General features: G+C 45.3%; 1 protein-coding gene and 1 pseudogene across 1 annotated transcript; one reads left to right on the top strand and one right to left on the bottom strand.

The window, feature by feature from the left end:
- The first annotated feature begins 23,504 nt into the window (after window positions 1-23,504).
- LOC136529180 (probable amino-acid acetyltransferase NAGS2, chloroplastic) lies at window positions 23,505-33,127 on the top strand. Its single transcript, XM_066522264.1, has 10 exons — window positions 23,505-24,351; window positions 27,002-27,089; window positions 27,890-28,098; window positions 28,623-28,774; window positions 29,020-29,440; window positions 30,116-30,213; window positions 30,833-30,944; window positions 31,057-31,216; window positions 32,419-32,491; window positions 32,818-33,127. The coding sequence occupies exons 1-10, from the start codon at window positions 24,025-24,027 to the stop codon at window positions 32,972-32,974; spliced, it is 1,797 nt and encodes a 598-aa protein (XP_066378361.1). The 5' UTR covers window positions 23,505-24,024; the 3' UTR covers window positions 32,975-33,127.
- Window positions 33,128-33,188: 61 nt separating this feature from the next.
- On the bottom strand, window positions 33,189-34,666 carry LOC136529191 (UDP-glucosyltransferase UGT13248-like; annotated as a pseudogene).
- Window positions 34,667-72,089: the final 37,423 nt, after the last annotated feature.

Genomic DNA, 72,089 nt, shown 5'->3' with positions numbered 1-72,089 from the left:
GCCCTTGCGGTGGTTTGGTCCCACTACCCAGCCATTGACCTTCAAGTGATAGGGGCCGAATTTGCCAGAGGGACGGGCACGACAGAGCACCAGCAGCTGGAAGATGAGGTGGAAGACACAGTGAAGAAGCTGGCCAGCGACGTCAACCTATTCGGCAAGATGGACAAAGATGGAAAAGCCCGGTGATATGCTCGAAGAGTTTTCTGTATTAACTGGAGAGAGTAGTTAGAACACGCAAGGGCACAGATAAACATTTATGGATATGTATAAATGTTGTAAAGTGACATGTGCATGCTTATGCAATTTTCCAGTATTTCGGTGAAAAAATCATTGTAGTGTTAACCCTAACACGATTATACATAGTATAAGTAGCATCCAAATAGTTAGTTCGTTACTAAACTCTTGGCCTTGGCTAGCTCATAGTCCATAACGTCGAGTGCGGAGCCCATGCATGTGTAGGAGGAACAGGCATGACCGAGGAACCGCAACTGACCACCCAAAACACAAAGCACGGAGCTCGTAGCACGTGTAGGGAGAGATCAAAGACTGGGTCTTCTCCATAGAGAACAGAGCAGAACGTGTGCTGCTCGACGGTTGGCGAAATAACATGGAGATATATGTAGTATAAGTGGCGTCTGAGCAGTTAGTACTTTACTGTACTCTTGGCCTTGGTTAGCCCATTTTCCATAATGTCAAGCGCAGAGCCCGTGCATATGTAGGAGGAATAGGCATAACTAAGGAACCACAGCCGACCACCCATGACGCAGAGTGCGGAGCCCATAGCACATGTAGGGAGAGATTAGCGACTGGGTCTTCTCCATAGAGCATAGAATAGAACGTGTGCTGCTCGGTGGTTGGCAAAATATCATGGAGATATGGAGAAACATGGTGGAGTGTTTATGGAGATCACGTATTGGAGTTTGTTAAGTAGTAGCTTAGAGCTAGTGACCGCAAATGGAGATTAAACCGTAATGGAGATATAGTGGAGACAAATTATGGCGACTAAAACTTCATTCATTATGGAGTGGAGAATACATATCTGGAGCGTTTCAAGGATAGAAACGTATAAGGTGCTCAATGTGCCATGAATTGGGGATATTAATTCTGTAAAAGTCACATAGCCAACAGGACCCTGGTCGGGTAACCTCTTTGACCACATAAGGCCCTTCCTAGGGAGAGGAGAGCTTGTGCATCCCTTCGGTTTTCTGTTTTCTATGAAGAATGAGGTTGCTGACAGCAAATGAACGACCTTTGATGTTACGATTGTAGTATCTTCACAAGCCTTCTAGGTATTTGGCTATGTGGATACAAGTAATTAGGCATTCTTCCTCGGTCCTATCGATGTCCTCTGTCTAAACATCTATGGCTTGCTCTTCATCATAATTTTCCACCCTAGGTGCTCGGAAGACAATGTCTGCTGGTAGTATGGCTTCTGAGCCGTAGACCAAGAAATATGGAGACACACTAGTGCTACGACTAGCTTGAGTGCACAGTCCCCAGGCCACAACTAGTAGGTCTTTGAGCCATCTAGCCGGATGTTTTTCTTCTTTCTGATATAGCCTCCTTTTGAGGGCATCAAGGATCATGCCGTTCGCCTGTTCGACCTGGCCGTTGGCTCTGGGATGGGCAATGGAGATGTATTTGATGGAGATGCATCGGTCTTTGCAGAAGTCCCAAAAATGATGTCCAGTAAATGTAGTTCTGAGGTCGGTGATAATACTATTTGAGAGACCGAATCTGTGGATGATATCTTCGAAGAGCTCGACTACCTTCTTAGCAGTAGCCAAAATAAGCAGTTTGTATTTGATCCACTTGGAGAACTTGTCAATGGCAACGTACATGTACCGGAAACCACCTAGCGCTGGCTTGAAGGGCCTGATCATATTTAGTCCCCAGCATGCAAAAGGCCATGAAGCAGGGATGGTCTGCAGCTCTTGCGCCAACACATGTATTTGCTTGGCGAAAAATTGTCATCCTTCACAATGTCAGACAAGGTCTTCTGCATCGGAGATTGTCGTGGGCTAGAAAAAACTAGCTTGGAAAGCTTTGCTGACCAGGTTTTCGAGGTAGCATGGTTGCCGTAGAAACCAGAGTGAATTTCAAGAAGTAGTTTCACTCCCTCTTTTTGGGTGATGCATTTCTGCAGTATCCCTTCCTTGGTACATTTCCTAATCAAGTTCCCGTCGACCAGTACATAATGCTTGCTTCAATGGATTAGGCATTCGGTTTTAGTCTTGTCGGTGGGTATGTCGGTGCTAGTGAGATACTTGATGAACTGTTCCCTCCAATCGGCATCCAGCGAATGTACTGTAAGTACCAGCTGCTCGGCGGGGGGAATTTCTTGCACTTCCTTATCTTCCTTAATGGATGGCGTAAAGAGATCTTGAATGAAGACCCCAGGTGGAATCACGGCGCAAGAGGAGCCTATCTTAGATAGATGGTCGGCGAGCTAATTTTGATCTCGTACCTTGTGGTGGTACTCAATACCGTAGAATTTCCCTTCAAGTTTCCTGATTTCGGCGCAATATGCGTCCATCTTCTCACTAGAGCAGGACCAGTCTTTGTTGAGCTGGTTGATGACCCGTGCGAAGTCCCCATATACCATAAGGCGTTTGATGCCGAGCTCGATGGCTATATGGAGTCCATGGAGACACGCTTCATATTCGGCGGTGTTGTTGGAGGCCGAAAAAATATATTCGGAAGAACGTATCAGAGCTTATCCTTGGTCGGCGTAATGAATATAATGCCAACACCAGCACCATTGATGTTGAGAGCACCATCGAAGTACATCACCCAGTGCTCGGGGCAAGTAGCGAGGATAGGTTCTTGGATCTTGGTCCACACAACGACGAAGTCAGCGAGCGCCTATGACTTGATGGTAGGCCTGCTTTTGAATTCAATGGAGTAAGTGTCGAGCTCGATAGCCCACTTGATGATATGGCCATTGGCCTCTTTGTTGCAGGAGGATGTCCCCTAGAGGAAACTCAATGACCATGGCAATCTTATAGTACTCGAAATAATGGCGGAGCTTGCGTGACATGATCAGAATGGTGTATAGTAGCTTTTGAACATGAGGATAATGAGTTTTGGGCTCATTAAGGACCTTGCTGATGAAGTAGACCGGACAGTTGCACCTTATAGGCAGTGCCTTGACCTCCTTGCGTTCGACGACGATAGCTGTACTAACAAAGCGAGAAGTGGCGGTGATGTAGATCAGTAGAGTTTCATCTAGCCTGAGGCGCCGTCATGATCGGAGGCTTTGTTAGAAACAACTTGAATTGCTCGAAAGCTGTATCTACCTCATTTGACCAGGAGAAGCACTCAGAAGCCTTGAGGAGTTTGAAGAAAGGTAGTCCCTTTTCGCTGAGGCATGATATAAAGCGGCTGAGAGCAGCCATGCAGCCTATAAGCTTCTATATGTCCTTTACGTAGGTCGAACATTTCATGTTGGTGATGGTGGAGACCTTATCGGGGTTGGGTTTGATGCCACGGGCGCTGACGATATAGCCCAAGAGTATACCGGATAGAACTCTAAAGATACACTTTGAGGAGTTCAACTTCCATCTATACCTTTTCAAGTTGGTGAACGTTTCTTCAAGTTGGCGATAAGATTATCGGTGGTCTTGGACTTGATGACCACATCATCAATATAAGCTTCGACGTTGCGACCTATCTATTGATCGAGGAACATCTGGATGGCCCTTTGGTAGGTTGCACCGACATTCTTGAGTTCAAAGGACATGTTGGTATAGCAATACGTACCGAAGGGCGTGATGAACGACATCTTAATCTGGTCATCTTCCTTCAGGGATATCTGATGATAGTTGGAGTAACAGTTAAGGAAGGAGAGCAGTTCGTAGCCGGCAATGGAGTCTACAACCTCGTCTATCCGAGGTAGACCGAAGGCGTCTTTAGGGCAGTGTTTGTTAAGATCAGTGTAATCAATGCACATTCTCCATTCTTTATTCTTTTTTTGAACGAGAACAGGGTTTGCTAACCACTCAGGATGATACACTTTTTTATAAATCCGGCAGCTAGGAGCCATTTTATTTCTACCCTAATAGCCTCCTTCTTGTCTGGCATGAATCGTCAGAGTTTCCGCTTGATTGGTTTGGCGGTCGGCGAGACATTCAAGGAGTGCTCGATCTTCTCCTATGGTACCCTCAGCATGTCTATAGGTTTCCAAGCAAACACATCGGCGTTGGCACATAGGAAGGAGACAAGCGTGCTTTCCTATTTGGGGTCGAGGTGAGCCCCAATCTTCATGGTCTTGGAGGGGTCATCGAGGCCAACCTCCTTGGTTTCTTTAGACTTGGCAAAGGCACACGGAGGCTCCAGTGCTAGGGATCTTGAGGTCAGTCGGCGGGCACCATCTTGATGTCGGTGACCACGTTAGCCATCTAGATGGAGAGGTCGGTGGCTTCGACGAGAGTGAGACTCTCTGTCTCAGCAGGCAGTAGGTGATGGAGAGGTTGGCACGTAGGGCCAGGCCTCCTACAGATGAATGCATCTTCAACACCAGATAGGCGTAGTGTGGTACAACCATGAACTTGGCCAGAGCTGACCAACCAAGTATGGCATAGGTAGGTGGTGTTGAAGTCAGCGATGTAGAAGTTGATGTGCTCGACGCGGTAGTTGCTTGCCAGTGCCAAACTGTACTGCTAGGGTGATCTCTCCAAGCGGTTTGGATGCCCTACTAGGTACCACACCACAAAAGGAGGAATCGAAGGGTGTGAGATCTCCTTTCCTGAGCCCTAGCTCCTTAAGGGCTCTGGTGAAGAGGAGGTTCAGAGCGCTCCCACCGTCAATGAGCACTTTTCTAAAAAAGCACTTTTTGGATGGTCGCATCAAGGATGAGGGGGAAATGCCCTATGTAAGGGATGTCCACCCACTGATCAGCCCTACTGAAGGTGATGGGGACCTTGGACTAGGGGCGATAGCTGGGGTTGGCGATGGCATCTTCCGTGTTGATAGCAAGCACCTGGTGGGCTGTGAGCTTCTTTTCTCTTCTGCTCTCAGCGGAGGCGAGGCCCCCGAAGATGGTGGCAACCACCTTGTCATGATCTTGGAAGGCATTGTTGTTGCCCCTAGGTGGCCGGTGGCCTCCGACTCCATCGTTGTTGTCGTCGTCTGGCTTTTTGGCCTGGAACTCCTTAGCCAAACCGAGGTAGTCCTTCATCTTATGCTTGACATTCTTGTGGAGAGGGCAAGGGCCATCGAGGATCTTCTTGTACTGCTCGTCGAAGTTGCGCTTGGCGTGAGGTTCATCAACAGCAGCGACGATGTGGTCTAGTCGACTGGTGGTGATATTGACCAGACTTGGATCCTTCTAGCCAATCACGGCCATTGTCCTGATGGTGACTGCGTTCATCGTAGCGGCGGTCGCTGTGGCATCGGTCGTCAGGGTGATCGTCTGTTGCTGTCGAGTTGGGCGATGAGTGCCTGCATCCTCATTGAAGCATACTTCAGCTTCTTCAATGTCGACGTACTGGTTGACGGTCAGTAATCATCTCGCCTAATCCTTGTGGGCAGTTTGTGGTTGAACTTGGAGTGAAGGTTGTGGTGATGGAGTCCTCGGACAAAGGCTGTGATGACCTCAGCTTCTGTGATGTTGGGAATAGAATTAATCATCTCGGAAAAGCATCTAATGTAGCTATAGAGGAGCTCAGATGAACTTCTGGTAGATGTGGTTCAGATAATGCTTAGTGCCTGACTGAGTACACGTAGCCATATAGTTGTCGGTGAAGACCTTCTTTAGCTCTTCCTAGGGATCTGATGGAGTCCAGGGCGAGGCTTGTGAACCTAGTTTATCGTAGTTGGCGTGAGCATGACGGGAAGATAGTTTGCCATAACACTGGTATCTCCTCAAGCGATGCGCACAGTAGTGGCGTAAGCCTATAGCCACTATGTGGGGTTCATCCATCCCTCGTAGGGCTCAACCCTAGTGATTTTGAAACCACAGGGGCCACTAGGAGTGTTTGGAGTGCCCTCGTGAATGTTGGGGCCCTTTAGGATTATCAGCGCCATGATCTACAACATTGTTGGGGTTGAGCGGCTCAAGAGCTGAGTCTAGGTTACTGAACTCTTGCTCATACTCTTGATGGCGGTGTACTTCTTCATGGCGACCGAAGCGGTGCTCATCGATACATCATCGCATGTCTTAGAGATTGTTGAGGTGCACTCGGACTGTCTTTGTCAACCTCCTGGTCGTGTTGGCGAGGGTGTTCGATGCGATTGCCCCTAGCTCCCCCTAGGAGGGGTTGTCCATCATCGTGGTGCTCGTTGGCAAAACGACTTTGGCTAGGGCGACGATTGGATCTTAGCGTAGTTGATCGGCGAATCAAGCTCATGGAGTATGAAGGTCTCTGATCCTGGCGGATGTCGTTGACCTGGCAGTGCACCACTTTAAGCATGGCGGTGACCCTGGCGACCTCCAGTGTCTACGGGAGCTGGGCGAGCTTGTTGGTGTCCATGGCCAAATTGGCGCTTGGGGTCTTGTAGATGTTGTGGCCATCAACATGGACAAATTCATCGTTGAGGTTGCGCTGGAGTTGGCATGGCCTTCCTTGCGAGTCGAGCTGAGCCTCAGCTAGCACAAGGGCAGCCTCATTTGCTCGGCGCTGAGCACGGTTGATGTTCCTATTGATGCGGGTGGCATAATCCTCCTTGGTTTCCCCTTCCCATGGGGGGCTGTTGATGCTAACGTTGAAGATTATGCCTCCACGGAATGGAGGGAAGGGAGGTTGCTCAGCGGTGGTTTCAGTGACAGTCTCTGTAGAGCCCTAGGACTCGGAGTCCAGTTTCTCCTCCAAGATGGTTTGGAGGGATGCTTCGGGGCATCAGGCCGACATGTAGCATGTTGACAGATGGCAGAAGCTAGTCAGTGATCTGGTCAGTGAGAGGATGGACGTCTCTGACCTGGTCAGGTGAATATGCCCCATAGGGCATCTTGGTAAGTGATGGCCGTAACCCTTGGAGTTTCCCATGCAACCCCCATTAGACCTAGATCGGAGTGGTCGGTGCTGAACCTAGAGTGGTCAGAGCCAATTCTGTGATGGAGAGGCAATCGGTGAGCTTCTGGTCGACCTAATCGATGGATGTGATCAGATCAGTCGTTGTTGATTTGCCTCCTCTGGTAGTGGGGGAGCAGGCGGATGAGTTGTCGACTGAAGACGACCCTAGAAGCAGGTTCTGAGATCAGATCTGTAGTCGCAGGTGTTGGGGTGATCGGCATAGTATTGATCTGACACTGGCTTGATGAGCTCTCCAACTCTATCAGCGTTGATGATCCACTGAGATTGATCTAACCAGTAAAGATCTGGCCAGGCTATGGGAGGGCCGAAGAGCTTGTGGAACATACCATCTTGTTCGACATGGAAATAGCACTGCACACCCCTACCTGGCATGCCAGCTATCGATAGAATATCATTAGCAGTCCTCCGAGGGGTATCTCACGAAGGTAGATTGATCAGCAGAGATGCGTGTAATCAAGAACAAGAAGGCAATAAAGACATACGAGTTAGACAGGTTTAGGCTATCAGTATGACGTAATACCCTACTCCTGTAGTCTGTTAGATTGTATTGGCTATCGTATGATATTGTGTGAGTTTGGAGGGGGTCCCTGCTCGCCTTATATAGTCCAGAGGGCTGGGCTACAAGTCGGTTAGATCTAGGAGATAACCAGAAAGTAATAACAGATTATAGGAATCATGGGATTATATGTATCCTAACAGATCTCGTAGTATCTTTAGGATATCTTCTGGTGTCTTATGGGAGGTGCCAAGCAGCTTCGTGCCCCACAAGGCTTCGTCTTGTGGGCTGGACCGCTCTTGGAGTGCAGCCTATGTGGTCTGCCATGGGTATCTAGGGTAGTACCCCCATAGTATCTGTAACAACCCAAAAATCCACACACTAAAAATACCAACTACAAAATTTTTCTTAGAACACCCATGTGATGATGAGTGTCAAGTATAGAAAACCCAACCTAAAAGATGCATTAGGTCTAACCCCAACCCAAGTTAACCCATAAGCATGGCATGTCATTAGTTAATTGTGTTTATTTAAATTCTAACAAATAAAGTATTGCATGCTTTGTTAATTCAAAATGTGATTTGGATTTCCATTTGAGTTATGATATGCTTAACAACTCCAATAAATTTGGTGCATCCCATTTTGAATTCAAAATACCCAAACCAAATTTGAATTCAAATCAAGGAAGAAGAAAAAGAAAACAGAAAAAGGAAATGAGGAAGAAGGCCTCGCAGCCTAGGCTGCTCGGCTTCGCGGCCCAACCAGCTAGCTAGCCCAACCGGCCTGCCAGCCCTTCCTGTTTTCCCAACTCGTGCGTGGCCCACGAACCAGCCCAGCGCATTGCCCACGCCCGCACACCCGTCTGCCTCGCACGCAGCCACTGCCCGCTAGACCCTGCATGTCAGCCACCCCCATCTACAGTGTCGTCTTCCTCACCCACGCCTCAACTGCCTACGCGACCAGCGCCCGACAGCAGTGGCAGGGGCGGGCCAGGGGGTCACGCCCGGGGCATGACCCTGTCCCCCTTGCGCCGCACCCATGCAACCCCGCACCACCATCTGATGCGATGCACATGCCTCCACCGCACGATGCCATCTGCCATGGGAGGCATGGCACTCGGCTATAAAGCCAGCCTGCACGCCGCTCACGCCCGGCGCTTTAGCCTCTCCCTCAACCTCCGCTGCCGCTTGGTGGCCCAGTAGCCGCACCACACCGAGAGTAGAGGGCCAAGAAGGAGATCATGAGAGGAGGATCGGAGCCCTCGCGCGCTGCCGAAGTCATCGGAATCGAGGGCGACACCATCGTTGTCATCACGGTTGTGGGTCGGCACTGCATGGCACTGCTTCTGGAGCTACATGGCTGCAACTCGTCACTGCACCGCTATCCTCTCTTCCAACAGCACCCATGGTGAGCCCCTGATTTTTCCCCTGCTCACCGCCGGACCTTGCTACTCCAGCCATGGCGCTCCATACCATGAGCGCATAGGCCAAGGCCATCCCCGGCCTCTAGGCACACCAGCACAGCACACTCACGTTGACCGTGACCACCCTCGAGCCCTTGGACGCTGTAGGCCTCTCCAAGTCCCACGAACGCCGTAGCCGAGCACGCATGCCACGCTCATGATGCCACCGCCATGGCACAGCCACCACCGGAGCACCAGACCACCTCTGAGCACCAGACCACCGTGCCGAGAACTAGACCACCGGTCCGAGCACCCTGACCACCGGTCCGAGCACCAGACAACCATGCCAAGCACCAGACCATAGGTCTGAGCACCCGACCACCGGTCCGAGCACCGACCACCATGGCCATTACCGATCGGAGCGCCTGGCGCCTCCTTGACTCGCCCGTCTCGTTCTCTGAAGCCACGGGTAACTCACGCGCACGCCGTGACCACCCCGCTGGAACCCCGTAGTGACCCGTGCGCCTCGCCATCGTCACCATGTCGTCGTGGCCGCCGAGAAGACTCTACCGGCCACCTGGAAACCGAAAATCCTACCCCAAGCTCTGGACGCCCTCGCCACATCCATGTGGATCCATAGGAGCCTACACACCCCACTGTGACGCCCCTCTGAGGCCAAAGTCCCCACACCAACGCCACCGACGTGATCGGAAGACCGCCGCCGTGGTCAAAGCCACCGGAGGCCCTGGAGGACCCCTTGACCTACCCAACATGCCTGTTGGAGCATTGTGACGCCCATGCGCACCACAGAACCGGCCAATGCCGCTGCACCCACGCCATTCCCGCACGCCGGATATGCTCGAGCCGTCGTTCGTCGTGACTAGTGACGTAGGAAGCACCATCCATCGCCCTGACCCCACAGTTGCAGTCGCCATGGTGCGGGGAGGCTTTTCCCCACCTCAAATGGATGCCCGAGCTGTTGCGGGAGCTCACCGGTGAGCACGTCACCGGCGGGAGCGCGCAGTGGAAGAAACAGAGGAGAAGGGGCGAGTTGAGCAGCACAGCCCTGCACTCGGTGCACATAAGCCGAGCCGAGGGAAAATGACGATGGACTCGGTCCACCATGGACCCTGCCTTAGGTCCATGGACCGTGAACTTGAGTCCACCGTGAGCCACGCTCACGCCCACAGCCAGGAATCGAGGCCCAGTAAGAGCCCAACTGCATGACGTGGCAGCGTCACAGCTTGCCACGTGTCCGGCCCGGCCTGGCCCAGATACAGCCCTGTCTAGGCCTAGTTGAGACCCGGCCCATATTGACCATTGACCGGTCAATGTTGACCATTGACTTGGCCCCACCTGTCAGTGGCACAGCCACTCTGGACCCACCTGTCAGTAACCCAAAAGCCCTGGTCCCACCTGCCAGACTGATGACGTCATGCTGACGTCATAATGATGACAGCTGGACCCCACCTGTCAGCTCGAAACCGAGATGATGATGTCATGATGACGTCATGCTGACGTCAGCATGCCACGTGGACCAGTCACAGCGTGACACGTGTCAGCCCAGGATTAATTTAGCCTTTTTCCATTTTCAGAAATGATTTAAACTTTGGAAATTCATAACTAATTCATATGACCTCAGAAAAATATGAAACTAGGACCAAAATTCATCTAAAATCAAGCTCTACGCAATGAACCCATGTTTGAGTGCATTTGGCTCTTTTGAAATTTCATTGCTTCTTTGTGCTATTCTATAGACGTCGCTAACGCGACTATAATATGATCGTTTGCAGACTCGGAGGAGAACCAGACAGACGAGGATCGTGAGTACCATGAGGAGAATGGAGACGACTACACTAAAGGTGCCACATCCCACCCAATCTTGTAGCACCTATTACGCATGGCTAACATAGAACTGCTATCGCTTTACCTTACTGCTACAGTCATATTATGATAGGACTTTGCATGGTAGTATGCTTGCTTGAAAAGCCCTTACCTTGATGCAACCTTACCCCTGCATACCCTGCTATTAGGCTAGACACACACTTACTGCTATATATTTCATTACTTATACTTCTACTACGCTTATACTACGGGCGTGGTGGATACTGGTGTTATCTGGACTATGGGGAGAGTGCTGCGTGTGTGACTTGGGTGTGTGGAGGGTGAGGGTTATGTCGACCAAGTTGGAGTATACGACGAGCCTGGGGCAAGTCTTGCTATGGGATGCTACCTGGGCACCCCTGGAAATGGATACCTGTGGTGGGTAAATGGTATATGAGGTGACCCTGGGTGTGAACCTGTGACGGGTGGAGCCCGAGATGGGGGTGCTGTGGTGGCACGGTAAATGGAAACCCTGATGGAGACATTCTGGCTTGGTCAACCCTAAGGACTTACTAGTACTCAGATTCACCGGGAAGCCTTACGTACCACTCGCCCTATATGGTGTGAGACGGCTGGACTACTTCGTAGGATATTGCCACTACTGCTAGGTTGATAGCGGACAGTGTAAGGAGGTACGGGGCATGGAGGATTTCCCCCCACACCCTTCCGAGACTTCATGGAGACCTTGTGGACCTGGCTCATGACTCATAGTTTCAGCCACCCTAGACTTGACTTGGGGTGAACCAGGGCTGAATGGTAGAGTGGCATTATCCTAGGCTAGCAAGCGGCCGTAATTAGCCTAGTTGACGACGGTCAGCGAGGAAGGCGGATCTTGTGGTTATGTAAAACCTCTACAGAGTGTATGGTTGATCGATCGATACATGTGCCGACTTGTCGGCTATGGACCTTTCCTGGGTTTCGCTTAAACTAGATAGAGAGATGAGTCCTTCTCTTTCTTCCCCCGTGAGAGAGTGTTGGTCGTAGCCAGGGGCTACGAGCCTTGAGATAGTGCCGAGAGGGAGTTGGCCTGTTGACTGAGCGATGGTATGGTTATGGTATGGCAACGGGGTGGAGATGATGGTATATCGATCCTAGGATCGAAACCTGGCTCAGAAAAGGGAATGGGGTGGAATGTGTGTGGGAATAGTGTTAAAACTTGACTATACTGTTATATACTTGATATGCTAAATTACATAGGAAACCCCAGCCTTATAGGTTCCTTTGACTATGTCCAACTTGCATCCAATTTCCACAAAGCAATGCTCATAGGGATGGGAGTGGCCAGTACAAATTGTACTGATAAAATTTTGGCACACAGGTTCTGCTGAGGAGTATAGCTCCGAGGAGTTTGACGGATGAGGGGTTCGTTCCTACGCTCGAGTTTGGTGATCTTATCTTCAAGCTGTTCTGAATGAATGCTATTTTTGATTCCACCAATGCGGCGATGTAATAAATTATGTAATTCCGCACTATTTGTACTCTGATATTATCATTGTATGGATGTGATATTCGACTAGAATTTGGGTAATATGATCTACAATGATCTTATTACACTTCGACGCTGTGGATTTCCCTTCACGGAAATTGGGGTCATTTCAGTATCGGTCTATGATTGGAAGCCTACTCTATGTGATAGCATGAAGGCCGAATGTCATGTTTAGTGTATGCATGTGTGCAAGATTTTAAGCCTCACCAAGAGAAAGTCATTTGAAGGCTACAAAGAGAATATTGAGGTACTTGAGGCATACACAAAATGTTGGTTTGTGATATCCTAAAGGAGCAAAGTTTGAGCTAGTTGGTTACTCTGACTCGGATTATGTGGGATGCAAGGTTGAAAGGAAGAGCACCTTGGGCATATGTCAATTGTTGGGAAGATCACTTGTTTCAGGGTCATCAAAGAAGCAAAATAGTGTTGCATTATCAACCGCCGAAGCTGAATACATATCCACCGGTAGTTGTTGTGCACAAATACTTTGGATGAAGGCCACTTTGAGTGATTTTGGAATCAAGTTCAAGAAAGTGCCATTGCTATATGACAATGAGAGTGCAATCAAGTTAACCAATAATCCAGTTTAACATGCAAGAACAAAGCATATTAATGTCCATCACCATTTCATAAGAGATCACTAACAAAAAGGGGACATTTGCATTGAGAGTGTAGGCACAGAAGATCAACTTGCTGATACATTCACAAAGCCATTGGATGAGAAAAGGTTTTGCAAGCTAAGGAATGAGTTGAACATATTGGATTTCTCAAATATGTGTTGATGCACCCCGCACTTATATGACATGCCTCTCCTTCGAGCAATCCAAGGTAAAAGTTGATTGGCATAGAATACATCCTTGCTAACGACATGTTTAGTGTGCCTACTCATCTCTCACATTAAATAGGCTCATTCATGAAAATCAAATGAATTTGATGATTGTATGGTACCACTATTGCTTCTATGCTTATTTTTGTCTAGTGATAGCATATGACATGTTTGTGGCTTGTAAACCTAGTGTTTGATCTAGAAAATGAGCTATAAGTGTTTAACTCAACATGGTATAAGATAACCCTTATTTGAAGGTGTGAAGAAGCTTGTTGGCAAATGATCTAGATTGGACCAAATTTGGGAAAATGATCCTCACCCCATTAATTGCCATTGATACTCTCAACCTATCTACATTTTGAACCTTTGTGGTCATTGATGACAAAGGGGAAGAAAAACAAAGATATTAGTAATATTAGTACAATGGGGGAGAAAAACAAAGATATTAGTGTACTAAGATGGTGAAAAGACAACAAAGAGAGTGTACTAAGATAGTGAAAAGACAACAAAGAGGGAAAGAAATAAAGATATATAAGTGATAGGGGGAGAATTTGACATAGGGGGAGAGATACGACAAAGGAAGGGATCAATTAAAATTTTGAGCACACAAGTAGGGGGAGCAAGCTCATAAACTTGTATGGTGCATTTAAAATGTGCATTTCATATGTTTACTTGCATGGCACAAGTTTTAAATTTCAATATCCATGCTTGTGTGGTGTATGCTAGTTGTAGGTTTGAATGATGAAATGAAAAACTAGCATGCATAGGTTAAGTAATTAGACTCATGCTCACATCATGAAAACTAGACCTTTACTTCTAATGTTGATCTCATGAAGTATTCTAGTTTTTGTGTATGTCTAGTTACTAATAGTGCTAAGGATGGTATATTGGTGCACTCTGATTGGTATCACGCTTCAAAGGTCCATCTTTTATATCTTAGCATCATTTGGTAGACATTGTCTCCTATATTTCCTATCTAAGCATATGTGCAAGCTACAATCCAAACTCTTAGCGCATATGTATGGGGAGCAATTGCTACCATATGGGATTCATGAAACATGGGAAATATGCTTGGGCAAGTAACATGGATTCAAATGAATTTCAATTCATATCTTTGTGAAAGGGTTGTTATCAATTACCAAAAAGGGGGAGATTGAAAGCTCTAGTTTGGTTTTGGTAAATTGATGAAACCCTAAGTGCTAACCTAGTTTATCAAAGTGATTATGACATAGGTGGCACATTCCAAGTGGTGGAGCAAATGAAGACTATGACATGATGATGGTGATGCCATGGTGATGATCAAGTGCTTGGACTTGAAAAGAAGAAAGAGAAAAACAAAAGGCTCAAGGCAAAGGTATAAGTGGTAGGAGCCATTTTGTTTAGGTAATCGAGACACTTAGTGAGTGTGATCACATTTAGGATTGATAGCTATACTATTAAGAGGGGTGAAACTCATATCGGAATACGGTTATCAAAGTGCCACTAGATGCTCTAACTCATTGCATATGTATTTAGGATCTAGTGGAGTGCTAACACCCTTGAAAACATTTGTGAAAATATGCTAACACATGTGCATAAGGTGATACACTTTATGGTTGGCACATTTGAGAAAGGGTTAGAAACTTCACCGATGAAGTGTCCACCCATAGAGTGTGGATAGTCCGACGGTGCCATTGGCTCCCTGTACAGAAAAGATAGGGTTTCATAGAGTGCACCGAACGCTGGTCTCAACTAGACCGGAGCGTTCGATCAGTGGAAGAAGTGAAGATGCTAGCATTGGTCTTCGACCGGATGCTGGGTCACTTTGTGATAGGACACTGGATGGGTGCGTCTAGTCCCACTGACGTGGCAGCGCACAGAGGAGATAGTGTGTGACCGGACGCTGGGTGAGTCCGGTCGGACATGACCGGACGTGTTTGATCGCCTCTAGAATCTTACTAGAAATGACCGGACGCTAGTGTTGGTGCGTCTGGTCACTTCGAGCAGCGCATCCGGTCATCACTTGACCGTTGGGATCGAGCGCTCAGTATTTGAAAAGATTGATGATGTGGCAGCCATCCGTTGATTGGACGCTGGCAGGGTGCATCTGGTCACCCCAAGTTGTGCCTAGTGAAGGGGTACAGTGGCTCTATTTCATGGGAGCTTCTATTTAAGCCCCATGGCCAGCTCTAGGTCACACTCTTGGCCATTTTACATTGACATAGAAACCTCATGAGCTTAGCCAAAGCCCTCCCACTCATCTCCATCATAGATTCAACATCTTTGTGAGATTGGGAGTGAATCCAAGTGCATTGCTTGAGTGTTTGCATCTAGAGGCACTTGGTGTTCGTGTTTCGTTGTGGGATTCACTTGTTACTCTTGGTGGTTGCCGCCACCTAGATGGCTTGGAGTAGCAAGGATCATCGAGCGGAAGTTGGTGATTGTCTCTGGCTCTGATTGTGGTGATTGTGAGGGGTTCTTGACCTTTCCCCGGTGGAGAGCCTAAAGGTACTCTAGTACATTGCTCATGGCTTGTGTGATCCTCATCTTGTATTGGTTGTGTGGCACCCTATTGAGGGTTTGGCATGTGATGCCGATTAGCGCGTGAACCTCCAAGTGAGTGAATCGCCACAATGAAGACTAGCTTGTCGGCAAGCAAGTGAACCTCGGTAAAAATCATTGTGTCATCATTTGATTCCGAGGTGATTGGTCTTCATTGGTATTTATTCTTGTGATTGATTGGTTCACTCCTCGACTCGGAGATATAACCATCTTGCTCACTCTCTCTACATTACCGCAAACTAGTTGTCAAGCTCTTTAGTGTAGCTAGTTGTGAGAGCTTGTTAGTTTGGTTAGTGTGTCTCTTTAGTTAGCTTTTGAGAGCACACTAACTTAGTGTAGTGATTTAGCTATTGTATGGATAAAAACTATATAAACTAGAATTGTGGTAGGTGGCTTGCAATTTTAGTAGGCTAGCGCAATACTTGCTTTGCCTCATAATTGTCTAACCGGTTTACTAAGTGTTGTTGTAGAAATTTTAATAGGCTATTCATCCCCCTCTAGCCATTAGGACCTTTCACCTCTCCCTTTCTTAATCACCAGTCCGAGGCTTCCTAGTCCAATTTCTCGCACTAGTGGGTAGCTTAACAAGTTAGCTAGGTGTCGCATTCTCATCGAGCCCAGCCGTGGTCTGTCAATGATCAATTTTGGTTTCTCCTCGCCGTCGGTCATGTGCGTCGCTGTGACCAGAGGGTTGGGGGTAAGGCAGGTAGGAGTGGTAGCAGTTCAATTGCTCGTAACCCTAAGTTCGCCTTGACTCCCTCTATTCGGTGCTCGCACTATTTTGGCCAGGCTGCTCATTATCGGTGGGGTGACATGATGGTGTCCATCGCTGAGCGCTGCTGCCCTACTCGGTCGCACATGGCTAGACCATCGTAGCGCTCCCCTGCTTCAACCGTTAGTAGGGCGTACACCACGGCGAGCCACTGAGGCTTATCCACCACATCTACTCTGCCAAGCGTACATAGATTCATCAGAACAGTCGCGCCGCCATCACGGATAGCTGCTCGTCGCTGCAGCCCATGACAGTGCGCCTCTGAGTCCATAACCGCCACCCATCCTTGTGCATTTAGCTATAGATGGTGGTCGGCCCCTTAATACCATCGTAGCAAGCCTAGTTTGCCTAGCGTAACCGCCATTGCCGCTGGTGTGCCGCGCCGCCGTGCGCGGGTATGCCAAGGACCGCTCCGTTGCAAAGGCAACACATTCTAGGGTCTTTAATGCAAAGCGTGAGTCTATAGTAATAGTGTTCCGTTGCTTCGCGTGAGTATTCAAAAACCCGAGCCCTCTTTTGCAAAATGCGAGCGTGCGTGACCCTGGCCTTGGGCCGTGCTGGGCCGCCGCAACGCGCGCACAACTGCGCCGCGCTGGGCTACCGGGCCGAATGGTCACCACCGGCCCTTTTTCCTTTTCTATGCATTTTCTAATTTAGTTTCTAAGGTAAACTTGTAAATTCAATATAAAATTGTGTAGTTAACAAAAAATTATGAAACCAATTTTGTTAGGTTCCTAAAATTATGATCTATCTACTAGTATATTTTGTTCACATATTTATAATATTCTTAGGAGTTATATAATTAAATTGAGATACTTAATATTATCAAAATATAAACTTGTAGGAATTGTTGTGATAAATTGGTGACAGTGTTGGCTCTAAAACTTTCATAGTAAATTCCTAACATTATTAGGTGTTCACTGTAATTTTTGTAGCTCCATAATAATTAGTTTGCTAAGGTAACTAAATGAGCCCTAGTTTGAAAATATATGTTTAAGCAATAAAATGCCGAAACACATTGGGATTTTAAAACTAGAACATTTTCTAGGAAACAACGTCTTATTCGACAACGTGGATACATAGGCTAGTACGTTAGTCATTAAAGCTAGCTCGTTAGCTTGTGGAGCATAATTGTATTTAGAGTTGTAGTTGCCGTTGATTATTTACATCTCTGCATTGCAGAAAAGATGGATCATGGAGTCGATCGAGGTAGTGGAAAATATGGTGCCTTGATGATCGTGTCACCATGATATAATGCTAACTTTTGTTTATATCTTACCCAGGCATGCCCTGGTGAATAACCCATATTATTCTGCACTTTATCTTATGCTTGTGCATTAAGTTTTAAGGAGTTGAATGAAAACCACTTGCATATATATATCCTTATCCTATGAGTCCTACTAGTATGTCAGGATCGTATAGATTGCTATGCTATAGGATCCGGTAGAAGTCGAATGATTACCTGTCACTCGCGAGAGATAGGAAAGATATTATTATTACTATCGCATGGAATATATATGAATGATAATAGGAGACCAGGCAGAATGGTACTTTGGATCTGGACTTGGTTAGGCATTCGAGTGAGGCTCGGATTGCACTTGTTCCGCCTGTGTCGATTGAGGATCGTCTATTGCTGTCGATGGTAGTCAGGTCACAGACTTATTATCCTAAGCACATACTTGCTTATGAGAGCAAGAAGGCTCGTTGCTCTCTTGTCGTGGGTTCCGGCTCTTTCCGAACCGACTGATTGGAGACGGGGATGGTGGAGGTCTAAGCACCACACTGAGTCCGGGACTCAGGAGTGAGGGCTTGGAGTCCAAGTTTGAATAGGGACCTAGACCCCTTGATAGGAGAGTGGTGGATTGGTCTTGTTTGTGCCTGGGGTACAAGCAGGGCATGTGTTTCAGGGTAACCAGCTGGGATACATTGATTTGCAAATCGTCATGTGATACGGTACCGACTTGGCTATGGTCTAGCACCGTAGTAAGAACTGGAATATGAAAGATGGTAAAATGGTTCTGATTGCTTACCACCTGCTTAAAAGTAGCATAGGTGCTTACATAGAATGGTTAGTTAATGAACTAATGATGATTGCTAATGAAGTTGAATATAAGGACGCACGTTTAATAATGCTTCCGTAGATGCAATAACCCACAAGCCAGATAGCCTTGCATATCCTTGGAGTCTTTTATTTTCCTCCTATCAGGAAAGTCTTACTGAGTACATTTGAGTACTTAGGGTTTTATTCCCCTGTTACAGGTAATCGGAGGATGCTTAGAGCTGACTCTTATGTATGGAAACCTCTTGGTGGGCTCAGAGAGGATTCCTTTCACGCTACGACCGTAATGTTTACTTATAACCCCCATGAAAGGTTTTTATAAGAAAAGATGTAAAATCTGCTAGCATCTCTTGTATGAAATGTCCACTATATCAATGCTCCACCATGTCATTAAAGTAATCTTGCTTCCTCTATAACTCTGATAACATTGTTATATTCCGCTATTATAACAAATTGAGGTATTATCCTGGTACTGTAATAAAGTGATGTAAGAAATGACTTAAGAATGTTGTAAGCTTTATTCTCTCATTTATGATCCTAATGAAAAATGTGGCTTTTTGAGTTCTCTCTTGGGGTGTGCTCGACGAAACTACATAATTTAGTGTCCTTTTTTGAGTACTTAGTGTCTAATGGAAGACCAGTACTCCTGGGAGACATTGGATTAGGCGGTTCTACCATAGGTGATATCAGAGCATAAATGAGGAAATAAAGCTTCAAAATACTTTTCTAAACTAAAAATTTGACAACCTATTTTTACAAAAGGTTAGGGCATTTAACTACGAAATATATAAGTAGCCCTATTGCTATAGTTAAGCATTCGAAAATAGGTTTAACTAGGCTTTCTCCAGTGGACTAACTCTCGTGTAGTATACGATCTTTAAGTCAGTCGTGCGGGTACTGTTTTAAGTCATCATGACTGTATTGCTATTAGATGCGCCCTTCGTAGATGTCACGCGAGTCGTATGGTGCACGACTGACCCATCCCTGTTCAGGAGTTGCTGCGGCACTATGGCTTCGTGCTTCGTGTTCGTCTATGGTTCACGCCTGTCGTGACCCATGTCTACCCGTACTCTTTTCTACGCTCTTGTCGGACCCTTGCCCTACAGTCATACTAGTCATTAATGGCCTCGGACATCGCTCGCCTCGAACGCGCGAAAAAAATTTGGTCGATTCATTTGTAGTGATCCCGTGTAGGAACCTTGGTGGACTGCGCCAGTACCACTGACTGCTCTGTCATTATAAGCAGGGCCTGGCCTAGCCATTGGTACCACCACTCAGTGCACTCTAGATCACCTAGCTCTTCCTTTTGAGAAAGCTTTTCGCTCAATCCTCCTTTGCAACCACTGCCAGGGATGGCAGGAGCCCAGATTAGTAGTTACTACCTGAACACTGAGGGTTTTCCCAAAATCCTGTATGCCACCCTGCAAAAGCTCGGAGTTAAAGATCGTTCTGAGTATGAGGGCCATGAGTATGAAAAGCATGGCACTGGGCGGTGTGAAGTTACCATCTACATTAGGAAGAGTGAGGAGTTCCCCGACGTCACTGAGGCCTAGAATGTGACCACAATCGGGTTTCGCTTCATCGACACGATGACACCTACCAAGTTATGACCCGTAAAGCCTTACGGTACCTTTGCCAGATCTATGAAGAGCCCATTACTCGTACCCCTATGAGGTTCTTTCCACCTTTGGAAAAAGAATCAGTGGGCATGGAGGGCTCGCATGAAGGCTTTGTAAGGGCGGGATGCACAAGAAGACAGTCCAACCATGGTACACTTGACCACGTACCTGCTTGCTCTGGATAAGCAGTATGACCGGCATGCCTCGGAGCTAAGGAAGTGCCATCGGTGAGCCGAGGAAGCTGAGATCTTCTCCAGGATGCTCTAGGTGCAGCTTGCTGAAGCACATGCTAGTGCGACAGCCACAGAGAGTCGGGAGACTACCATGTCGAAAGCCCTAAAGGAGGCTAAAGATCAACATATCCATCAGTTGAGAGAGGCCTACCTTGTCACCAGGGCCAAGCGTAGGACGCTGATCGCTGAAAGACATGATCCCTTGATCTTGGAGGAAATCCCTGTCCACTCGCTAGAAAGAAGGAGAACCGGTTTTGTAGTACCTCCAGCACCCTCACCCTTGGAAGTGTCAGAAGTAGAGCCCTTGCTTCCCCTCACTCAGCCATTGCCAAGAGAGGAGGCAGATCCATAGCTAGGGCGGTAGAAGAATTCGTCGAGCCCAGAAATGAAGATATGTGGTCCGACAAAGTAGATTAGTTGCCTTAGGAAGATATACCCATAGTTAGTGGTGTCTTTCGTCGCTGTCCTCTAGTATTATAATCTTTCTGTTGTATTTCATCCGTAGTTGTTGAGATCGTCTGGTCGTAAGGAAGGCGAAGATGTGCCGAGTGGGAGAGTGAGTGCCTGTATGTTGTACCTACACACGGACGTCTAGAATGTGCATTTTATTTATTTCGCTGTGTTTATTGCGTTCATCTACCTTAGGTCTCGTTAGACATGCTTAGGGTTTTCAAGGGCGACGATAAGTGGGTTACAAGAGAGCCATCATTCAGATGCCAGCAGACCGACCATGATGGGATAACGTAGGACACTGTATCAACTAATTGTGGATGTCCCAGCAGAACACTTAAATCTCTTTAAATCAAATCCGTTGTGGGATTTGAATTTCTTGTCCCTTGTTGCAAAGGAACCTTTGTTGTTTGAATCTTTCCTTACAATACTCTTCTGATTCTATGGTCTATGACCCCACCGCCTTCATTGCTTGTAAGTTGATAATAGTTGCCTGGTTAATAGCTTATGGTGCTGCGACGAAATCGAGGGCCCCTGTGAAACAGCTGCCACATGGTGACGCTGCTCGGCACGCGCTGATATCGAGGTTGTTGACTAAGTACCTTTACCAAGTTACTTGAACCATATATATAGTTAATAGCGATATAACAACAACAATAACGGCTTGTAATAACGGATGCTAAATGTTATAGCACCCGCTATACTATCTTTACCCCATTATCTTATACGGAGTACCCCCTTCGTCCACAAAAGAATGCAATTCTCACTTTTCGAGAAGTCAAACAATTTAAACTTTGATTAAATTTATAAAAAAAGAGCAAACGTTTACGATACAAAGTAAGTACCATTTGATTAGTTATAGGATATATTTTTATAATAAATTTATTTAGAGACATAAATTCTAATAATATTTGCTATAAATTTAATCAAACTTAAGCTTATCGGGGGAATTTTCTGTGTGCCATTAAAAAAGATCGCAATGTCCTATGCGCCCCTGAAAAAGTTCAGCGGTCTTCAGCGTCACTGCTCTAACTTTTTCATGCCCTCTTGCCACTTCCGTCAGTTTGGGCTCTAACGCCGTCAAACTGCAGGTGTGAAAAGACGAAAATACCCTTAAGTGTAAATATGTCATTAATTTTTTTGAGCATCTTAACGACTTCAAATAAAAAAACTCAAAACTAGAAAGTTGTAGATCTCGTCGGGATCTATAATTTTCATATAAAAATTATTTTCATTTAATTTCGTAAAAAAATATGATTTGATATGATTAATATATCTTAGAAAAATCATATTTTTTTTTGTAAAATTATAGAGGGCACGAAAAAGTTGGAGCAGTGGCGCTGAAAACTACTGAACTTTTGTAGAGACACATATAATATTATGATCTTTTTTTAATGACACGTAGAGAATGGTCTCGAGCGATACGTATCTCATAATTACGCTCTTTGCCGGAGGTGGTAGGTTACAGCGGTAGCATAGAAGCCGTTATCCCTCTAGCGGCCGCTGCCCCGCTATTTTAATACTATCATCGCTGTAAAGGATTTTTGTTTCTGTTGTTCTGGCATGTGAATTTGCAACTTGCCGAATGGCGACAGGTGAAAGATTCGATGCTCTAAATGGCCGTCAGTATTTTGTACTTTTTTTGAACAAAGAAATTGGTGTGCTGGCGATCGCTAGCTCTTCTTTGTGACGTCTGTGACTGAGGTGTTCCCCGGGCGTGAGAAATACTGGGAGGATAAGCACAAATATCGCAGAGGGGCAAGATCAAAAGGCCATACAAATAACTACACGTCGGCGTCGGAAGTCGGAGTCGGACCCAACCCAATGAATCAAGCAGCAGTGACTGACAGTGAATCCGGTGAGCATCAAGCCATCGCCCACCGCCCATCGGTGCACTGCTGCACGATTTTCTCAGGTTCTTGCGGACGGTCATTACGACATGAACCTGCCTGAGCTGTCCGCATTTGATTTGAAGGTAGCACGAGGCAAAGTATACCGTGAAAACCATCTGCTAAGGTTGTGTTTAGTTCGCGAAATAAAATTTTTTTACGTCATATTAGATGTTTCGGGGATGTCGGAAGAAGTTTTCGAATACTAATAAAAAAAACTAATTACATAGCTCGCCTGAAAATTGCGAGACAAATTTATTAAACCTAATTAATCAATCATTAGCGCATGTTTGTTACTGTAGCATTTATGGCTAATCATGAACTAATTAGTCTTAAAACATTCGTCTCGCAATTTTCAACGAAACTGTGTAATTAATTTTTTTTATCTATATTTAATACTCCATGTATATGCCGTAAGATTCGATGTGATAGTTTAGGGTGAAAATTTTTTGGAACTAAATCGGGCCTAAACGAAAACCTAAATTTTGTTTTAAAAAAGCGCCACTGCCTTCCACCTCCGCCGCACACGTTGCCGCACGCTCTTCCGCGGGGCCCCACCCTGCTGGCTTTTTCCCTCACCCATCGCCATGCAGCGCCACTGCCTTCCACCTCCGCCGCACACGTTGCTCCCCCGCTCCAGCACTCCTTCCCTCCCGAGTCCCCAGCCCTGCTCGCTCCCGCCGCGCGCTATCTCCGACAACCACCACCAAAATAGTTTTTAAGAAAGAGGTCGTCTATATTTGTTATACTTTTCAGATAACCTTAAATAGGTTTTTTTTTATTGGAGATTGATTTTGGATCTGTTACTTCTTATTTTGAGTTTGAGGAGCCGTTGCTTGTTGGAGACAGTCCGCCGCATCGCCGTCGGCCGTCGCCGTCTTCGTCTCGGCCTCTCGGCGCTCACCTCACCCTCCGCCCTCGCCATGGGCCACCCACTATAATAATCTGACGGCGAGTCGGCGAATGAGCGAAAGGGAAAAATGCGAATCGGAAAAGTCCAGCGGGTGACGACCAGGACACGGGGGCGGACGCCGGACGCCGGACGCGCCACCGCGGTGGCGTGTGTATATAAAAGCCCCCTCCTCCGGTCCTCCCCGAGTCTCCACTTCCCACAAACCCCCCAACCACGGGCCTCGTGCTCGGACCCGGTAACCCGGACTGGCTGCGCGCCAATTCGCCCGCCGCTCTCGCTCCTGCAGCCTGCTCCTCTCTTTCCCTTCTCGCCGCGTACGTACGCCCGCCCACCCCGTTCGCGCCACCTAACCCCACCCGATCCCGAGGCTACCAGCACTAGGCGTCGTCCTCCGCAGGAACGGCAGCCGGGCTCCCGCCGATGGCGGCGTCCCTCGCCGCCGCCTCCGCCTCCGCCGCGCGCCTCGCCGCCGCCGCCGAGGTGCCGGGGTCGGCGCGGCCTTGCTGCCCCGGGAGGCTCGCGGCGAGCTTCCCCTGCGCCGGGCGGTGCCGGCGCCCCGCCGCGAGCGTGCGGTGCGGAGGTGGGGGTTTGCCCGCGGCGGCGGCGGCGGAGGCGGAGGAAGGGGGCCGCTTCGTCGGCTGGTTCCGGGAGGCGTGGCCGTACATCCGGGGCCACCGGGGCAGCACCTTCGTCGTCGTCATCTCAGGGGAGGTCGTGGCCGGCCCGCACCTCGACAGCATTCTGCAGGTATCCCTCCCCCGCACCTCGAAGGAAGTGAAACGAGATGCTTGCTGTGATGCTGATGGCTCTGTTCCACGCAAACTGAAGAGGTTTTTGCTGATTTGATTTGGTGCCAATTTGGAGGGAGGCTGTTTATGAAATCGATTGACTTTTGGATGATGTTTGAAAGCAGTGAAATGGCTATTTTTCTTTCTTTAGGGGAAAAATATGTCTTTATTAAAGTATCAGGAACTGAAACTACTTACTTTTATCACCTTCACCGAATTGAGAGAATCGACCCTTTTCATAAGCTTCATAGTGTTATAGTGGCGGTCGTAAGCGGTATTTCAACCATTTTCAGGCCTGATTTTAGTTCACCTATGATATGGAATGGCTATGGATAGATGGATTAGCAGAGAAACCCAGGATAGCCGCCGTTTCTCGGGGACTACCTTAGGATTTCTTCTTGCTTGATTACAATCAGTACCGGATTCTCTCTTTTATAGAGACAACTTACTTGACCCCTAAGTAATATCCTAACCGAATCAATCTATCTTATTCCTTTCCTAACAAACCAATCTAATCTAATCTAAGCCGGTACTGTCCACGCGCTACAGTACCGCGTGGGCCCCTGGTCCGGCTCCACTTGCCATAACACTACTCCACCCCTCCAAGACAACTTGTCCTCGAGCTGTGGCCATTGCTAGGGGTTCTGCATGATGAGGTTGTAGGGCACAACAATGCGCTTGGCATACGTGAAAACCTCGTCGTCGTCCATGTCGTGTAGCACGCGGATGTTGCCCATGATGGAGCGGACGTGGTGCACCGCCTCGACGACGTTGCCCATGCCGGCCTTCCCCTTGTTCCGGATCATGGCGGCGCCCTCGCGGACCTTGTGGAGCGCCTCGCCAAGGTCGCGGCAGCCGCAGACGAAGGAGATGCAGGACGTCGGCGGCGGGGGTCAGCACCTTGCTCTTGTCCACGTAGTCAACGCCGATGGCCTTGGGCTGCAGGGACGGCGCTAGCAGTGCTGCGTCGTTGTTGTCGTATGCCGTCACCACGCTGCTATGGATCAGGGTATGGGTCGTCGGGGTCGGAGATGGTGACGACGTCCTGGCCCTGTCCCTCCAGTGCGGCGGCACATAGCGTTGAACAGCGTTGGCGCCCACCGAAGCGGCTACCAGGTTGGCGTTCGCGCTGGCATGGCTGACAGCATCGATGGCCATGTCCCTCCAAGGCCCGCACAGGAAGGCGGGGGCGGCTGAAGGCGACCGTGGCGGCGGTGGGTGTCGCTGCTGCCCGCACTTTCTTCTCTTCCTGGAATTTCTCCAAGCGCGCAATGCGCTCGTCATGCGAATTCAACCGCTTGTTAATGGTGGAGAGTTGCGCAAGGATATAGTCAAGCTTGGCATTGATGGCCGCAGGATCGATGACGAGGCCGGCCATGGATGGCGATGCCTCGGGACTGATCTCCGATACCAATTGATATGGAATGGGTACGGATAGATGGATTAGCAGAGAAACCCAGGATAGCCGCCGTTTCTCGGGGACTACCTTAGGATTTCTTCTTGCTTGATTACAATCAATACTGGATTCTCTCTTTTATAGAGACAACTTACTTGACCCCTAAGTAATATCCTAACCGAATCAATCTATCTTATTCCTTTCCTAACAAAACAAACCAATCTAATCTAATCTAATCCGGTACTGTCCACGTGCTACAGTACCGCGTGGGCCCCTGGTCCGGCTCCACTTGCCATAACAACCTAATGATCGAGTTTGGATATCAATTGAGCTTCTACGAGACGAGGTCACGATAAGTAGTGAAAGTTGCTCATTCCGGTGGGTTTATGATTTTTCGGGCCTTCTTTGACTCACCTACCGTTTTGTTGAAAGGATTTCAGCTAACCAGTTGCACGTGTATTCCAACTTTCCAATATAGTCTCAGTTATCTGTTTCTGTCCTCACCCAGTCTTGCTCCGAAAACTATTATTTTGCAAAATCTTGGATAGCTTTGCCTTTTGCTTCTCTGGCCAAGGAAAGGACAATTTTCTTTTAGAAAAATAAGTACGATTGTATAGTTTTTTTTCCTGAAGCATTTATGCTTCTTCCTAAGGGGTTTCATTTCATTCTCTATCCAGTGAGAGAGAGATGTTCTGAGTAATATATATGATTAGGCAGGTGAGTAGCTTTATTACCTAAAACTTATTTACAATTAACTTAATCTAGTAAGAGTATTGTAACTGAGCATCATGGAAGGAGATGTATGATAGGATAATATCTGGTGGATTTGCTCTAATGACCATTGGCTGCCAGCTACAGAGTCAGGACAAAAACTCTGCTAATAACTATGATACACCTAGTTATTTTCTACCATCAGCTGTGCTGTTCGATTTCTACCCACTGCCACCTTTAATTTTATTGTTATCTATTTATCTGACCACTTTATTCTCTGATTCCTTACCGTGCCCCATGCTACTTGTTTTCTTTCATCGAGCAATTTGTCCTATTAAGCCTATTATTATATACTAGGGCTATATGAAATGCAAATTTGCTAAAGTTTTGTCATCTGTGGCAGAGTCTTGTACTACCTGTTATTATATAATAAGCAGGTTGCTATGGTGCATGGCATGCCTACTTTGTTGTCCTGCTTCATAATATTTATTTTTGTGTACAGGATATATCCCTTCTTCATGGTCTTGGGATCAAATTTGTTCTTGTTCCTGGAACACATGTCCAGATTGATAAGCTTTTGGCTGAGAGAGGTTAGCTACAGCTTTTTGCATCCTTACTCTTGTGACCACTTTTGAAGGGCGGGCCTGGTGCAAGCGGTAGAGTCTTACCGCCTGTGACCGGAAGGTCCTGGGTTCGAGTCGCGGTCTCCTCGCATTACACAGGCGAGGGTAAGGCTTGCCACTGACACCCTTCCCCAGAGCGGGAGCTCTCTGCACTGGGTACGCCCTTTTTACTCTTGTGACCACTTTAATGGTTTGTGTTCTCAGCCTCTGTTCTCATTTCTGCGTGCTACATAAGATCATTGCTCAATAGCACTTTTTCTTTGTCCCAGAAAAACATTATATCCCTATCCTCGTTTTCTTTATTCAACACCATACGATATGGACACCTGAGCATCATGGAAGATAATAACTCATTGGCCCAACTTTCAAATTGCTTAATGGAATACTTTTTTAGATGATGGAAAGAGAGTTCCTGCCTTTTGCATCCTCCAGTGCATGTGGCCCAATTTATTATTGCATAGTCTCATTATTAAAGAAAGGGAAATATGAAAGGCAATTGTAACAATTCTATCACATCATCTCTAAACTTGTTGGTGTAGCACCAAAATTAGCATATTCTTAGGTGTTCATATATTTATTGGTGATGCACCAAAATTACAAGTAGTGACTTAAGTTGTTAAAACTGTTGCGGTTCATGCTTTTCTGTTTGCACTCTTAACTAATTTTCTTCTATTTCCCAAGCATGTAAATGTTTACTTTGTTTTCTTTATTTCACTATGGCGATGTGTTTGTGGTGTCCAATAAGCTCAGTTTTGTGAATTTCACAGGGAAGAAGGCTAAGTATGCTGGTCGCTACCGTATTACCGATTCAGATTCATTAGATGCTGCAATGGAGGCAGCTGGTCGAATACGGCTAACTATAGAAGCGAAGCTGTCTCCTGGACCACCAATGTTAAATCTCCGTCGGCATGGTGTTAATGGCCGTTGGCACGAAATCTCTGATAATGTTGCAAGTGGAAATTTCCTTGGTGCTAAGGTTAGTACAATCATGCTGGTTCTTTACTGCATATTCTTGTTCATTTATATGTAGATGCAAATTGCATCATCGTATCACATTGTGGGAATAGCTAATGGAAAGAAAATGTAAACACAAATATTTGGGTATCACTATATCAAGAGTAGTGTTTCTTAACAATATTGCTTCTAGTTGTATTGATGAGGCATCGGGTGGAGAAGAAGAGGTATAAAGTGGGGAGACCTTGCAAAAAATAAGAAAAGAAAAGGTGGGGAGGAATGCTTGGGGTGCTATGTGGATCAGTTTTGGGTCTAACTCTGCCACATCCTGAAAAAAAAACGAGGTGTAGTGTACCTGCTTAATAATGTGTTTTTTGGCAACCGCGCCATGGCACCACCCTTCATGTTGGTACTATACTGTTCCCTTCATGGCACCACCCTTTCAGTGAAATAGATGAAGGAAAACTTATGTTTGTGTGCATCTCAAATGACTTGGACCTTAGTCCTGAGATGCTGAATTGACTTACCTCTCTCTTCTTTTGGCAGAGGCGAGGGGTTGTTGGTGGCATTGATTATGGATTCACTGGTGAAGTTAAAAAAATAGATGTTTCACGGATAAGAGAAAGGCTTGATAGAGATAGTATAGTTGTTGTGAGCAACATGGGGTACTCCAGCGCAGGAGAGGTCTTAAATTGCAAGTATGCCACTTACTCCATTCATATCTGTAGCTTTGTTATTAACTTTAGATCACCGACTCTATGTCAAGTTCTCAAATAATATGTGCTCATCATCCAAGTGACACTACAATTTACCATAAAAAGTTTCATGTGTCTTTACTCGTGGTAAAGCTCTGAGAAAAAAAAAAGATGCAGTGTTCGCAGTAACTCCACAGCACCAGTTCATATTTATATGGTCTAACAAACTTATTTTGGCTTATTTTCAGTACCTATGAAGTTGCTACAGCATGTGCTTTATCCATAGAGGCAGACAAGCTTATTTGCATTGTTGATGGCCAAATATTTGATGAGCATGGCCGAGTCAATCGTTTTATGTCTATTGAAGAAGCAGATATGTTGATCAGAACACGTGCTAAGCAGAGTGAAATTGCTGCAAATTATGTGAAGGTTGTTGATGAGGAGGACATCAATCATGTCCGCTACCTCCCAATGAAACATGATACAGAACATGGTTTGAATGTAAGGGACCATATTAATGGGTATACTGTATCTTTTCGGAATGGTGTGGGTTTCAACAATGGAAATGGTCTGTCTGGTGAGCAAGGGTTTGCTATTGGTGGGGAGGAGCGCTTGAGCAGGTCAAACGGCTACCTTTCAGAGTTAGCAGCGGCAGCATACGTATGCCATGTAAGTATTGAGCTTCTACATGTGTTTGAGCAATTTTGCATGATTTATTGATTCCTAATTTTTTATCGTGGTACAAAGTCTATTATGTTCTCAATTTGGTTTTCCTGCAACATGTTACTCCTGCTTGCTTTGTAAGTTTCCAGCAATGTTCAATAACATCACTGTATGCAGGATGCCCATATTTTCATAAGTGCTATTAAATCTGTGCATGTTTCTACTTTGGGTGACATCTAACTGCACTCATTTGCGTGCACTGTCATGTATAAATATTTTTTGTACAAAATCACTATCTTGCACAAGGCACCTTTCTCCTCTTGAATGATTGTTCCTTTGTCCAATTATCTAAGTTCAGTGGTACTAAAACAGTTCATTCTGAAGCATTACAAATGATACTCTCAACTGTTAGTTCTGTTAAAGGGAAAGGTAAGGCAAATCAGAATCTATTCAGACTGCCATGTCATTGTTGTAGAACAATTCTAGCAAAATTTAAGTATGTCTACCATTTCCCTTGTCTAAAGTCTAAACTGTTCTTGGATATGCATCAGTGAATGAAATCTGATGGCTATCATCCTTTAGTTATTATTTTTTTTATGATGCAGCAATATGTGACATACTATGTTGTTTTGCTTGTTTTCTTTTGTCCTAATTATAGTTTCCTTATTCTTCTCATGTCAGGGTGGTGTCCAAAGAGTGCATATCGTAGATGGTACTGTTGGTGGATCATTGTTGCTAGAACTATTCTCTAGAGATGGTGTTGGAACGATGATAGCTAGGTATAATAGAACTGTTTTTTCCATGTTAGCTGCCAATGAACATAGCAGCTTGGGTGTGTAAGCCCCTATTGGCTTTAGTATCTGTGATGTACATAGATGCATCTTGAGCAAGTGTTTTTTACATGTTTCTCTTAGCTTACAAGAAGTCTGCCCCCTGAACCCTGTTAAAAATAATGCAGTGCATGGAATCCATGTTCGTCTTTTACCTAATTTTCCTATCTTCTTGAAATGGAATGCTTCAATTCCGTGTCAAAATATATGTTAGATGACAGGGCGATTCTCTTAACGAAATCACTGGTGGATATTTGACTATATACCATACTGTATAAAATAATATAAAAAATAATGATCTCTTTCTGGTTTTGCTATTATAATGGTTGTAAATGGCATATTGGCTAGAAAGACTTTTTTATCTAGTTTCAAGTTTATTGTTTTACATGTCTGTGGGAGTTCCCAGTTATCTATCATCATAATATGTAAGGGCAAGAAAATGGAATATGATATTCAATTAAAGAATGCTTTAGCATGTGATCTAGTGTAGGACTTCTTGAATGCTCATATCCTTGTATCTTTAACAAGAAGAATGTGGGCATTGATGTTTTTCCTCATATTTTTGTAGGGATATGTATGAAGGAACAAGAATGGCAAGAGAGGAAGATCTTTCTGGTATTAGAAAGATCATTCGTCCTCTAGAAGAATCCGGTGTCCTGGTGCGCCGAACAGATAAAGAGGTCATTATTTTCTCATCTTCTGAACAAAACATCGATGAATTCAGGAGTTCTGTATGTTTGTGTCTGTCTAGTCATTTATGCAACTGAACAGAGAATTCTTTTGTTTCATTAGCTTCTTGAAGCATTGCCATCATTTATTGTCGTGGAAAGAGATGGCTCAATCATAGCGTGTGCTGCCCTCTTCCCTTTTCTTGAGGATAAATCTGGGGAAGTTGCTGCTATTGCTGTATCTGAAGAATGTCGAGGTCAAGGTCAAGGAGACAAATTACTTGGTATGACTGCATTTTTAGCATATTCTAATTGCTTTGTATGAATTAACATAACTTACTCGGTTCAGGGTAGATAAGTGTTTGTACTAGGGTTTTAGAAATTGGTTTACTTCAACGAGGACCAATGTAGATTGCCTGGGTCAATAGATGACTAGGCTGACTTTTCTCTTTTTTGTCTTGGAATTTGTATAGCATTTTTATTTGATATCGCAAGAATTTATTTCTAAGTAAAAAAAGAAAAAAATCAAGAAGCCAAAGGATCAACTGCAAAAAAACTGAAAACAAGGGATCTTCCCTATTTCCTATTGTTTCCCTAAAAAAGAGTACTGAAGGCAGGTCGGTAATTTCAGAACCAACAAGGTTCTAGAATGTACCCCAAAAAAATGAAAGCCAGGGGGGTCTGATTGTATCTGGAACTTTGGTATAGTATTTATTTATTTTATCCTTTCACTGCAAACTTGGAGAAAGTTTCTCAAGTGCTTCTTTTTCAGGCCTGTTCGCTGCGGCTTTAAGCGGCAGCTGCTTGTAGTTATTTTGGCTGCAATATGTACTGTTACATGAACTAAAAGCCTGCAGCCGCTCATGTTCATTTTGCATTTCTGTCGTGTTGGTCGGTATATATTCTGTACAATAAACTCATTATTTTTAATTCCTTTCCAAAGATGCATTAAAAGGAGACTAAAGCATCCATCCTGGTTTCATGAGGAATCGAGATTTTAACCAAGAGTGGAGGCCCATGTAGCGCACAGTAGCGACACGTGGCTGCAAGCTGCTGGTCGGGAGTTTGACTCCCGGTTCACACGCACACGCACACGCACACGCAAAAAGATCCCTCATTTAGCCTGGAAGTCTTGGCTCCCTGTGGTGCCTCTTGCGCTGGCCGAGTGCCTTGCTGGCTATGGTGCTGGCCCAGTTTCAACGAACAGTCAGGGTTCGGGGCTTTTGTTGAGGTTTCTACCTACATGCAATTCCCGAGGAGGTTTTCACTGGCTGGTCAATTTTTATCTTTATTTTGTTTTTTTTGGAGATTTTAACCAAGAACATGTATTTGAAATTTAACTAATTTGGCCACCTTTTCTGTTTGCGTGGTCACATTTGCACTAGTTCTAATTTGCAATGCTAAAATCTAGAACTATTTAGTTTGTGGAGCAGCAAACTACAATTTATTAAGCATTCAAATACTTATCATGGTAATATTTTTTCAGATTATGTTGAGAAGAAAGCTTTATCCCTTGGACTTGAGAAAATATTCTTGCTTACTACACGGACAGCAGATTGGTATGCACATGTGTTCTAGTAGTGATGATTGATGAGAATGTTTTATATGCTTGGGCAATTTCTTTTTAAGAATACCAGATAGTAAGAATTATTGTGTAGGCAGCTGATCTCAATCTGGTATGCTTTATGTCAAATACTGAAACCTGGTCAATCTCAATACATTACTAGGAAGTAGGGACTACTATTAGCCAAATTCTTTGCTTGCCAGGACAAGAAAACATCCATCCAAACACACATGAGACATGGCCAGACGCAATTGAAATCGTTGCTGATCTGGTCACGCGAGAAAAGGATGTTTCTTATTTTGTTTGATGAATATCCTGCAGGTTTGTTCGTCGCGGCTTCGAGGAGTGCTCGATCGAGTCCCTGCCTTTGGTGAGGAGAAAACGTATCAACCTTTCGCGCGGGTCAAAATACTACATGAAGCGGCTCCAGGCAGCAGAGATTGGGCATATGGCTGTCAACGGTTTTGCCATGAGATGATTAGTGCTGCAAACAAAGCATGTCTACAAATATAGTTGGACATGAGGTTTCTTTGATGACCTCTGCAGTTGCTTGTACATCGTAGAAATATGTATTTATTGTGCAAGTAAATAATCAGTCAATACTCGAAGATGTGGCTGTGGTGTTTCTTGAGTTGATTTCTTCCTGAGCATAGCACTGCTGGAAAGAGTTGTTGATCTGGGCAACTTCGCTTTTAAATTGACAAATACTTTGCTGCAAATTCAGCAATGTTCTTGTCAGAGCTCCCTCCTTCCTGCATCGCCTCCTTTGCCTTCTTCAATCTTCATACATTTCGCCGCATTCTGCCTGAACTCTGTTCTCTCCCCTTCCATCACTTCTCGGATGCACCTCTCCACCTCCTCCCTCTTCAGCAAGCCCTTCTCGTCAAGCTGCAGCCGCAGACCGATCCGCCACGCGCTCTCCACATACTTGGCCGTGGTTGGCTGGTCTGCCGACCGCGGTAAGCCCACCATCGGCACGACGGCGACGATCGCCTCCGTCGCCGAGTTCCATCCGCAGTGCGTGATGAAACAACCCGTGGCCTTATGCGACAAGACCTATAGCTCTAGCTGAGGGCACCAGGGCACGACGAGGCCGTTCTCCCTGCACCTGTCGCCGAGATCCTGGGAGAGCTTCTGCGCCTCGTCGGACCTCACGACCCAGATGAACGGCCTGCCGGAATCGCACAGCCCGTTGCCGAGCTCGTGGAGCTCGTCGGCGTCCAGGCTATAGACGGTCCCGTAAGAAGCAAGGACGACAGAGCAAGGGAGCTGCCTGTCCAGCCACTCCATCGTCGGCGCGCTGCTGCTGAAGAAGCTCACGCCGGAGGTCTTGTTGGACGGCAGCCGGCCGTCGTCGAGGTAGAAGGACGGCAGGGCTGGGCCGACCGTCTTGGCGCGCCACGTCGTCTCCATGTACTCTGCCTCCAGTGGCTCGAGGTCTCGGAACGAGTTGACGAACACGGCGGCGGCGTCCGCGAGGAACTCGAACTGACCGATGGACACCTTGAGGTACTGGGGGTAGAGCTCTGGCGCCACCACGAAGGGCGGCAGGTCCTCCGCTGCCAGGTCCACGGCGACCACCTCCCGCCGCCGGAGCGCGCCCTCGTCCGCCATCGGCAGCGTCGCGCGCCCCGCCCACGCCTCCCCGTAGATGAGGTCCACGGCGCAGGACTGCGACAGGAACGCCGCGGTCGGGACGCCCGCGGCGCTCGCCACCCGCTGCGCCCACGGCATGTGTGGGTCGTACACCACCACGGCCGGGGCCCTCCCCGCCCGGGCCTCGGCGTCGATGACCCGCGCCAGCGTCTCCGACCCCACGGCCTCCAGCCACCGGCAGTACTCCACGGGGTCCGAGCACGACGCCATGCCGCCCTCGTCGAACCCGTCGGAGATGGGCCGCTACGGGGAAGGGCGCGCCGGCGGCAGGAGAGGTGGACAGCACGTACCGGGTGGTCACCAGCGTGGGAGCCAGGCCGTGGTACGCGAGGCGGTGGCCGAACTGGATCATCGGGTTCATGTGGCCCTACGCCGGCAGGGGCACCAGCAGGACGTGGACGCCGCTGGGCTCTCGGCCGTAACAGGAGCCTGTCGTCGTCATTGCTGCGCTCGAGCTCTCCATTATTGTGGTTGCGGTGGTTGGGGAGGATAGCTAATTAGCATAAGATATACCGGTGCTATCCACTCTACGTCCCAAAATAAATAATGTTTTTTATTTTTAATCTTCTTGTTTGATCATAAGTCTTATTTAATTTTTTTACGTAAATAACAAAATAATTAAGTCATTATTAAAGTATATCTAATAATAGAATAAGTCATAGCAAAAATAAATAATATTTATATAAAAAATTTGAATATGATGAATAGTGAAACAAGAAGTTATTTTAGCACAGAGGAGGTATGGCTGTGAGTGTGATCCCTTGTACTACTTGGGCTGCATATTTTTATTACAGCTGCTGGCTGCTGCTCCTGCTACGATGGAGCAAGTGACAAGTTTTGAGGAAGGTTCCTGACATCCAATGGCACGACGAGTTTGCTTTGAACATTCTTTGACACTTTGACTGCAATTCTAGGATTGTTCAGCCGGTTCATTTCGGCTTATTCGCTCGTATCTAGCTTATAATCTACGGCTTAAACAGTATTTTTCTCTCACATCAAACCAATCAGCAGTACTTTCAGCTATGGCTTATAAGCCAATTCAGCCGAAACGAACAGGCTAAACGATAGCGCGAGAGCCACTCGCCACCGTAAAAGAAAGTTTTGTCTATACAACACTTAAATTGGGAATTCCGTTCCCAAGATACAGACTTGTAGCTTAGTTAAGAAGATAGAGTCAAAATGACTCATAAAAATATGCTCATCAGAACAGCATAGCTACAATAGCTGTCCAAGCAGACATCGGTGATTTCTCCATCTGAGGCGCCGGGCCAAAAGAGAAGAAAGAGAGAGATGAAGAGAAGTGCAGTTACTGGGACGATCTTGAGGAGAAAATATCTGTTGGACCATTGATGAAGGTTTTGGCTCGGTTCGCTTCTCTTATAATCCATCTTTTTTAGCTTATTTTTTTAGTTAGAATAGTATTTTTCTCTCACAATAAATCAGTCGAAATAATATTTCGATTTGTTTTTCAGCGAAACGAACGGGTCTATGTTAGCATGAATCCTTGATGTGCGTAGGATTGGCACGGTGTGATCTCTCATCGTTGGTGATTATCTGCAGGACAGGAACATGCCTGCTCGGTTCTCGGAAGCAATGGAACGATGCCACACTACCACAAACCGGCACTTTACTGAGTGTCGGGGGTTTTACCGAGTGTATTTTATCAGACACTCGGTAAAGACGGTCTTTGCCGAGTGCCAAATAAAATACACTTGGCAAAAAAAACACTCGACAAAATGTGTCTTTGCCGAGTGCCTTTTTCTGGCACTCGGTAAATATGTATTTTGTCGAGTGCTATTTTTCGGCACACGGCAAAATGCGTCTTTGCCGAGTGCCTTTTTTCTGGCACTCGGCAAATATGTATTTTGCCGAGTGCCTTTGTTTTGGCACTTGGTAAAGAGGCATTTTGCTGTGTGCATTTTTTCTGGCCCTCGGCAAATTAATTTTTAAAGCAATTTTTGAGGTCCTAAATAAATTCAAATGAAAAATTTTTCAACTACAAAGTTGTATAACTTCTCAAGATGTACAAAGTTTATTTTGGTCATTTCTTCATTTGACAAAGCGACAATAACGTTGTTCATAAAATCTACATCTCTCATATGGAACTGCCCGCTGAAGAGAAAATCGATCTGATTGTCTCTCAGCCTATATCGAATTTTGGAAAGAAAAAACCAGAATTTTCTTCTTTTTTTTATTAACATTAAGAAAAAAGAATATAATTAAAATGGAATTGGCAATATAATTTTTATGCACTTTTGAAATGAAAGAAAAAGGAAGGATTTTTTGCAATCGTTATTTCTTGCCTCTGTCATATCATGAAAACCTTTCGATTTGGATCTCTCATATTAGTTTCAAGAAAGTAGAAGAGAGATATATAAGATTTGTGAACAATGTTACTACCACTATATCGGATGAACAAATGACCAAAATAAACTTTGTAGATCTTGAGAAGTTATAAAATTTTGTAGTTGGCAACATTTTGATTTGAAATCATCTTGTCATGAAAAACGACGTTTGAATTTTAAAATTTTAAAATTTGAATTTTTCAAAAGACCTCGGATGGAAAAACTTCCTAAATGAAAATTGTAGATCTCCAAAATTTATGAAACTATGTAGTTGACAACTTTTTGATTTGAAATTATCTTATCATGCAAAACTACGTTTCAATCTCTCAAATTTGAAATTCGAATTTTTTAAATGATCTCGGATGGAAAAACTTCCTAAATGAAAATTGTAGATCTCGAAAAGTTATGAAACTTTGTAGTTGACCACTTTTTTATTTGAATTCGTTTAGGGCCTCAAATAAGTAATTTACTCTCGGTTTAGTATAATATATGAGGATAGATAACGGAATCTAGACACAAGTGACAGTGTAGTGCAGTGGTAGAGCAGCAGACACGCGAGGGAGAGGTCGTGAGTTTGAATCCCGCCGACCGTGTTAGCCACAAATTTAGCGCAAAAAATGCACCGACTTTGATGAAGACGGGCGTGCGCTAGCTGGTGGCGGCCTCCCCCGAAAAATAAAATTTTGAAAAATTTTACTATTATTTTTGGGTTTTTTCGTATTTTTTATTTTGCCGAGTGTAAATCTTTGCCGAGTGCTTTTCCGGCACTCGGCAAAGGCTTTGTCCGACAAAAAACACTCGGCAAAGAAGCATTTGCCGTGAAGGGATATGCCGACAGCTCTTTGCCGAGTGCAGCACTCGGCAAAGGCTTTGCCGAGTGCAAAGCCTTCTTTGCCGAGTGCAATTGCACTCGGCAAAGCACGCGTCTGCTGTAGTGCCATGACCGCGTCACGTGCACACATTATTTTTCCGCTAGAATAATGCAGGCGAATTCCAACTTGTTCTTTCTCCCTCGCAATGACGACTAAGGGGCGTGTCTAGTTCACCTAGTGAAAAGTCCTAATAGCTAGAGGGGGGTGAATAGCCTAATAAAATTTCTACAACAACACTTAACAAAAGGTTAGACAATTATGAGGCGAAGCAAGTGTTGCACTAGCCTACTCAAAATGCAAGCCACCTACCACAATTCTAGTTTAGATAGTGTCGATTCACACAAGAGGTATGACACTACCCTATGTTAGTGTGCTCTCAAAACTAATTAAAAGCCACACCAACCAAGCAAGCAAGCTCTCACAATTAGCTACACTAAAGAGCTTGTCAACTAGTTTGCGATAATGTAAAGAGAGTGATTAGGATAGTTATACCGCCATGTAGATGAAGAACCAATCAATCACAAAGATGAATAACAATGAAGACCAATCACCTCGGAATCAATGATGAACACAATGATTTTTACCGAGGTTCACTTGCTTACCGGCAAGCTAGTCCTCGTTGTGGTGATTCACTCACTTGGAGGTTCACACGCTAATTTGCTTCACACGCCAAACCCTCAATAGGGTGCCGCACAACCAACACAAGATGAGGATCACACAAGCCATGAGCAATTCACTAGAGTACCTTTTGGCTCTCCACCGAAGAAAGGTTAAGAACCCCTCACAATCACCACGATCGGAGCCGAAGACAATCACCACCTCCGCTCGATGATCCTCGCTGCTCCAAGCCATCTAGGTGGCGGCAACCACCAAGAGTAACAAGCGAAATCCACAGCGAAACACGATCAACAAGTGCCTCTAGATGTAATCACTCAAGCAATGCACTTGGATCACTCCCAATCTCACTATGATGATGAATCAATGATGGAGATGAGTGGGAGGACTTTGGCTTAGCTCACAAGGTTGCTATGTCAGTTAAAATGGCCAAAGATGTGAGCCACAACTGGCCATGGGGCTTAAATAGAAGCCCCCTCGAAATAGAGCCGTTGTACCCCTTCACTGGGTACACTGCGCTCTGACCGGACGCTCCGATCCAACTGACCGGACCCTGGACTCAGCGTCCGGTCCACAGATGAACGCCACGCGTCACCAGCTACAAATGTTGTTCGTCAGATTCCAACGGCTACGAAGTTGACCGGACGCTCTGGCAAAACTGACCGGACGCTGGAGCCTCAGCGTCCGGTCGAGTATAGTAAGGGTTGAAAACTGGTTTTCTTTGACCGGACGTGTCCGGTCCACCTCGACCGGACACAGCCCAGCGTCCGATGGTAAACCCTAGCCTCTGTACTGCCAGTCAACGCGACCGGACGCAAGCAGTCAGCGTCCGGTGCTTTTGGATCTAGCGTCCGGTCACTTGACCGACGCTGGCATCACCTCTGTTTTTACTTCTAACTTCTCCACCCTTGCTCCAATGTGCCAACCACCAAGTGTATCACCTTGTGCACATGTGTTAGCATATTTTCACAAATATTATCAAGGGTGTTAGCACTCCACTAGATTCTAAATGCATATGCAATGAGTTAGAGCATCTAGTGGCACTTTGATAACCGCATTCCGATACGAGTTTCACTCCTCTTAATAGTACGGCTATCAAACCTAAATGTGATCACACTCTCTAAGTGTCTTGATCACCAAAACAAAATAGCTCCTACAAGTTATACCTTTGCCTTGAGCCTTTTGTTTTTCTCTTTCTTCTTTTCAAGTTTAAGCCCTTGATCATCTCCATGCCATCACCATTGTCATGCTATGATCTTCATTAGCCTTCTCTACTTGAAGTGTGCTACCTATCTCATGATCACTTGATAAACTAGGTTAGCTACTTAGGGTTTCATCAATTCACCTAAAACCAAACTAGAGCTTTCAATCTCCCCCTTTTTGGTAATTGATGACAACCCTTATACAAAGATATGAATTGAAATTCAATTGAATCCATGTTGCTTGCCCAAGCATATTTACCATGTGTAAAAGGATATGGACAAGTTTCATGAACCCTAAGTGGTAGCAATTGCTCCCCCTACATATGTGCTAAGAATTTTGGATTGTAGCTTGCACATATGCTTAGATAGGAAATATAGGAGTCAATGTCTACCACATGATGCTAAGGTATAAAAGATGGACCTTTGAAGCGTGATACCAATCGGAGTGCACCAATATACCATCCTTAGCACCATGGTTAGTTCAATATCACTTGGAAACATACTTTGAAAAGATATCACTTGTAAAGACTTACTTGGAAATGAAAGTGATCTAGTGATTTCATTTCATCATTCAATCTTACAACTAACATTCATCACACAAGCATGGATGTGTAAATTTAATACTTGTGCCATGCAAGCAAACGTATGAAATGCACATTCAAATGCACCATACAAGTTCATGAGCTTACTCCCCCTACTTGTGTGCTCAAAATTTTAGTTGATCCCTTTCCTTTGTTATATCTCTCCCCCTATGTCATATATCTAGATATCTTTATGTTTGTTTCTCTCCCTCTTATCTTTGTTTCTCTCTCCCCCTTATCCCCTTTATCTTTGTTTCTCTCCCCCTTTGTCATCAATGACCACAAAGGTTCTAAATAGATAGAATTACTTGTAGGGTCGAGATTATCAATGTCAATCAATGGGGTGAGGGTCATTTTCCCAAATTTGGTTCAATTCTAGATTATTTCCCAAAGATATTTAACTCGGTTTGATCCAAGGACAAGCTTCTTCACACCTCCAAATAAGGGTTATCTTGTACCATGTTGAGTTAAACACTTATAGTTCATTTTCTAGATTAAACACTAGGTTTACAAGCCCATAAACATGTCATATGCCATCACTAGATCAAGTCAAGCATAGAAGCAATAGTGATACCATATTGACATCAAAATTCATTTGATTTTCATGAATGAGCCTAATAAGATAGAACCACTTGCAAGGTCCTAATAAGATTGAAAATATGACTAGATGCACTAAACATGTCCTTAGCAAGGATGTATGTCATGCCAATCAACTTTTACCTTGGATTGCTCGAAGGAGAGGCATGTCATATGAGTGGGGGTGCATCAACACATATTTGAGAAATCCAATATGTTCAACTCATTCCTTAGCTTGCAAAACCTTTTCTCATCCAATGGCTTGGTGAATATGTCAGGCAAGTTGATCTTCGGTGCCTACACTCTCAATGCAAATGTCCCCTTTTTGTTGGTGATCTCTTATGAAATGGTGGCAGACATCAATGTGCTTTGTTCTTGCATGTTGAACCAGGATTGTTTGTCAACTTGATTGCACTCTCATTGTCACATAGCAATGGCACTTTCTTGAACTTGATTCCAAAGTCACTCAAGGTGGCCTTCATCCAAAGTATTTGTGCACAACAACTACCGGCTGGATATGTATTCGGCTTCGGCGGTTGATAATGCAACACTATTTTGCTTCTTTGATGACCATGAAACAAGTGATCTTCCCAATAATTGACATGTGCCCGAGGTGCTCTTCCTTTCAACCTTGCATCCCGCATAATCCGAGTCAGAGTAACCAACTAGCTCAAACTTTGCTCCTTTGGGATACCACAAACCAACATTTGGTGTATGCTTCAAGTACCTCAATATTCTCTTTGTAGCCTTCAAATGACTTTCTCTTGGTGAGGCTTGAAATCTTGCACACATGCATACACTAAACATGACATCCGGCCTTGATGCGGTCACATAGAGTAGGCTTCCAATCATAGACCGATACAACTTTTGATCCACCATATTTCCACTTGCATCACTATCCAAGTTGCCATTGGTTCCCATTGGTGTGCTAATGACTTTGCTATCAATCATGCCAAACTTCTTGATCATGTCCTTGATGTACTTGCCTTGACTCACAAATGTACCATTCTTCAATTGCTTGATTTGAAGACCAAGGAAGTAACTCAACTCTCCAATCATGGACATCTCAAACTCATTAGCCATCATCTTTCCAAACTCATCACAAAATTCTTGATTGGTTGATCCAAATATGATGTCATCAACATAGATTTGCAATACAAATAGATCTTTTCCAATCTTCTTGATGAAAAGAGTGGTGTCAACCTTGCCCATGGTGAACCCTTTAGAGAGTAGGAAATCTCTCAATCTCTCATACCATGCTCTAGGTGCTTGCTTCAAGCCATACAATGCCTTCTTCAACTTGTATACATGGTTGGGCTTCTTATCATCTTCAAAACCAGGAGGTTGCTCAACATATACTTCTTCATTGATGTAGCCATTGAGAAATGCACTCTTAACATCCATTTGATAGAGCTTGATGTTGTGAGCACAAGCATAGGCTAGCAAGATTCTTATTGCTTCCAATCTAGCAACCGGGGCATATGTTTCTCCAAAGTCAAGACCTTCAACTTGTGTATAGCCTTGTGCTACTAATCTTGCTTTGTTCCTTACTACTATCCCATCTTGATCTTGCTTGTTTCTAAAGACCCATTTGGTTCCAATCACATTGTGTCCCTTTGGTCTTTCTACCATTTCCCATACTTGATTTCTTGTGAAGTTGTTTAGCTCTTCATGCATAGCATTGACCCAATCAACATCCTTCAAAGCTTCATCTATCTTCTTTGGTTCAATGGATGACACAAATGAGAAGTGTTCACAAAATGATGCCAATCTTGATCTTGTTTGTACACCTCTTGAAATATCTCCAATGATTGTATCCAAAGGATGATCTCTTGCAATACTTGTTGGTTGGAGCAATGGAACTTGATTGCTTGCACTTGCTAGATCATTGGGTTGAGATGATGTACTAGCCACTTGATCTTGATTCAATGTCATGAGAGTCACTTGCACTATCTTGACTTGTATCATCTTGCACATTTGAGTTAGAGAGCACTTGCACTTGATCATCTTCATCATCATTCACTTGCCTAGGCCTCAATTCACCAACATCCATGTTCTTCATGGCATTTGAAAGTTGAATGCCTCTAACATCTTCCAAGTTCTCATTCTCTTCTTGTGAACCCTTGGTTTCATCAAATTCAACATCATGAACTTCCTCAAGAGTACCACTATCCAAATTCCAAACTCTATATGCTTTGCTTGTAGTGGAATAACCAAGTAGGAATCCTTCATCACATTTCTTGTCAAACTTGCCCAATCTTGTGCCTTTCTTCAAGATATAGCATTTGCAACCAAAGACCCGAAAATATGCAATGTTGGGCTTTCTACCATTCAAGAGCTCATATGGTGTCTTCTCTTTCAATCGGTGACAATAGAGGCGGTTGCTACAATAGCAAGCCGTGTTGATAGCTTCGGCCCAAAAGGATTGACTCACATTGTACTCACTAAGCATAGACCTTGCCATATCAATGAGTGTTCTATTCTTCCTCTCAACAAGGCCATTTGATTGAGGAGTGTACTTGGCCGAGAATTGATGTCTAATTCCAAATTCATCACATAACTCATCAATTCTAGTGTTCTTGAACTCACTACCATTGTCACTTCTAACTCTCTTGATGGTTGTTTCAAACTCATTGTGAATGCCTTTGACAAATGATTTGAATGTTGCAAATACATCACTTTTGTCCACTAGAAAGAATACCCATGTGTATCTAGTGTAGTCATCCACTATCACAAAGCCATATTTATTTCCACCGATACTAGTGTATTGTGTTGGCCCAAACAAATCCATGTGCAATAACTCAAATGCTTTACTAGTGCTCATCATGCTTTTCTTAGGATGGGTGTTTCCAACTTGTTTGCCGGCTTGACAAGAGCTACAAAGCTTATCCTTTTCAAACACAACATCTTTCAAGCCTTTAACTAAGTCATGCTTAATCAATCTATTCAATTGTTTCATTCCAACATGACCAAGCCTTCTATGCCATAACCAACCCATGCTAGACTTAGTGAACAAGCATGTAGATAATCTAGCTTCACTAGCATTGAAATCAACCAAGTATAGATTCTCATATCTAAAGCCTTTGAAGATCAAGTTAGAGCCATCTACACTTATGATCTCTACATCATCTACTCCAAATATGCATTTGAATCCAAGATCACACAATTGAGCTACAGGATAGCAAATTGAAGTTCAAGCTCTCTACTAGCAACACATTGGATATGCTCATGTCATTGGATATTGCAATCTTACCAAGCCCTTTGACCTTGCCTTTGCCATTGTCACCAAATGTGATACTATCATAACCATCATTGCCATTGGTGTTGATTGAGTTGAACATTCTTGCATCACCGGTCATGTGTTGAGTGCACCCACTATCAAGAACCCAATGCCTTCCTCCGGCTTTGTAATTGACCTACAAAAGAAGATCAATTCTTTTTAGGTACCCAAACTTGCTTGGGTCCTTGAAGGTTAGTCACTAGGCTCTTTGGCACCCAAATGGCTTTCTTCTTTGAGCCCATCCATGGTTTGCCAATGAACTTAGCCTTTACACCATTTGTACCCTTAGTAAGCATATAGCATGAATCAAGCTTAATAAAGGATACATTAGCATTTTTGTTCTTATTTTTGCATTCTTGCTCTTTGTGACCCACTTGCTTGCAACTAGTGCAAAACCGACCATTGTTCTTCACAAAACTAGTCTTGTGAGGAGCAAAGGCCGCTTTGCCTTTCTTGGGGGTATAGCCCAATCCCTCTTTGTAGAGAGAAGCTCTTTGGCTACCCAAGCACATAAGCAAGCGGTCCTCACCACCATAAGCCTTAGCTAGGTTGTGAGTGAGCTTAGTGACCTCCTTCTTGAGGTTCTCATTCTCAACCACTAGTGAGGTATCACAAGTGAGACCATCACTACTAGATGAGGTAGAAGTGGAAGTGCTACAAGAAGGGTTAGTAGGAGCAACAATGATAGGCATAGATAGTGATGTATCAATTAAATCACAAGTTACACCTACATCACAAGTTTCAACATGCTTCTTTTTATCTTGTTCATTAAGCAAAGTGGAATGAGCTTTTTCAAGCTTTTTGTGAGCCTTGCCAAGCTTCTCATGGGCTACCTCTAGCTTCTCATGAGTTGCTTTGAGCTCATCAAGGGCTTGCTTAAGGGCTTTTACCTCCTTATTCAAGCTCTTGCATTCCCTTCTCTTAATGTCAAAGTGTTCTTTAGCATCTTCTAGCATGTCAAATAATTCATCCTTAGTAGGTTCATCATCATCACTATCACTATCATTTTCATTTTCATGTTCATTATCATCAACATGTTCTTCATCACTTTCATCATCACAAGATTGTACCTTAGTGGCCTTAGCCATGAAGCATGATGAAGATTCGAAGAGAGAAGGCTTCTCATTGATGGCAATGCTTGCAAGAACCTTCTTCTTGGTGGTCTTGTGATCATCACTATCATCATCATCATCACTTGAGGAAGCATCACTATCCCAAGTGACTACATATGAACCACCCTTCTTCTTCTTGAAGGCCATCTTGTCCTTCTTCTCTTTCTTTTCCTTCTTGTCCTTCTTCTTGTTCTTCTTGTTGTCATCATCATTGTCACTATTGTATGGGCATTGAGCAACAAGATGATCTTTGCTTCCACACTTGAAGCACCTTCTTGACTCTTCTTTGTTCTTGGATGAAGACTTCTTTCTTCTAGCACGGTAGCCCTTCTTCACCATGAACTTGCCAAATCTCTTGACAAATAGAGCCATCTTCTCATCATCATCATCATCCCATGATTCATCTTCTTCACTTGATGTTTCTTGCTTTGCTTTGCCCTTGGATGATGTGGCTTTGAATGCCACGCTCTTCTTCTTCTCATCTTCTTCTCATCTTCTTCTCCTTCTTTTCTTCCTTCTCATCATCATCTCTATAGGTATCATCGGTCATTATATCTCCCAACACTTGGTTTGGTGTCATGGTGTCCAAACCACTCCTCACTAGAATAGTGACCAATGTACCAAATCTTGAGGGTAAGCATCTCAAGAACTTGTGGGAGAAGTCCTTGTCCTTCACCTCTTCTCCAAGTGCTTTGAGATCATTGATAAGCACTTGAAGCCTATGAAACATCTCCGGCACACTCTCATCCTCCTTCATCTTGAAGCTTGCAAACTTTTCTTTGAGGATATATGCCTTTGCACCCTTCACGGCTTGAGTGCCCTCAAATGATTCTTCCAACTTCTTCCAAGCTTCATGTGCCATCTCAATATTCTTGATTTGCTCAAATGTTCTTTCATCAATTGCATCATGAATGGCACTTAGAGCAATGTCATTGTTTTGGAGAAGCACTTCTTCGGCGGCGGTGGGATTCTCTGGATCACCAATCTCAATTTTGGTTTCTACCACCTTCCACACCTTTCTATTGATTGACTTGATGTGTGTTGTCATCTTTGACTTCCAATAAGGATAATTTGTGCCATCAAATTGGGGTGGCTTCTTGGTGTTGTTGATTTGAGCCATTTTAACACCGAAGGTTGTTAAGCCTCAAATAACGGTGACCTCGGCTCTGATACCACTTGAAAGGTCCTAATGGCTAGAGGGGGGGTGAATAGCCTAATAAAATTTCTACAACAACACTTAACAAAAGGTTAGACAATTATGAGGCGAAGCAAGTGTTGCGCTAGCCTACTCAAAATGCAAGCCACCTACCACAATTCTAGTTTAGATAGTGTCAATTCACACAAGAGGTATGACACTACCCTATGTTAGTGTGCTCTCAAAAGCTAACTAAAGAGCCACACCAACCAAGCAAGCAAGCTCTCACAACTAGCTACACTAAAGAGCTTGTCAACTAGTTTGCGATAATGTAAAGAGAGTGATTAGGATAGTTATACCGCCGTGTAGATGAAGAACCAATCAATCACAAAGATGAATAACAATGAAGACCAATCACCTCAGAATCAATGATGAACACAATGATTTTTACCGAGGTTCACTTGCTTGCCGGCAAGCTAGTCCTCGTTGTGGCGATTCACTCACTTGGAGGTTCACGCTGCTAATTGGCTTCACACGCCAAACCCTCAATAGGGTGCCACACAACCAACACAAGATGAGGATCACACAAGCCATGAGCAATTCACTAGAGTACCTTTTGGCTCTCCACCGGGGAAAGGTCAAGAACCCCTCACAATCACCATGATCAGAGCCTAGAGACAATCACCACCTCCGCTCGATGATCCTCGCTGCTCCAAGCCATCTAGGTGGCGGCAACCACCAAGAGTAACAAGCGAAATCCACAGCGAAACACGATCAACAAGTGCCTCTAGATGCAATCACTCAAGCAATGCACTTGGATCACTCCCAATCTCACTATGATGATGAATCAATGATGGAGATGAGTGGGAGGACTTTGGCTAGCTCACAAGGTTGCTATGTCAATAAAAATGGCCAAAGATGTGAGCCATAGCCGGCCATGGGGCTTAAATAGAAGCCCCCTCAAAATAGAGCCGTTGTACCCCTTCACTGGGTACACTGCGCTCTGACCGGACGCTCCGGTCCAACTGACCGGACCCTGGACTCAGCGTCTGGTCCACTAGATGAATGCCACGCATCATCAGCTACAAACGTTGTTCTGTCAGATTCCAACGGCTATGAAGTTGACCGACGCTCCGGCAAAACTGACCAGACGCTGGAGCCTCAGCGTCTAGTCGAGTACAGTAAGGGTTGAAAACTGGTTTTCCTTTGACCGGACGCGTCTGGTCCACCTCGATCGGACACAGCCCAGCGTCCGGTGGTAAACCCTAGCCTCTGTACTACCAGTCAACGCGACCGAACGCAAGTAGTCAGCGTCCGGTGCTTTTGGATCCAGCGTCCGGTCACTTGACCGACGCTGGTATCACCTCTGTTTTCACTTCTAACTTCTCCACCCTTGCTCCAATGTGCCAACCACCAAGTGTATCACCTTGTGCACATGTGTTAGCATATTTTCACAAATATTATCAAGGGTGTTAGCACTCCACTAGATCCTAAATGCATATGTAATGAGTTAGAGCATCTAGTGGCACTTTGATAACCGCATTCCGATACGAGTTTCACTCCTCTTAATAGTATGGCTATCAAACCTAAATGTGATCACACTCTCTAAGTGTCTTGATCACCAAAACAAAATAGCTCCTACAAGTTATACCTTTGCCTTGAGCCTTTTTGTTTTCTCTTTCTTCTTTTCAAGTTTAAGCCCTTGATCATCTCCATGCCATCACCATTGTCATGCTATGATCTTCATTAGCTTCTCTACTTGAAGTGTGCTACCTATCTCATGATCACTTGATAAACTAGGTTAGCACTTAGGGTTTCATCAATTCACCAAAACCAAACTAGAGCTTTCACCTAGCAGCTCTTAAATTTAATCTCATTAGTCACCTTTTTACTAAACACTATAATTAAATGGGATTAAATAGCCTTTAGCCAACTAGTCACCCAAAGTTTGCTAAAAGGGACTAAAAGTCCATCTTGGATAGGGGGTGCCCATGAATTATTGCCCTGTCTGAGCCCACCCGCCGAACCCTATCCGCTCACTCTCAGCCACTCTCGCTCACTCTCAGCTTGTTCACTCTCTTCCTCTCTCGCTCGCTCTCCCGTCGCCGCTACCACTACACTCAACGCCGGCCCCACTCCTCCCCACGCCTCTATCGTTGTCCCCACTCCTCCGCTCACCGCATCCGCCATGGACGGCCACGGGTTCGAGTATCCGGACTATTTCTCGTAGTCCTCTTCTCCGGTGGATCCCATGGCAGCTGCTCTGTCCTCCCCCCCCCCCCTCCCCACACTGGCGACTTTGGCATCTTCTCCTAGGTGTTGTCGTATGGTGCGGGCTCCTCTGCTCATCACGGCATGGAGGGGCTGGATCTGAACACCGATGCCAATGGCTACCTCTACATCGATTTGTACCAGGGACTCCTCCACGCTGGCGGCGTTCCCGGCAGACGAGGGCTTCCTCCTCTCCGCATTGGCGCTAGATCTGGTGGCGTCCCATTCGTTCCTCCTCGCCCGACCGGAGGAGCGAGCGGATCTAGAAAATGCTCGGCGTCACGCACAGCTGTGCGTCGCACCAGGGCTGGATCCGGCGGTGCCAATGCCGGATCGACGGCCAACCGCGTGACGACAGCAAGGATGTGTGTATCAATGTCATCCAGTAGCTCTTTTCCTCCAACAGATGCAATGGAGCAAGAAGATGACAACGATGTTCCGCCTGAGGTGAGCGTTTGCATGTCTGATCTGTTTGTTCAGTATGATTTGTTTTGCTCTGCTTGCTAAGTATGTTTTTCTCGGGTAAATTAGTTTGTATTTGTCTGATCTATACACTTGTTGTTGAGTGATCTATTAGTTTATATTTGTTTGATCTACAATTGTGTACTTGTCTGATCTGTTGCAATGTAAATGTCTATAAATATTAGAATTTTTTGTTTCTTGGTCTGATCTGATTCTCTACTAATTTGACAAGGCAAATTGGTCAGATGCAAACCACATATGTATTCTCTTTGCTTGCTGTTGATGAAATGAAAAAGGGCAATACAAGTAATGGGACAATGATAAGGTGAGGTTATGAATGTATGCAAGAGCTCTATGAGAACCAAGTGGGCCTTAGACATGATTTGAAACAACTAAAGAACAGATACAGTCAGCTCAAGACATGTACAGTTTCTACAAGTGAGCACTAAACAAAACAGAGGTTGGCCGCCTAGCAAATGGAGGGATTGATGCACCACTTAGTTGGTGGGAAAGGCACACCAAGATAATCTTTGTGTCTGTTTTTTCTTTGCTTGTTCTTTTGTCATGACAGTATGTACTAACACAAGTGCTTGTTCTTTTGTATCTTTTAGAAGAGCCAGATTGCGGGAAATTCATGTATGGGTTGACCTATATTCTTTCCCCAGATGGTTGAGCTTTTCTAGAACACTGCTGTTGATGGCTCTACAACCACCATTCCTGGCCTTTCGAATTTTGACCAAGACATAGGGCTAGAGGAGGGAGATGAAGATGTTGCTGTTGCTGCTGCTGTAGAGGATTCTGGCTTCCAGACAAGTTCACCTAGTATCACCACTAGCCGCAAGAGGGGAAGCAGCACTACTGACACAGCATCAAGTCCAAGCAAGAACAGAAAGCCTTAGTTAATATTATTATGCAAGGGCTGGTCAGTCAACTGGAGATGTGCTTCTGAAAAGGAAGTGAGGATTTTAAAGGAAATAATAGAGAGTAAGAGAGGGCAAGCTTCTCAAGCAAAGCAAGACAAGATTGAAGATATTGCAAGGTGCCTGAGGTTGGCTATGGAGGCTGGGGCAGACAAAGCTTCAAATGAGTACTAAGTTGCTACCCAGCTTTTCAAGAGTAGCTACAAACAGATTGATCTTCAACAGCTTTGATACAAATGAAGAAAGGATGGCATGGCAGCTAGAGTAACAAGTTTGACAGCCTCATTTTATTTTGACTTAGGACCTTTCCATTTATGTCTGAACTATTGTAATGTTAATGAACCATGGTATTTGTTTCGACCCATGTAATGTTGTTGGAAAATGTAATGTTGCTGCTCCATGATTGTTGTTGACATTTCTTAGCATTGCTACTAAGAACAGAGTTTTAAATCTAGTCCCCAGCGACAGCGCCAGAAATACTTGTTGGTATTTATTATCTTGTCACTTGTTTTAATAGCCATCTATTATAAACATATATCTTCTAACATTACTTTACTATGTTGTTATTTGGCAGAACAGTCATTTTGGTCCCCCAACTATTACTCGAGGCTCAGTTTCGTCCCTGAACTTTCAAAATAACCGTTTTAGTCCTCAAACTCTACTTTTAGGCTCAATTTCATCCTAAAACTATGAAGATGATTGTTTTAGTCCTCAAACTTTGTATTTTGGGCTTAATTTCATTTAAACTATCAAAGTGTATTTTGTTCTTTAAACTTTTATTTTCAACTAACTTTGTCTACATTGTACAAGGAACGTTGCACTGTTGCACATGTTAGCTCCAACATCACCAGCGATTGGAGAAAGAAAAATAATATTCATCCAAAAACTCTTTCGTGGCCATTAATAATTCCAAGCTGTTATTTTTAGTGTTATCTTATAATGGTACCATATATATATATGATTAAATGATATTTGTGGGAGCAATTACAGTTGCATCAAACACTATTTATTCTTTAAGAATACATGAATATATTGAAACAATAGCAGATCTATAATTTTGATAATTTATGGATGAAATTGTGCAAAAAATATAAAGTTTTCTTTTTGAATAGACAAAATTGAGTTGAAAATAAAAGTTAAATGGCGGTGTTGTTGGAGGCCGAAAAAATATATTCGGAGAACGTATCAGAGCTTATCCTTGGTCGGCGTAATGAATATAATGCCAACACCAGCACCATTGATGTTGAGAGCACCATCGAAGTACATCACCCAGTGCTCGGGGCAAGTAGCGAGGATAGGTTCTTGGATCTTGGTCCACACAACGACGAAGTCAGCGAGCGCCTATGACTTGATGGTAGGCCTGCTTTTGAATTCAATGGAGTAAGTGTCGAGCTCGATAGCCCACTTGATGATATGGCCATTGGCCTCTTTGTTGCAGAGGATGTCCCCTAGAGGAAACTCAATGACCATGGCAATCTTATAGTACTCGAAATAATGGCGGAGCTTGCGTGACATGATCAGAATGGTGTATAGCAGCTTTTGAACATGAGGATAATGAGTTTTGGGCTCATTAAGGACCTTGCTGATGAAGTAGACCGGACGTTGCACCTTATAGGCGTGCCTGACCTCCTTGCGTTCGACGACGATAGCTGTACTAACAAAGCGAGAAGTGGCGGTGATGTAGATCAGTAGAGTTTCATCTAGCTGAGGCGCCGTCATGATCGGAGGCTTTGTTAGAAACAACTTGAGTTGCTCGAAAGCTGTATCTGCCTCATTTGACCAGGAGAAGCACTTAGAAGCCTTGAGGAGTTTGAAGAATGGTAGTCCCTTTTCGCTAAGGCATGATATAAAGCGGCTGAGAGTAGCCATGCAGCCTATAAGCTTCTATATATCCTTTACGTAGGTCGAACATTTCATGTTGGTGACGGTGGAGACCTTATCGGGGTTGGGTTTGATGCCATGGGCACTGATGATATAGCCCAAGAGTATACCGGATAGAACTCTAAAGATACACTTTGAGGGGTTCAACTTCCATCTATACCTTTTCAAGTTGGTGAACATTTCTTCAAGTTGGCGATAAGATTATCGGTGGTCTTGGACTTGACGACCACATCATCAATATAAGCTTCGATGTTGCGACCCATCTATTGATCGAGGAACATCTAGATGGCCCTTTGGTAGGTTGCACCGACATTCTTGAGTTCAAAGGTCATGTTGGTATAGCAATACGTACCGAAGGGCGTGATGAATGACATCTTAATATGGTTATCTTCCTTCAGGGATATCTGATGATAGTTGGAGTAATAGTTAAGGAAGGAGAGCAGTTCAGTAGCTGGCAATGGAGTCTACAACCTCATCTATCCGAGGTAGACCGAAGGCGTCTTTAGGGCAGTGTTTGTTAAGATCAGTGTAATCAATGCACATTCTCCATTCTTTATTCTTTTTTTGAACGAGAACAGGGTTTGCTAACCACTCAGGATGATACACTTTTTTATAAATTCGGCAGCTAGGAGCCATTTTATTTCTACCCTAATAGCCTCCTTCTTGTGTGGCATGAATCGTCAGAGTTTCTGCTTGATCGGTTTGGCGGTCGGCGAGACATTCAAGGAGTGCTCGATCTTCTCCTATGGTACCCTCGGCATGTCTATAGGTTTCCAAGCAAACACATCGGCGTTGGCACATAGGAAGGAGACAAGCGTGCTTTCCTATTTGGGGTCGAGGTGAGCCCCAATCTTCATGGTCTTGGAGGGGTCATCGAGGCCAACCTCCTTGGTTTCTTTAGACTTGGCAAAGGCACACGAAGGCTCCAGTGCTAGGGATCTTGAGGTCGTCGGTGGGCACCATCTTGATGTTGGTGACCACGTTAGCCATCTAGATGGAGAGGTCGGTGGCTTTGACGAGAGTGAGACTCTCTGTCTCACAGGCGTAGGTGATGGAGATGTTGGCACGCAGGGCCAGGCCTCCTACAGATGAATGCATCTTCAACACCAGATAGGCGTAGTGTGGTACAACCATGAACTTGGCCAGAGCTGACCAACCAAGTATGGCATAGTAGGTGGTGTTGAAGTCAGCGATGTAGAAGTTGATGTGCTCGACGCGGTAGTTGCTTGCCATGCCAAACTGTACTGCTAGGGTGATCTCTCCAAGCGGTTTGGATGCCCTACTAGGTACCACACCACAAAAGGAGGAATCAAAGGGTGTGAGATCTCCTTTCCTGAGCCCTAGCTCCTTAAGGGCTCTGGTGAAGAGGAGGTTCAGAGCGCTCCCACCGTCGATGAGCACTTTTCTAAAAAAGCACTTTTTGGATGGTCGCATCAAGGATGAGGGGAAAACACCCTATGTAAGGGATGTCCACCCACTGATCAACCCTACTGAAGGTGATGGGGACCTTGGACTAGGGGCGATAGCTGGGGTTGGCGATGGCATCTTCTGTGTTGACAGCAAGCACCTGGTGGGCTGTGAGCTTCTTTTCTCTTCTGCTCTCAGCGGAGGCGAGGCCCCCGAAGATGGTGGCAACCACCTTGTCATGATCTTGGAAGGCATTGTTGTTGCCCCTAGGTGGCCGGTGGCCTCCGACTCCAGTCGTTGTTGTCGTCGTCTGGCTTTTTGGCCTGGAACTCCTTAGCCAAACCGAGGTAGTCCTTCATCTTATGCTTGACATTCTTGTGGAGAGGGCAAGGGCCATCGAGGATCTTCTTGTACTGCTCGTCGAAGTTGCGCTTGGCGTGAGGTTCATCAACAGCAGGCGACGATGTGGTCTAGTCGATGGTGGTGATATTGACCAGACTTGGATCCTTCTAGCCAATCACGGCCATTGTCCCTGATGGTGACTGCGTTCATCGTAGCGGCGGTCGCTGTGGCATCGGTCGTCAGGGTGATCGTCTGTTGCTGTCGAGTTGGGCGATGAGTGCCTGCATCCTCATTGAAGCATACTTCAGCTTCTTCAATGTCGACGTACTGGTTGACAGGTCATAATCATCTCGCCTAATCCTTGTGGGGCAGTTTGTGGTTGAACTTGGAGTGAAGGTTGTGGTGATGGAGTCCTCGGACAAAGGCTGTGATGACCTCAGCTTCTGTGATGTTGGGAATAGAATTAATCATCTCGGAAAAGCATCTAATGTAGCTATAGAGGAGCTCAGATGACTTCTGGTAGATGTGGTTCAGATAATGCTTAGTGCCTGACTGAGTACACGTAGCCATATAGTTGTCGGTGAAGACCTTCTTTAGCTCTTCCTGGGATCTGATGGAGTCCAGGGCGAGGCTTGTGAACCAGTTTATCATAGTTGGCGTGAGCACGACGGGAAGATAGTTTGCCATAACACTGGTATCTCCTCAAGCGATGCGCACAGTAGTGGCGTAAGCCTATAGCCACTATGTGGGGTTCATCCATCCCTCATAGGGCTCAACCCTAGTGATTTTGAAACCACAGGGCCACTAGAGTGTTTGGAGTGCCCTCGTGAATGTTGGGGCCCTTTAGGATTATCAGCGCCATGATCTGCAACATTGTTGGGGTTGAGCGGCTCAAGAGCTGAGTCTAGGTTACTGAACTCTTGCTCATACTCTTGATGGTGGTGTACTTCTTCATGGCGACCGAAGCGGCGCTCATCGATACATCGTCGCATGTCTTAGAGATTGTTGAGGTGCACTCGGATGTCTTTGTCAACCTCCTGGTCGTGTTGGCGAAGGGTGTTCGATGCGATTGCCCCTAGCTCCCCCTAGAGGGGTTGTCCATCATCGTGGTGCTCGTTGGCAAAACGACTTTGGCTAGGGCGACGATTGGATCTTAGCAGTAGTTGATCAGGCGAATCAAGCTCATGGAGTATGAAGGTCTCTGATCCTGGCGGATGTCGTTGACCTAGGCAGTGCACCACTTTAAGCATGGCGGTGACCCTGGCGACCTCCAGTGTCTACGGGAGCTAGGGCGAGCTTGTTGGTGTCCATGGCCAAATTGGCTGCTTGGGGTCTTGTAGATGTTGTGGCCATCAACATGGACAAATTCATCGTTGAGGTTGCGCTGGAGTTGGCATGGCCTTCCTTGCGAGTCGAGCTGAGCCTCAGCTAGCATAAGGGCAGCCTCAGTTTGCTCGACGCTGAGCACGGTTGATGTTCCTATTGATGCGGGCGGCATAATCCTCCTTAGTTTCCCCTTCCCATGGGGGGCTGTTGATGCTAACGTTGAAGATTATGCCTCCACAGAATGGAGGGAAGGGAGGTTGCTCGGCGGTGGTTTCAGTGACAGTCTCTATAGAGCCCTAGGACTCGGAGTCTAGTTTCTCCTCCAAGATGGTTTGGAGGGATGCTTCGGGGCATCAGCCGACATGTAGCATGTTGACAGATGGCAGAAGCTAGTCAGTGATCTGGTCGGTGAGAGGATGGACGTCTCTGACCTGGTCAGTGAATATGCCCCATAGGGCATCTTGGTAAGTGATGGCCGTAACCCTTGGAGTTTCCCATGCAACCCCCATTAGACCTAGATCGGAGTGGTCGGTGCTGAACCTAGAGTGGTCAGAGCCAATTCTGTGATGGAGAGGCAATCGGTGAGCTTCTGGTCGACCTAATCGATGGATGTGATCAGATCAGTCGTTGTTGATTTGCCTCCTCTGGTAGTGGGGGAGCAGGCGATGAGTTGTCGACTGAAGACGACCCTAGAAGCAGGTTCTGAGATTAGATCTGTAGTCGCAGGTGTTGGGGTGATCGGCATAGTATTGATCTACACTGGCTTGATGAGCTCTCCAACTCTATCAGCGTTGATGATCCATGAGATTGATCTAACCATAAAGATCTGGCCAGGCTATGGGAGGGCCAAAGAGCTTGTGGAACATACCATCTTATTCGACATGGAAATAGCATGCACACCCCTACCTGGCGTGCCAGCTATCGATAGAATATCATTAGCAGTCCTCGAGGGGTATCTCACGAAGGTAGATTGATCAGCAGAGATGCGTGTAATCAAGAACAAGAAGGCAACAAAGACATACGAGTTAGATAGGTTTAGGCCTATCAAGTATGACGTAATACCCTACTCCTGTAGTCTGTTAGATTATATTGGCTATTGTATGATATTGTGTGAGTTTGGAGGGGGTCCCTGCCCGCCTTATATAGTCCAGAGGGCTGGGTTATAAGTCGGTTAGATCTAGGAGATAACCAAAAAGTAATAACAGATTATAGGAATCATGGGATTATATGTATCCTAACAGATCTCGTAGTATCTTTAGGATATCTTCCGGTGTCTTACGGGAGGTGCCAAGCAGCTTCGTGCCCCGCAAGGCTTCGTCTTGTGGGCTGGACTGCTCTTGGAGTGCAGCCTATGTGGTCTGCCATGGGTATCTAGGGTAGTACCCCCATAGTATCTGTAACAACCCAAAAATCCACACACTAAAAATACCAACTACAAAATTTTTCTTAGAACACCCATGTGATGATGAGTGTCAAGTATAGAAAACCCAACCTAAGAGATGCATTAGGTCTAACCCCAACCCAAGTTAACCCATAAGCATGGCATGTCATTAGTTAATTGTGTTTATTTAAATTCTAACAAATAAAGTATTGCATGCTTTGTTAATTCAAAATGTGATTTGGATTTCCATTTGAGTTATGATATGCTTAACAACTCCAATAAATTTGGTGCATCCATTTTGAATTCAAAATACCCAAACCAAATTTGAATTCAAATCAAGGAAGAAGAAAAAGAAAACTAGAAAAAGGAAATGAGGAAGAAGGCCTCGCAGCCTAGGCTGCTCGGCTTCGCGGCCCAACCAGCTAGCTAGCCCAACCGGCCTGCCAGCCCTTCCTGTTTTCCCAACTCGTGCGTGGCCCACGAACCAGCCCAGCGCATTGCCCACGCCCGCACACCCGTCTGCCTCGCACGCAGCCACTGCCCGCTAGACCCTGCATGTCAGCCACCCCCATCTACAGTGTCGTCTTCCTCACCCACGCCTCAACTGCCTACGCGACCAGCGCCCGACAGCAGTGGCAGGGGCGGGCCAGGGGGTCACGCCCGGGGCATGACCCTGTCCCCCTTGCGCCGCACCCATGCAACCCCGCACCACCATCTGATGCGATGCACATGCCTCCACCGCACGATGCCATCTGCCATGGGAGGCATGGCACTCGGCTATAAAGCCAGCCTGCACGCCGCTCACGCCCGGCGCTTTAGCCTCTCCCTCAACCTCCGCTGCCGCTTGGTGGCCCAGTAGCCGCACCACACCGAGAGTAGAGGGCCAAGAAGGAGATCATGAGAGGAGGATCGGAGCCCTCGCGCGCTGCCGAAGTCATCGGAATCGAGGGCGACACCATCGTTGTCATCACGGTTGTGGGTCGGCACTGCATGGCACTGCTTCTGGAGCTACATGGCTGCAACTCGTCACTGCACCGCTATCCTCTCTTCCACAGCACCCATGGTGAGCCCCTGATTTTTCCCCTGCTCACCGCCGGACCTTGCTACTCCAGCCATGGCGCTCCATACCATGAGCGCATAGGCCAAGGCCATCCCCGGCCTCTAGGCACACCAGCACAGCACACTCACGTTGACCGTGACCACCCTCGAGCCCTTGGACGCTGTAGGCCTCTCCAAGTCCCACGAACGCCGTAGCCGAGCACGCATGCCACGCTCATGATGCCACCGCCATGGCACAGCCACCACCGGAGCACCAGACCACCTCCTGAGCACCAGACCACCGTGCCGACAACTAGACCACCGGTCCGAGCACCTGACCACCGGTCCGAGCACCTAGACAACCATGCCTAAGCACCAGACCATAGGTCTGAGCACCCAACCACCGGTCCAAGCACCGACCACCATGGCCATTACCGATCGGAGCGCCTAGCGCCTCCTTGACTCGCCCTGTCTCGTTCTCTAAGCCACGGGTAACTCACGCGCACGCCGTGACCACCCCGCTGGAACCCCGTAGTGACCCGTGCGCCTCACCAGTCGTCACCATGTCGTCGTGGCCGCCGAGAAGACTCTACCGGCCACCTAGGAAACCGAAAATCCTAGCCCCGAGCTCTGGACGCCCTCGTCAGTGTCCATGTGGATCCATAGGAGCCTACACACCCCACTGTGACGCCCCTCTGAGGCCAAAGTCCCCACACCAACGCCACCGACGTGATCGGAAGACCGCCGCCGTGGTCAAAGCCACCGGAGGCCCTGGAGGACCCCTTGACCTACCCAACATGCCTGTTGGAGCATTGTGACGCCCATGCGCACCACAGAACCGGCCAATGCCGCTGCACCCACGCCATTCCCGCACGCCGGATATGCTCGAGCCGTCGTTCGTCGTGACTAGTGACGTAGGAAGCACCATCCATCGCCCTGACCCCACAGTTGCAGTCGCCATGGTGCGGGGAGGCTTTTCCCCACCTCAAATGGATGCCCGAGCTGTTGCGGGAGCTCACCGGTGAGCACGTCACCGGCGGGAGCGCGCAGTGGAAGAAACAGAGGAGAAGGGGCGAGTTGAGCAGCACAGCCCTGCACTCAGCTGCACATAAGCCGAGCCGAGGGAAAATGACGATGGACTCGGTCCACCATGGACCCTGCCTTAGGTCCATGGACCGTGAACTTGAGTCCACCGTGAGCCACGCTCACGCCCACAGCCAGGAATCGAGGCCCAGTAAGAGCCCAACTGCATGACGTGGCAGCGTCACAGCTTGCCACGTGTCCGGCCCGGCCTGGCCCAGATACAGCCCTGTCTAGGCCTAGTTGAGACCCGGCCCATATTGACCATTGACCGGTCAATGTTGACCATTGACTTGGCCCCACCTGTCAGTGGCACAGCCACTCTGGACCCACCTGTCAGTAACCCAAAAGCCCTGGTCCCACCTGCCAGACTGATGACGTCATGCTGACGTCATAATGATGACAGCTGGACCCCACCTGTCAGCTCGAAACCAAGATGATGATGTCATGATGACGTCATGCTGACGTCAGCATGCCACGTGGACCAGTCACAGCGTGACACGTGTCAGCCCAGGATTAATTTAGCCTTTTTCCATTTTCAGAAATGATTTAAACTTTGGAAATTCATAACTAATTCATATGACCTCAGAAAAATACGAAACTAGGACCAAAATTCATCTAAAATCAAGCTCTACGCAATGAACCCATGTTTGAGTGCATTTGGCAGTTTTGAAATTTCATTGCTTCTTTGTGCTATTCTATAGACGTTCGCTAACGCGACTATAATGTGATCGTTTGCAGATTTGGAGGAGAACCAGACAGACGAGGATCGTGAGTACCGTGAGGAGAATAGAGACAACTACACTGAAGGTGCCACATCCCACCCAATCTTGTAGCACCTATTATGCATGGCTAACATAGAACTGCTATCGCTTTACCTTACTGCTACAGTCATATTATGATAGGACTTTGCATGGTAGTATGCTTGCTTGAAAAGCCCTTACCTTGACGCAACCTTACCCCTGCATACCCTGCTATTAGGCTAGACACACGCTTACTGCTATATATTTCATTACTTATACTTCTACTACGCTTATACTACGGGCATGGTGGATACTGGTGTTATATGGACTATGGGGAGAGTGCTGCGTGTGTGACTTGGGTGTGTGGAGGGTGAGGGTTATGTCGACCAAGTTGGAGTATACGACGAGCCTGGGGCAAGTCTTGCTATGGGATGCTACCTGGGCACCCCTAGGAAATGGATACCTATGGTGGGTAAATGGTATATGAGGTGACCCTTGGGTGTGAACCTGTGACGGGTGGAGCCCGAGATGGGGGTGCTGTGGTGGCACGGTAAATGGAAACCCTGATGGTAGACATTCTGGCTTGGTCAACCCTAAGGACTTACTAGTACTCAGATTCATCGGGAAGCCTTACTGTACCACTCGCCCTATATGGTGTGAGACGGCTAGACTACTTCGTAGGATATTGCCACTACTACTAGGTTGATAGTGGACAGTGTAAGAAGGTACGGGGCGTGGAGGATTTCCCCCCACACCCTTCCGAGACTTCATGGAGACCTTGTGGACCTGGCTCATGACTCATAGTTTCAGCCACCCTAGACTTGACTTGGGGTGAACCAGGGTTGAATGGTAGAGTGGCATTATCCTAGGCTAGCAAGCGGCCGTAATTAGCCTAGTTGACAACGGTCAGCGAGGAAGGCGGATCTTGTGGTTATGTAAAACCTCTACAGAGTGTATGGTTGATCGATCGATACATGTGCCGACTTGTCGGCTATGGACCTTTCCTGGGTTTCGCTTAAACTAGATAGAGAGATGAGTTCTTCTCTTTCTTCCCCCGTGAGAGAGTGTCGGTCGTAGCCAGGGGCTACGAGCCTTGAGACAGTGCCGAGAGGGAGTTGGCATGTTGACTGAGCGATGGTATGGTTATGGTATGGCAACGGTGTGGAGATGATGGTATATCGATCCCAGGATCGAAACCTGGCTCGAAAAGGGAATGGGGTGGAATGTGTGTGGGAATAGTGTTAAAACTTGACTATACTGTTATATACTTGATATGCTAAATTACATAGGAAACCCTAGCCTTATAGGTTCCTTTGACTATGTCCAACTTGCATCCAATTTCCACAAAGCATTGCTCATAGGGATGGGAGTGGCCAGTACAAATTGTACTGATAAAATTTTGGCACACAGGTTCTACTGAGGAGTATAGCTCCGAGGAGTTTGACGGATGAGGGGTTCGTGCCTACGCTCGAGTTTGGCGATCTTATCTTCAAGCTATTCTGAATGAATGCTATTTTTGATTCCACCAATGCGGCGATGTAATAAATTATGTAATTCCGCACTATTTGTACTCTAATATTATCATTGTATGGATGTGATATTCGACTGGAATTTGGGTAATATGATCTACAATGATCTTATTACACTTCGACACTGTAGATTTCCCTTCACGGAAATTGGGGTCGTTTCAGTATCGGTCTATGATTGGAAGCCTACTCTATGTGATAGCATGAAGGCTGAATGTCATGTTTAGTGTATGCATGTGTGCAAGATTTTAAGCCTCACCAAGAGAAAGTCATTTGAAGGCTACAAAGAGAATATTGAGGTACTTGAGGCATACACAAAATGTTGGTTTGTGGTATCCTAAAGGAGCAAAGTTTGAGCTAGTTGGTTACTCTGACTCGGATTATGCGGGATGCAAGGTTGAAAGGAAGAGCACCTCGGGCATATGTCAATTGTTGGGAAGATCACTTATTTCAGGGTCATCAAAGAAGCAAAATAGTGTTGCATTATCAACCGCCAAAGCTGAATACATATCCACCGGTAGTTGTTGTGCACAAATACTTTGGATGAAGGCCACTTTGAGTGATTTTGGAATTAAGTTCAAGAAAGTGCCATTGCTATATGACAATGAGAGTGCAATCAAGTTAACCAATAATCCAGTTTAACATGCAAGAACAAAGCATATTAATGTCCATCACCATTTCATAAGAGATCACTAACAAAAAGGGGACATTTGCATTGAGAGTGTAGGCACAGAAGATCAACTTGCTGATACATTCACAAAGCCATTGGATGAGAAAAGGTTTTGCAAGCTAAAGAATGAGTTGAACATATTGGATTTCTCAAATATGTGTTGATGCACCCCGCACTTATATGACATGCCTCTCCTTCGAGCAATCCAAGGTAAAAGTTGATTGGCATGGAATACATCCTTGCTAACGACATGTTTAGTGCGCCTAGTCATCTCTCACATTAAATAGGCTCATTCATGAAAATCAAATGAATTTGATGATTGTATGGTATCACTATTGCTTCTATGCTTATTTTTGTCTAGTGATAGCATATGACATGTTTGTGGCTTGTAAACCTAGTGTTTGATCTAGAAAATGAGCTATAAGTGTTTAACTCAACATGATATAAGATAACCCTTATTTGGAGGTGTGAAGAAGCTTGTTGGCAAATGATCTAGATTGGACCAAATTTGGGAAAATGATCCTCACCCCATTAATTGCCATTGATACTCTCAACCTATCTACATTTTGAACCTTTGTGGTCATTGATGACAAAGGGGAAGAAAAACAAAGATATTAGTAATATTAGTATGGGGGAGAAAAACAAAGATATTAGTGTACTAAGATGGTGAAAAGACAACAAAGAGAGTGTACTAAGATAGTGAAAAGACAACAAAGAGGGAAAGAAATAAAGATATATAAGTGATAGGGGGAGAATTTGACATAGGGGAGAGATATGACAAAGGAAGGGATCAATTAAAATTTTGAGCACACAAGTAGGGAGAGCAAGCTCATAAACTTGTATGGTGCATTTAAAATGTGCATTTCATATGTTTACTTGCATGGTACAAGTTTTAAATTTCAATATCCATGCTTGTGTGGTGTATGCTAGTTGTAGGTTTGAATGATGAAATGAAAAACTAGCATGCATAGGTTAAGTAATTAGACTCATGCTCACATCATGAAAACTAGACCTTTACTTCTAATGTTGATCTCATGAAGTATTCTAATTTTTGTGTATGTCTAGTTATTAATGGTGCTAAGGATGGTATATTGGTGCACTCTGATTGGTATCACGCTTCAAAGGTCCATCTTTTATATCTTAGCATCATTTGGTAGACATTGTCTCCTATATTTCCTATCTAAGCATATATGCAAGCTACAATCCAAACTCTTAGCGCATATGTATGGGGAGCAATTGCTACCATATGGGATTCATGAAACATGGGAAATATGCTTGGGCAAGTAACATGGATTCAAATGAATTTCAATTCATATCTTTGTGAAAGGGTTGTCATCAATTACCAAAAAGGGGAAGATTGAAAGCTCTAGTTTGGTTTTGGTAAATTGATGAAACCCTAAGTGCTAACCTAGTTTATCAAAGTGATTATGACATAGGTGGCACATTCCAAGTGGTGGAGCAAATGAAGACTATGACATGATGATGGTGATGCCATGGTGATGATCAAGTGCTTGGACTTGAAAAGAAGAAAGAGAAAAACAAAAGGCTCAAGGCAAAGGTATAAGTGGTAGGAGCCATTTTGTTTAGGTGATCGAGACACTTAGTGAGTGTGATCACATTTAGGATTGATAGTTGTACTATTAAGAGGGGTGAAACTCATATCGGAATACGGTTATCAAAGTGCCACTAGATGCTCTAACTCATTACATATGTATTTAGGATCTAGTGGAGTGCTAACACCCTTAAAAACATTTGTGAAAATATGCTAACACATGTACATAAGGTGATACACTTTATGGTTGGCACATTTGAGAAAGGGTTAGAAACTTCACCGATGGAGTGTCCACCCATAGAGTGTGGATAGTCCGATGGTGCCATTGGCTCCCTGTACAAAAAAGATAGGGTTTCACAGAGTGCACCGAACGCTGGTCTCAACTGGACCGGAGCATTCGATCAGTGGAAGAAGTGAAGATGCTAGCGTTGGTCTTCGACCGGATGCTGGGTCACTTTGTGATAGGACGCTGGATGGGTGCGTCTAGCCCCACTGACGTGGCAGCGCACAGAGGAGATAGTGTGTGACCAGACGCTGGGTGAGTCCGGTCGGACATGACCGGACATGTCTAATCGCCTCTGGAATCTTACTAGAAACGACCAGACGCTGGTGTTGGTGCGTCTGGTCACTTCGAGTAGCGCATCCGGTCATCACTTGACCGTTGGGATCGAGCGCTCAGTATTTGAAAAGATTGATGATGTGGCAGCCATCCGTTGATTGGACGCTGGCAGGGTGCATCTGGTCACCCCAAGTTGTGCCTAGTGAAGGGGTACAGTGGCTCTATTTCATGGGAGCTTCTATTTAAGCCCCATGGCCAGCTCTAGGTCACACTCTTGGCCATTTTACATTGACATAGAAACCTCATGAGCTTAGCCAAAGCCCTCCCACTCATCTCCATCATAGATTCAACATCTTTGTGAGATTGGGAGTGAATCCAAGTGCATTGCTTGAGTGTTTGCATCTAGAGGCACTTGGTGTTCGTGTTTCGCTGTGGGATTCACTTGTTACTCTTGGTGGTTGCCGCCACCTAGACGGCTTGGAGTAGCGAGGATCATCGAGCGAAGTTGGTGATTGTCTCTGGCTCTGATCGTGGTGATTGTGAGGGGTTCTTGACCTTTCCCCGGTGGAGAGCCTAAAGGTACTCTAGTACATTGCTCATGGCTTGTGTGATCCTCATCTTATATTGGTTGTGCGGCACCCTATTGAGGGTTTGACATGTGATGCCGATTAGCGCGTGAACCTCTAAGTGAGTGAATCGCCACAATAAGGACTAGCTTGCCGCCAAGCAAGTGAACCTCGGTAAAAATCATTGTGTCATCATTTGATTCCGAGGTGATTGGTCTTCATTGGTATTTATTCTTGTGATTGATTGGTTCACTCCTCGACTCAGAGATATAACCATCTTGCTCACTCTCTCTATATTACCGCAAACTAGTTGTCAAGCTCTTTAGTGTAGCTAGTTGTGAGAGCTTGTTAGTTTGGTTAGTGTGTCTCTTTAGTTAGCTTTTGAGAGCACACTAACTTAGTGTAGTGATTTAGCTATTGTGTGGATAAAAAATATATAAACTAGAATTGTGGTAGGTGGCTTGCAATTTTAGTAGGCTAGCGCAACACTTGCTTTGCCTCATAATTGTCTAACCGGTTTACTAAGTGTTGTTATAGAAATTTTAATACGCTATTCATCCCCTTCTAGCCATTAGGACCTTTCACCTCTCCCTTTCTTAATCACCAGTCTGAGGCTTCCTAGTCCAATTTCTCGCACTAGTGGGTAGCTTAACAAGTTAGCTAGGTGTCGCATTCTCATCGAGCCCAGTCGTGGTTTGTCAATGATCAATTTTGGTTTCTCCTCGCCGTCGGTCATGTGCGTCGCTGTGACCAGAGGGTTGGGGGTAAGGCAGGTAGGAGTGGTAGCAGTTCAATTGCTCGTAACCCTAAGTTCGCCTTGACTCCCTCTATTCGGTGCTCGCACTATTTTGGCCAGGCTGCTCATTATCGGTGGGGTGACATGATGGTGTCCATCGCTGAGTGCTGCTGCCCTGCTCGGTCGCACATGGCTAGACCATCGTAGCGCTCCCCTGCTTCAACCGTTAGTAGGGCGTACACCACGACGAGCCACTGAGGCTTATCCACCACATCTACTCTGCCAAGCGTACATAGATTCAGTCAGAACAGTCGCGCTGCCATCACGGATAGCTGCTCGTCGCTATAGCCCATGACAGTGCGCCTCTGAGTCCATAACCGCCACCCATCCTTGTGCATTTAGCTATAGATGGTGGTCGGCCCCTTAATACCATCAGTAGCAAGCCTAGTTTGCCTAGCGTAACCGCCATTGCCGCTGGTGTGTCGTGCCACCGTGCACGGGTATGCCAAGGACCGCTCCGTTGCAAAGGCAACACATTCTAGGGTCCTTAATGCAAAGCGTGAGTCTATAGTAATAGTGTTCCATTGCTTCGCGTGAGTATTCAAAAACCCGAGCCCTCTTTTGCAAAACTGCGAGCGTGCGTGACCCTGGCCTTGGGCCGTGCTGGGCCACCGCAACGCGCGCACAACTGCGCCGCGCTGGGCTACCGGGCCGAATGGTCGCCACCTGGCCCTTTTTCCTTTTCTATGCATTTTCTAATTTAGTTTCTAAGGTAAACTTGTAAATTCAATATAAAATTGTGTAGTTAACAAAAAATTATGAAACCAATTTTGTTAGGTTCCTAAAATTATGATCTATCTACTAGTATATTTTGTTCACATATTTATAATATTCTTAGGAGTTATATAATTAAATTGAGATACTTAATATTATCAAAATATAAACTTGTAGGAATTGTTGTGATAAATTGGTGACAGTGTTGGCTCTAAAACTTTCATAGTAAATTCCTAACATTATTAGGTGTTCACTGTAATTTTTGTAGCTCCATAATAATTAGTTTGCTAAGGTAACTAAATGAGCCCTAGTTTGAAAATATATGTTTAAGCAATAAAATGCCGAAACACATTGGGATTTTAAAACTAGAACATTTTCTAGGAAACAACGTCTTATTCGACAACGTGGATACATAGGCTAGTACGTTAGTCATTAAAGCTAGCTTGTTAGCTTGTGGAGCATAATTGTATTTAGAGTTGTAGTTGCCGTTGATTATTTACATCTCTGCATTGCGGAAAAGATGGATCATGGAGTTGATCGAGGTAGTGGAAAATATGGTGCCTTGATGATCGTGTCACCATGATATAATGCTAACTTTTGTTTATATCTTACCCAGGCATGCCCTGGTGCATAACCCCTATTATTCTGCACTTTATCTTATGCTTGTGCATTAAGTTTTAAGGAGTTGAATGAAAACCACTTGCATATATATATCCTTATCCTATGAGTCCTACTAGTATGTCAGGATCGTGTAGATTGCTATGTTATAGGATCTGGTAGAAGTCGAATGATTACCTGTCACTCACGAGAGATAGGAAAGATATTATTATTACTATCGCATGGAATATATATGAATGATAATTAGGAGACCAGGCAGAATGGTACTTTGGATCTAGACTTGGTTAGGCATTCGAGTGAGGCTCGGATTGCACTTGTTCCGCCTGAGTCGATTGAGGATCGTCTATTGCTGTCGATGGTAGTTAGGTCACAGACTTATTATCCTGAGCACATACTTGCTTATGAGAGCAGGAAGGCTCGTTGCTCTCTTGTCGTGGGTTTCGGCTCTTTCCGAACCGACTAATTGGAGACGGGGATGGTGGAGGTCTAAGCACCACACTGAGTCCGGGACTCAGGAGTGAGGGCTTGGAGTCCAAGTTTGAATGGGGACCTAGACCCCTTGATAGGAGAGTGGTGGGTTGGTCTTCTTTGTGCCTGGGGTACAAGCGGGATGTGTGTTTCGGGGTACCCAGCTAGGATACATTGATTTGCAAATCGTCGTGTGATACGGTACCAACTTGGCTATGGTCTAGCACCGTAGTAAGAACTGGAATATGAAAGATGATAAAATGGTTCTGATTGCTTACCACCTGCTTAAAAGTAGCATAGGTGCTTACATAGAATGGTTAGTTAATGAACTAATGATGATTGCTAATGAAGTTGAATATAAGGACGCACGTTTAATAATGCTTCCGTAGATGCAATAACCCACAAGCCAGATAGCCTTGCATATCATTGGAGTCTTTTATTTTCCTTCTATCAGGCAAGTCTTACTGAGTACATTTAAGTACTTAGGGTTTTATTCCCCTGTTGCAGGTAATCGGAGGATGCTTAGAGCTGACTCTGATGTATGGAAACCTCTTGGTGGGCTCAGAGAGGATTCCTTTCACGCTACGACCGTAATGTTTACTTATAACCCCCACGAAAGGTTTTTATAAGAAAAGATGTAAAATCTGCTAGCATCTCTTGTATGAAATGTCCACTATATCAATGCTCCACCATGTCATTAAAGTAATCCTGCTTCCTCTATAACTCTGATAACATTGTTATATTCCGCTGTTATAACAAATTGAGGTATTATCCTGGTACTGTAATAAAGTGATGTAAGAAATGACTTAAGAATATTGTAAGCTTTATTCTCTCATTTATGATCCTGATGAAAAATGTGGATTTTTGAGTTCTCTCTTGGGGTGTGCTCGACGAAACTACATAATTTAGTGTCCTCTTTTGAGTACTTAGTGTCTAATAGAAAACCAGTACTCCTGGGAGACATTGGATTAGGCGGTTCTACCATAGGTGATATCAGAGCATAAATGAGGAAATAAAGCTTCAAAATACTTTTCTAAACTAAAAATTTGGCAACCTATTTTTACAAAAGGTTAGGGCATTTAACTACGAAATATATAAGTAGCCCTATTGCTATAGTTAAGCATTCGGAAATAGGTTTAACTAGGCTTTCTCCGGTGGACTAACTCTCGTGTAGTATACGATCTTTAAGTCAGTCGCTGCGGGTACTGTTTTAAGTCATCATGACCGTATTGCTATTAGATGCGCCCTTTCGTAGATGTCACGCGAGTCGTATGGTGCACGACTGACCCATCCCTGTTCAGGAGTTGCTGCGGCACTATGGCTTCGTGCTTCGTGTTCATCTATGGTTCACGCCTGTCGTGACCCATGTCTACCCGTACTCTTTTCTATGCTCTTGTCGGACCCTTGCCCTACAGTCATACTAGTCATTAATGGCCTCGGACATCGCTCGCCTCGAATGTGCGAAAAAAATTTGGTCGATTCATTTGTAGTGATCCCGTGTAGGAACCTTGGTGGACTGCGCCAGGACCACTGACTGCTCTGTCATTATAAGCAAGGCCTGGCCTAACCATTGGTACCACCACTCAGTGCACTCTAGATCACCTAGCTCTTCCTTTTGAGAAAGCTTTTCGCTCAATCCTCCTTTGCAACCACTGCTAGGGATGGCAGGAGCCCAGATTAGTAGTTACTACCTGAACACTGAGGGTTTTCCCAAAATCCTGTATGCCACCCTGCAAAAGCTTGGAGTTAAAGATCGTTCCGAGTATGAGGGCCATGAGTATGAAAAGCATGGCACCGGGCGGTGTGAAGTTACCATCTACATTAGGAAGAGTGAGGAGTTCCCCGATGTCACTGAGGCCTAGAATGTGACCACAATCGGGTTTCGCTTCATCGACACCTACCAAGTTATGACCCATAAAGCCTTACGGTACCTTTGCCAGATCTATGAAGAGCCCATTACTCGTACCCCCATGAGGTTCTTTCCACCTTTGGAAAAGAATCAATGGGCATGGAGGGCTCGCATGAAGGCTTTGTAAGGGCGGGATGCACAAGAAGACTAGTCCAACCATGTGGTACACTTGACCACGTACCTGCTTGCTCTGGATAAGCAGTATGACCGGCATGCCTCGGAGCTAAGGAAGTGCCACCGGTGAGCCGAGGAAGCTGAGATCTTCTCCAGGATGCTCTAGGTGCAGCTTGCTGAAGCACATGCTAGTGCGACAGCCACAGAGAGTCGGGAGACTACCATGTCGAAAGCCCTAAAGGAGGCTGAAGATCAACATATCCATCAGTTGGGAGAGGCATACCTTGTCACCAGGGCCAAGCGTAGGACGCTGATCGCTGAAAGACATGATCCCTTGATCTTGGAGGAAATCCCTGTCCACTCGCTAGAAAGGAGAACCGGTTTTGTAGTACCGCTAGCACCCTCACCCTTGGAAGTGTCAGAAGTAGAGCCCTTGCTTCCCCTCACTCAGCCATTGCCAAGAGAGGAGGCAGATCCATAGCCAGGGCGGTAGAAGAATTCGTCGAGCCCAGAAATGAAGATATGTGGTCCGACAAAGTAGATTAGTTGCCTTAGGGAGATATACCCATAGTTAGTGGTGTCTTTCATCGCTGTCCTCTAGTATTATAATCTTTCTGTTGTATTTCATCCGTAGTTGTTGAGATCGTCTGGTCGTAAGGAAGGCGAAGATGTGCCGAGTGGGAGAGTGAGTGCCTGTATGTTGTACCTACACACGGACGTCTAGAATGTGCATTTTATTTATTTCGCTGTGTTTATTGCGTTCATCTACCTTAGGTCTCGTTAGACGTGCTTAGGGTTTTCAAGGGCGACGATAAGTGGGTTACAAGAGAGCCATCATTCAGATGCCAGCAGACCGACCATGATGGGATAACGTAGGACACTGTATCAACTAATTGTGGATGTCCCAGCAGAACACTTAAATCTCTTTAAATCAAATCCGTTGTGGGATTTGAATTTCTTGTCCCTTGTTGCAAAGGAACCTTTGTTGTTTGAATCTTTCCTTATAATACTCTTCTGATTCTATGGTCTATGACCCCACCGCCTTCATTGCTTGTAAGTTGGTAATAGTTGCCTGGTTAATAGCTTATGGTGCTGCGATGAAATCGAGGGCCCCTGTGAAACAGCTGCCACATGGTGACACTGCTCGGCACGCGCTGATATCGAGGTTGTTGACCTAAGTACCTTTACCAAGTTACTTGAACCATATATATAGTTAATAGCGATATAACAACAACAATAACGGCTTGTAATAACGGATGCTAAATGTTATAGCACCCGCTATACTATCTTTACCCCATTATCTTATACGGAGTACCCCTTCGTCCACAAAAGAATGCAATTCTCACTTTTCGAGAAGTCAAACAATTTAAACTTTGATTAAATTTATAAAAAAAGAGCAAACGTTTACGATACAAAGTAAGTACCATTTGATTAGTTATAGGATATATTTTTATAATAAATTTATTTAGAGACATAAATTCTAATAATATTTGCTATAAATTTAATCAAACTTAAGCTTATCAGGGGAATTTTCTGTGTGTCATTAAAAAAGATCGCAATGTCTTATGCGCCCCTAAAAAAGTTTAGCGGTCCTCAGCGTCACTGCTCCAACTTTTTCGTGTCCTCTTGCCACTTCCATCAGTTTGGGCTCTAACGCCGTCAAACTGCAGGTGTGAAAAGACGAAAATACTCTTAAGTGTAAATATGTCATTAATTTTTTTAAGCATCTTAACGACTTCAAATAAAAAAACTTAAAACTAGAAAGTTGTAGATCTCGTCGGGATCTATAATTTTCATATAAAAATTATTTTCATTTAATTTCGTAAAAAAATATGATTTGATATGATTAATATATCTTAGAAAAATCATATATTTTTTTTTGTAAAATTATAGAGGGCACGAAAAAGTTGAAGCAGTGGCGCTGAAAACCACTAAACTTTTGTAGAGACACATATAACATTATGATCTTTTTTTAATGACACGTAGAGAATGGTCTCGAGCGATACGTATCTCATAATTACGCTCTTTGCCGGAGGTGGTAGGTTACAGCGGTAGCATAGAAGCCGTTATCCCTCTAGCGGCCGCTGCCCCGCTATTTTAATACTATCATCGCTGTAAAGGATTTTTGTTTCTGTTGTTCTGGCATGTGAATTTGCAACTTGCCGAATGGCGCCAGGTGAAAGATTCGATGCTCTAAATGGCCGTCAGTATTTTGTACTTTTTTTGAACAAAGAAATTGGTGTGCTGGCGATCGCTAGCTCTTCTTTGTGACGTCTGTGACTGAGGTGTTTCCCGGGCGTGAGAAATACTGGGAGGATAAGCACAAATATCGCAGAGGGGCAAGATCAAAAGGCCATACAAATAACTACACGTCGGCGTCGGAAGTCGGAAGTCGGAGTCGGACCCAACCCAATGAATCAAGCAGCAGTGACTGACAGTGAATCCGGTGAGCATCAAGCCATCGCCCACCGCCCATCGGTGCACTGCTGCACGATTTTCTCAGGTTCTTGCGGACGGTCATTATGACATGAACCTGCCTGAGCTGTCCGCATTTGATTTGAAGGTAGTACGAGGTAAAGTATACCGTGAAAACCACCTCCGCCGCACACGTTGCCGCACGCTCTTCCGCGGGGCCCCACCCTGCTGGCTTTTTCCCTCACCCATCTCCATGCAGCGCCACTGCCTTCCACCTCCGTCATCAGTTTTTTTTAACTAATATTTTTTGTTGTCGCGTCTATTGCTTGACGCGGCTAAGGGGTGTTTGGTTCTATGACTAAATTTTAGTCCATATCACATTGAACGTTCGGATGCTATTTAGAAGAACTAAATATGAGTTAATTATAAAACTAATTACATAGATGGAGACTAATTTACGAGACGAATTTATTAAGCCTAACTAATCCGTTATTAGCATATATTTACTGTAGCACAACATTGTCAAATCATAGACTAATTAGGCTTAAAAAATTCGTCTCGCAAATTAGCCACAATCTGTGCAATTAGTTATTTTTTTCATCTATATTTAATACTTCATGTATATGTCCAAATATTTAATAAGACAGGGACTAAAATTTTCCTGTAGTAACCAAACACCCCCTAAATATCTATACCGCGCATATGTATGATGGCACGATAAATGACTGACGTGATAACAATCGAAATCGCTGACCGCGGAGACGCGACAGCACCGGATACCCCTGCTGCACGGCATTGCAACGTCAAATCAAGTCCAATCCCAACCCAGCTCCCTTCCCTTCAATTCAGGGTGCGTTTAGATCAAAATTTTTTTGGATTTTAGCTCACGGTAGTATTTCGTTTGTATTTGATAATTAGTGTCTAATTATAGACTAATTAGGTTCAAAAGTTTCGTCTCGTGATTTCTCGACCAACTGTGTAATTAGTTTTTTTTCCGTCTATATTTAGTACTCTATACATGTGCCGCAAGATTCGATGTGACAGTTAGTATGCAAAATTTTTTGACAACTAAACGGGCCCTCAAATCAAGGCAGTGCATAGCTCCCTTCTCTTGTGCGCCCTTCCCTTCACTTCAAATCATGGCAGTGCAGCGTAAGTCCAATCCAAATCAAGTCAGATCATGCTATACACACGGCAGTGCATAGCTCCCTTCCCTTCTGCGCCCGATCTATCCGCCTCAATGCGTGTTTTGTACTAGTACTAGTATAAGTAGATTGAGCTATCAATCATTTATTTTTATATTCTATTCTAATCAACTTCAAAACTACATACGGTCCGATAGAAATAGTGTAGCCAAACGGATAGATTTATTGGTTGGACATTGATTTCTTTTTTGCCACATATAAATCTGGATTCAAATATTGAAATATGAATGTAAAACAAATAAAAGTTGGATACATA

Source organism: Miscanthus floridulus, chromosome 2 (assembly GCF_019320115.1).
Source record: "Miscanthus floridulus cultivar M001 chromosome 2, ASM1932011v1, whole genome shotgun sequence".
Classification (NCBI taxonomy): domain Eukaryota; kingdom Viridiplantae; phylum Streptophyta; class Magnoliopsida; order Poales; family Poaceae; genus Miscanthus; species Miscanthus floridulus.
This window is presented reverse-complemented; position numbering and strand designations above follow the sequence as displayed.

Bases quoted from the DNA above. Each gene is read 5' to 3' on its own strand.
- LOC136529180 (XM_066522264.1), top strand. From the start codon at position 24,025: ATGGCGGCGTCCCTCGCCGCCGCCTCCGCCTCCGCCGCGCGCCTCGCC. The intron at 28,099-28,622 runs GTTAGTACAATC...TTCTTTTGGCAG, and splicing joins GAAATTTCCTTGGTGCTAAG to AGGCGAGGGGTTGTTGGTGG. The intron at 29,441-30,115 runs GTAAGTATTGAG...TTCTCATGTCAG, and splicing joins CGGCAGCATACGTATGCCAT to GGTGGTGTCCAAAGAGTGCA.